This window comes from Vanessa atalanta, chromosome 8 (genome assembly GCF_905147765.1).
Source record: "Vanessa atalanta chromosome 8, ilVanAtal1.2, whole genome shotgun sequence".
Classification (NCBI taxonomy): domain Eukaryota; kingdom Metazoa; phylum Arthropoda; class Insecta; order Lepidoptera; family Nymphalidae; genus Vanessa; species Vanessa atalanta.
In genome coordinates, this window is record NC_061878.1 from 4,637,836 (window position 1) to 4,709,521 (window position 71,686).

At 30.3% G+C, this 71,686-nt stretch overlaps 5 protein-coding genes across 5 annotated transcripts; 1 reads left to right on the plus strand and 4 right to left on the minus strand.

Annotated features, from left to right (window-relative positions):
• Positions 1-9,041: 9,041 nt before the first annotated feature.
• On the minus strand, positions 9,042-10,806 carry LOC125065901. The gene has a single exon (XM_047673758.1). It carries the CDS (start codon positions 10,773-10,775, stop codon positions 9,042-9,044), a length of 1,734 nt encoding a protein of 577 aa, XP_047529714.1. The 5' UTR covers positions 10,776-10,806.
• Positions 10,807-12,306: 1,500 nt separating this feature from the next.
• Positions 12,307-19,129, minus strand: LOC125066003. The gene is made up of 4 exons (XM_047673880.1): positions 18,979-19,129; positions 15,157-15,277; positions 13,852-13,951; positions 12,307-13,165 (listed from the first exon to the last, which is right to left on the minus strand). The coding sequence occupies exons 1-4, from the start codon at positions 19,018-19,020 to the stop codon at positions 13,048-13,050; spliced, it is 381 nt and encodes a 126-aa protein (XP_047529836.1). The 5' UTR covers positions 19,021-19,129; the 3' UTR covers positions 12,307-13,047.
• A 6,543-nt stretch (positions 19,130-25,672) lies between these two features.
• On the minus strand, positions 25,673-27,359 carry LOC125065965. Its single transcript, XM_047673827.1, has 3 exons — positions 27,264-27,359; positions 26,457-26,580; positions 25,673-25,926 (listed from the first exon to the last, which is right to left on the minus strand). The coding sequence occupies exons 1-3, from the start codon at positions 27,300-27,302 to the stop codon at positions 25,673-25,675; spliced, it is 417 nt and encodes a 138-aa protein (XP_047529783.1). The 5' UTR covers positions 27,303-27,359.
• A 7,682-nt stretch (positions 27,360-35,041) lies between these two features.
• LOC125065680 (pupal cuticle protein 20-like) lies at positions 35,042-39,123 on the plus strand. The gene is made up of 4 exons (XM_047673446.1): positions 35,042-35,102; positions 36,282-36,559; positions 37,928-38,173; positions 38,335-39,123. Exons 1-4 carry the CDS (start codon positions 35,088-35,090, stop codon positions 38,471-38,473), a joined length of 678 nt encoding a protein of 225 aa, XP_047529402.1. The 5' UTR covers positions 35,042-35,087; the 3' UTR covers positions 38,474-39,123.
• Positions 39,124-44,095: 4,972 nt separating this feature from the next.
• LOC125065816 (pupal cuticle protein 20-like) lies at positions 44,096-47,234 on the minus strand. The gene is made up of 4 exons (XM_047673652.1): positions 47,173-47,234; positions 46,711-46,853; positions 45,782-46,024; positions 44,096-44,252 (listed from the first exon to the last, which is right to left on the minus strand). The coding sequence occupies exons 1-4, from the start codon at positions 47,182-47,184 to the stop codon at positions 44,210-44,212; spliced, it is 441 nt and encodes a 146-aa protein (XP_047529608.1). The 5' UTR covers positions 47,185-47,234; the 3' UTR covers positions 44,096-44,209.
• Positions 47,235-71,686: the final 24,452 nt, after the last annotated feature.

The following is a 71,686-nucleotide window of genomic DNA, read 5'->3' on the forward strand; positions in this document are numbered from 1 at the left end:
TTATTGGCATTAAAGGAAAGAAAATAAATAATCATAAGACAAACACTTAATTCAAATAAATATCGACGTTTAGTATAAAATACTATGTATATTAAGAATTTTATTAAATATAATTATTTATTACATTCTTACCTACGTGCCTACGTCTAGCGTCTGGAGAAGGAGAAGAAGAGTTCCACAAACGAATAGCTTAAACAGTTAAGTAGTTAGATACATTAATATCTCAAATAAAACGTGTAAATTTAATTGCATAGATTTTAAATGAAAGTAACTAAAACAATAACAGACAAAAGAAATGTAAATAGTGTAAACAAAGGATAGTCGATGTTTTAATATCAAATACCATACGTTTGCCCTTTAACCCCTTTATTTAGGGTTGTTACATTGTGTAACATGTCAAAGGGCTTGAAAAACTTTTACGACAGGCCTCTTGCCTGATCTTATTGGTCTGATATGATGGGTCGTACACCGCCGTAGGAGCGAGAACGCTATACTGGTGCACAGAGTGCACTTATGCATGTGCAACATACCGTGTAAGTACACGGTATGTTAATTTACATAATATTGAGCATTAATTCTTTTACTCCAATAAAATACACACATTAAACCAATTAGAATTAATAGAAATAGTTATGCAAAGCACCTACATCTGATTTTTTTTTTACACTGGAATATGAAGTAAAAAAATAAGAGATACTTTGGCTTATTTTTGAAATTTTATACGTATACTCTATTCTAACCATAACAAGAAAAAGCCAAATTAACAACATTTGACAGCAAATTGACGCGATATCATTGGTCGAGAGCTTGATTAATCTATGATATTCACTATGGATTTGCGAAAAAATTGTTGTTTCAAACGTCAACAAAACTGTTATCGGAATTTTGGAAGTAGAATTAAAGTAGAAATAAGTGCTTAAGTGCAATAGTGTTGTATTATAAATATAGATATTAATCTTATCTTAGTTATTAGCAAATCGCATGAAATTCGTAAATTTAAGGTTTGTTTATCTAACCTACTTCCATTGGAATAGGCTATATTCGATACGCGCAAATCGCGATGCAACCCCTCTGTCAAGTCTATCACATCTGTACGATACGAGACACTGTTCTGAACGGACCTGTGACACATATCTCCACTAATACACGTTACTTGGCATATTCATCGGTAGCACCCAATCGAACAAATATAACTACGTACAGGTGATTATCCAACCTTTAGAATTATTTAGGCTGTATAGCTCTATACTACAATACAAAGTTCACGATATTGATATTTTTATATTAATATATTTTTTTAACAAAATAAAAGATAATAATTCATAACTTTTTAAGAACATTTGGTTTATCAGCTCATCAGAGTAAGCTCAGGTCACAGTTTAGTTTTATGTTGCATTTTCTTAACAATAGTTATTATGTGCTGTTATGAACTAACAATTGCTATACGATACACTTAACAACTACGAATAATATTAATGAAATATACAAATGGTACTTTGATTAATCCTATAAGATCAACACAACAACTAAAACAAATATATACAATCTCCATGTAAATATATTTCCGTGTAGTATCGATTCCGCGACCATTTCTGTTGAATGCAAGTTCGCAGCGCTTACACAAAATACTTTGTAAGTCGTAATCTAACAAAAGTTGATAAAGATTTAAACATTCATATCTTTAAAATTTATGCTGAAAACAAAGTCGCTGGAAATTTAATAGGTAAGTTAGGCGAATAAGATGTTACATACCGCTCAGCCCCTTTTACTCTACTATTAGGAATTATTGGCCTATATACTTTATATTCAAATGTTCTTTCGTAATATCAAAAATAAATAAACACACATTTACCAGTTACTTATAATGTTTTATTTTCTAATAAAATCGCCATTTATAACCAAAAAAACAAGATTTCTCAAGCAGACTCAATGCTTTTTCAAAGTTCTGCTTAAACGAAATTTAAAACGTTATTCGCCATTCAAACAAATGTCGATTATAAATATGGAATAAACGATTTTGTTATTCAAAGTGCCGTGACACATTTAAAGAATGTTCACTTAGTTGTCCATACAACATGGGCCGCGCTGGCGAACGACTGATTTATGTACGTCGAATGGCGCGGCGCTAGGCGGCGCTACTGGCCTATTGTTTTTGGACGATTTATCGCCGGTGTCCAAATAGGAGTCACTGGCACAACAATTCACTTGGACAACGTTGGCTTTTGACGGCAACATGCGCGGTATTGTTTACTCCATGCGGTGCCCCGATATTACAAATGGGGAATGCGCTGGCAATGACTTGTTAAACGTAACCCATAAATCATTTTCGATCAAATTTAACTTTTAATTCTTTAAAATACCAATACTAAACTCTATTTAATATTATTGACATGTACCGCTTATATGGAGTTTGAGCTAGTTGTTACTCTGTGGATCAAAGGCAGCATACCTGTTTGCTTTCATTGGCAAATGGTATTGATTATAACACTGTTTGCATATATCCAGTGGTTCTGTCAATTTAATCAACTGAAATGCAATTGGACAACCTATATATTAAAAAAGGTTTTATGTTATACATAGAAAATAAAACGAATTTTGAAGCTTAGAAATTTGGAGATCCAAAAATCTTTATTTATTTTTGATTGCAAAAATAGTAATTGTATATATTATTCCGAAACCAAATAGTTTAAGCAATTAACAACACTTATTCTATTAATTACAATTATTAGTAATCAATGAAGCCCTGTTACAAAATTAACAATTTCATTGACGAAAATTCTTTAGCTTCACACAAGTTTCAAGGATTAATTATATGAATATAAAATAAAAATACAAATGATTTTTGGAGAATTTATGACGATTTCACTTTTAATACAAGGAGCGAACATAAACCTCTGTTATCGGACTACACAGGGTTAGTCATTTATTGTGGGACACTGTATACACTTTTACATTAGGATGCCAGAACACGTTCAAAATAATTCAATTGAAAAATGAAAAAAAAAAAACTATTCAGAAACTTTTAAACTCAAAACAATATAGCAATAATTACATATAAAAAAGTGTAATGCTTTTATACAAAATAAACATCATGATTTCGTGCAGTGTTCCTCTTCACAATAATACCGTGACACCAAAGTTTTAAAACTATAACCATTTAAGCCGGAACCCCAAGATCACGCGGTAAGCCGTTAATCGTTGTTCCTGTGCTTGAAATCTTTGTCCTATCGGAATATCAGATTGGCAGAATATAATTTATGCACTATAATATGTCAGGTTTAATTGGCTAGGAACAGTGTTCTCCTGAGAACGACCGCTACCACTAATGTCAGTCTCGATGGGCGATCGTCATATGTTATTTCGTTTATTTTTTCTGGGTTCCATTTATGATCATGTTGTCATCATAATCGCTCTAGCACTGAGAAATTACATGGATGTTATATCACTCCTTTATTTTTTTATTTGCTCGCAATAGATTGTTTGCTAAATTAAATGAATAATTATCACAAGGCAGAGTTTTAAAGTTGTTGTGAATGTTTCGAAACTAAAATTGTCGTCAAAATAAAATTATCAATCATTAAAAGAATACTTATTTATCGAAGTATCAGTTTTTTTTGTATTATTTATTTTATAAATTATGAAAATTTTTAGCGGAAAAAGTACCACCGTATAATTTATTCATAGGTTCGGTGTATTTCCAAAAGCTTAGAATAATTTAATAGCTGCTGGTTGATTCATCAGATAGATTTGGAAGCTCAGTCTAATTGCACGTGTGTCTGTGTCAAGTGGGTAAAGGCTATTTCAGATACATTCATTCATTATGTTAATATAATTTGAATAGTTAAAGATTTTAAAATTATCTTTATAAGTAATATTTCTTATCAAAAAAAAAAAAGATAAATGCTTTTATTGCTTATAACTACATTGATAAACACAAAAATTATTAACATTATAAAAATAGTTACAGTCTTGACCGCGTGGGATGGTGGCAAGATTGCTAGCAGCATTTCCCCGTTGAATCGAAATTCCGATCCTCTGGGCAAAAAACGAACCAGCCCTCCTGTCACCAGTGCTACTCCAAGGGCCAAGTGTTATATTGCTTATTAAGTAATAAGTATCTGCTTTCACAAGTAACAGTTAAACAGTAGTTTATCGACTTGATTAAAATTGATATCTCTGTTAATGATTGTATAATTAAGGAACGATTTGACCAATTGAGGTTCTATTCACACCTTATGTTTGTGTTATGGCTTACAGCGAGTATTTAGAATTTGGTAATATTTAATGACGATTTAATTTAAATATATAGTGCAGGTGAATTGCGAAGCACCGCCGTATAAAATCTGTGTTCTAATGGAAAATCAAAATATATCATTGTATTATTATTGTAATGTTTAATCATGTTGAACTTATGCTGCCGAGGATTAAAAAAAACTAAGAATGTTACCTTTTAAACAGAGCATCTCTATCAGGGTCTCTAGTAGTAACAAAGTAGTGAATCTAAATGATCGCAATTAGAGCGGACAAATGTGAATCGATATCTCGGATTGGACGAATCCGGCGACTCTCGTGGGACTTGAAGTATTTTAATTTCTGACGGCCAAAGCGCATATAGTTGCGCCGTTGAGCCACGTCAAGTCATAACATAAATATACATTGACTATATCATTTCGTTTGTGACAAAAATCGCACGCATAGTAATCACCATCAATGAAATCTGCCTTCGTTTTAAAGTTTAGTTATTTTGTGATTATAATGCATTATTAACTATACATATAATAAAATTGGAGTGTCTGTTTGTAATATTAAAATAACCGCTTTTTACTAAATGAATATCTATGTAGGTATACACGGTACATATACCGCCATAACATTTTTTAAATTTTTGTCTGTCTGACTGTTTGTTACGGCTGGAACGTTAATCTCTGGAACGGCTAGACCGATTTTGACGGGACTTTCACTGATAACTGATGTAATAATAAGAGTAACTTAGGCCACAATAATAACTTTTATTAAAATCAAACGCGAGAAGTCGCAGTCACAGCTACTTTAAAAAATAAATGCAAAACATTTAAATGATTAAGAAGCGACAATAATCTAGCGCGCAACCGTCGGATGGCCCCAACCGATATTGTGATGAAATGCTTGCCGATTTTAATATTAACGAGGAATATGTAATTAAAAATCAGACATCAAAATGCTCTGGTGCTTACGCAAATACAACTGCGCTCTGTTTGTTAACTCTTTTAATCCCATATTTCGACAATCAGAAGCGAACGGTGGGGCTTCAGGCACAGGGACTGAGTCCCCATGACTTTACTTATTTTCTGGTGTACGGCAATGGCAGCACTACCAATGCCACAGTTTGTGACTGATATTGAGAATTTCCTGACAGAAAATCAATACACTTTAGCGATTCGAATCTAGTACCCGGAGGTTTATAACCAATCCGAGCCGAATATATATTAAATTAAATAAAACATAATTTACAAAAAAATGCTCATACGTGTTTAATTATATACAACGATATTTCTGATATTTTGTATACTTTGACTAATTTGTATACATAACACACACACACACACACATAAATTAAATTAATAATCAAAATATTGTTATAATAAATAAAATTCAGCTTGATATTTAACAAGTTTTAAAAATTAAATATAATGTCATGGACAAGAAATAATGAATTTTTAAATTCTTTATTCAAACATTGTCACCTTTAAAAATACATGCACTATGTAGTTCTCATTGTATACATACAAAAGACTATGATAGCGGATGAATTTGACAATTTCCGGTATATGGACATAAAGCATTTTAATCTCTTAACAGGAAAATTGAAACCGAGGGTTTTTCTAGGTTATAAATAATTGCTACGATTCGATTTGTTGATTTATGGTTATTAAAGATACGTCCCAGAGATAACGAACACCACAAATTTCATTTGCATGAAAACATGTCTCCCTGCTAGGCGTATAGAATAGACTGATTTAGGTCACAAAAAATGCATCCATATTATTCATCCTTATATTATCATATAATATTTATTAAATAACTACTTTTAAATTCAATAAATTATTAATATAAATAAACCGTTTAAAATATTACAAACAGTATTATTAAACAGTAAACAGTAAACAGTAAACAGTAAACAGTAAACAGTATTATAATAATTATTAAATTATTAAATCAATTTTAAACAAAATTTACCCTTAAATAAACTTAAAACGATAAATTATATCTAAAGTTTTCTTAATCAGATCATATTGTTATACGAAAATGTTTTATAGTTTCAAAAAAAAACCCGTATTGTCGAAAAATATTACTGGTTAAAGTAATTGTATAAATTCATTAATATTATTAAATAAATAAATATAAAAAACTCTATACAAAGTTAGGGGGGGGGACTGCCTCTCAAGATTAAACTACATAACATATCGAAGTCGAGATAGATTAGTTACAAGATCATCTGATGATAACGATGTGCATATGTTATATGATTTAAGATTCAATATATAAACTTTATACGATACAGTATTTATGGACGGTAAATGTAAAAAAAAGTTACCAATCAGCTATTGTAATAAAGTTACCAATAAGTGTCTCATATTTTTTAATACTCTTTATTTTTATTTGTTTTTTTTTACTTGGTTTACTAACAATCACTCACACCGAACATATTGCTACTTGGTGGTAGAGTTTCGTACAAGACATAGCCGTCAGACATACTGACAGATTGATAATATAGAATCTAATCTAAGGAATTAAGGTAAGTATTTCCATTGACAATTACTACTTCTCAACTACTTAGAAACATTCCTAAGAGCATTTTTTTTAGTAGGGGAAAACAATACGAGGCGGCTCATTGATATTATGTAACAAAAGTTTTTTAAAAGTACGTTAGGATGTGGTTAGTCTGTTGCGCAAACTATTAAAATAGTGGAGAGCTATTTTGTTTGAAAGTGTTTTATGGTTGCACGCGTCAAATAGTAGCATGTTATAAAAATATACTATATATAATTAACACATTATTATTTTTGATAACATTAACTATTTTGTTAATTATTATTAAATTCGGAGCTCAATTCAGTTTTTTTTTAACCTTGTAAATGTATTCTAAGAACTGAATCACTGAATCCACAGCAACTGATATCAATAATAACGCTAGTTGTGTACTATACAATAAAGGCATTATAAATATATTAAGTTTGTATTACTGTGCAAACTAGATAAATATGTATGGGCTTTAATCCTTAAATAAACGCAAGTAAATAATTAAATTAAACATTTATTCCTGTCCATGTGAAAAGAATGGTAATGTTTAAAAGTATAGTTATGACAAAGCTCTCATAAATCACACCGTTATGACTCTGCGGAGACCGCAGAGGACCCTGCTATGTACGGTAAGAGCCTCCTCCTAGATTAGTTTACCGTACAGAGCTATAGAACGCACATGGCAGTGTTTATATACGGCTGCTTATAAACGCCTCACGTTATTTTCATTTGTCCCAAGTTAAATAGGAGGCGCCCCAGGATGGTAGCGATGTTAATAAGTTCCGGACCGAATAGGACAAAATGTTACCATCCATCTTCCATTCAGACTGCAACTTAAACGTAGACCGTAAAAAAGGGCGTATGTTTGTGTGGTAGAGACCCTCAAGCCCAGATTTCAATCCAGACAAACTTTGTTAAAGTGGGTCGCCTCCTGATAGTCACGCACCGTCGCTGTAATGAGGGTGTCATTCACGAAGCACAACATCCCCATTTCGAAAAAAAATTGTCAGTCTAACGCAGCGTTGCTGGTATTGGACTGAAAACCGACCCCTGTGGAACGCCGCATCCTAACCGCCGCGATTACAAATTCCTGTAAACATTTGTATTTCTTGTATAATAATTTGCAATAAGTGGAAATCAAATCTGCTATCGTTAGCTCATAATTTAGTTTGCCAGTCCGTTTTCTTAAAATACTTTGTATTTGTCTTATACAATACATTCAATACATTGATAACCGATCTCAGTACCAATGTTCTTTAAATGTTGATAGAGTTTGTGTATTCCGTATATAAATCGTTTTCGATTTGCCTTTACATATTTTGTTTCTAATATAATATAGTTTTATCGGTTAAGTCGATATGAAAACGTCTACATTTCGATACATTTGTAAAGAGACGTCAGACAGAGATGGCAATATTTTAGGAGAGAGAGAGAATTTTATTTTAAAAGATTTTACATGGATTCTTAATAATACAACGATAATATATATTTTTTTGAATGTATAGTCATTTTTATTACTTACAAACGTTTATTAGTAAATAGAACATTCTTGTCGTGCTATATATTCATATCTTTACAATAAAAAAAACAATAGTTCTGTAAATGTTTAGTAGAAATTAAAAATTTATACACAAGAGAGTTTTGAGACTAAATTTACGGTACTATAATAAAATATACATACAATTACAGATTTGTCTTTAAATTTTCGTATATAAATATTGTATACATGTGTATGTAACTACCCTCCTCCTGATCGTTTGGACCGATTGCGATGTTTTTTTTTTAATTTATTTGAGGACCCGGTAGAGGGTAAAGCTTTAATCGGGGAGTAAAAAAGTTCTTATTTCAACCGCACGAAGTCAGGACAGGCAGCTAGTTTCCTATATTAATAGTAGCGATGTCATTTCAGTTTCAGTTTTTAGATTTAAGTAAATAACTCAGAATATATGTATATTCGTATTAATAATATGTATTATTAATACGAAGTCATTTAATATTACTCTCATAGCATAACAATTATCTTAATTTATGTATTATGCATCCTCTTAATTGGGGTTAAATTTAATGTGATGCGTATCACAAGTTCCATGAGATTGAGGTGAGTTTCTTCTTGTATTTTTTTTAAATTACACATTTTTAAACTTTAAATAAATATTATTACTTGGTGGTAGGGCTTTGTGCAAGCCCTTCTGGGTAGGTACCACCCACTCATCAGATATTCTACCGCCAAATAACAGTACAATGTGTTGTTATATCAATGTTTATGTTTTTTTTATTTTGTACTTACTCCATAACATTTCTATCGTAAAAACGACTGAACTTATTATGTACATACAAATAAGCCCATAGAAACAGGACTTCAATAACTCCATTCCCATTGGTTTCAAAGAATCATCTATTTTACTTAATTTTTCATTCCGCACTAATAATTTCAAGATTATATCGTTCTGTATTTTCATATAGAGACCTGATTCTACTATATGACTAATAGTACGAGAAATTTCAGAAGAAGCTGACCAACGAGGCCGCATATAAAAACTTTTTGGCATGGTCGTTACGTTTTCTTCGAGAATTTGTACAGCTTGATTATAAAATTTTACTTGTAACAAATCAACTGCAAGCAAAAATCTTTTTCCAGCGCCTATATCATTGATGTAGCTCGTAATATTCTTCAATTTCAACTTTATAAATTTATTTTCAATTGATGTATTGCGATAATATTCTATAAATGCTATCGAACCTCCAACTCCGTCCACGACTTGCATTGCTTCATCCACTGATGATATCTTTGGTTCTAAAATAGTTTTTCGCAATCCATCGATAAGATTTCCTTGATATGATATACGAACAATTATGCAAAACCAAATCCAAAAGTTATACAAGCTATTTATTAGCCAATAACTTGAATAATATCTTATATCTTGGCCGAGGAATATACCCAGCATTCTAAAAATTATTTCACTATCAGATTTTTTTGCGATTCTATTAACGAGCTTCATTATGATAAACATAAAGAAAAATCCCCCCAAAATAAGTAGCGTTGATACATTGATAAAAGGCAATAGAATTTTAGCCCACTCGTGTATTTCGCGACGTTTGGGCATACACCAAACCACATTTATGCTATTATATGAGTATGACACTTGTACAACTGCATATCTTTTTGATGTCCAGACAAGACCGGGTATTATTATATCTGCAACGTTGTGGCTTAAGTCATCAAGAAAATCTGTCTTATTTTTGTCTGTGTCGGAAATATGATCTTTATATAAAATTGCATCTAATGATGAATTTAATCTTTCCAGCAGTAACTTGAGCAGAATACCGTCGACACCACCAACTTCAGTAATTGTATGATTTTCTTTTCTCAATTCAACGAAAGGTATGAATTCAAGCATCGTAACTCGAATTGGACAACTATGAAAGTTCTTGTATTTCCTTATAAAGAAAGTTTCATTAACTCTCGTGTTAATATTCAAATCAAGTGCCGTATAATTTGCACAAGATCCGTTTCCATATGGTTTATACGTTGAATATCTAATTTTACCCTTTGGATCGATTCTTAATATAATTATATCACCGATATCATTTTTCCATGCTATTTTTGTAAAGGCATCGACTGAATTAGTCCATTGATTTGACAAAATCATAATCACGCGTATAGGAACAACAATAACTTGATTTATTCTTTCAACAAAATATTCAAACTCATCCGGAGCAGCAGCAAAGAAAACAGTTTGTTTGTATAAAACTGTTTTATGAAAATGAGTGTCCTTAAAATTTTCATAGCTAATTTTAACTGTAACTACTGAACCTTTGAATTTTTTCAGAAAATGTGTTACATTATGTTGGTCATAACGCCACCAAACAACGGACGTCAAAACGTTTAATGTGTATACTTGATTTGCGATGGTTGCTGCTTGATGTATTATTTCAGAAGCCTTTAAAAATTTACCAAACACAAACAACGTGAGAAATATTGTTATATTCTTCATTTTTAAATATAAAATAATACAAAGACTTAGACGGCTGCTTCTAATTGATTATTGGTCACGTCTAAGTCAGTCATATTTCTTCAAGTAGGTATACATTACGATGCTGAAAACTAAGAGGTTTTATTAGCTTTGTTAGTACTATGAGTGCTACATCCATTTGATTGATTAGGTAGATTTATTTACTTATTGTGTACATATTATTAAAACAACATTAGATTTTTTTTGTGTAAGGCAACATTTTCCTATTTTAGATGTGTAGTATTGTTTGTATATTTATTATACATCATATTTAAATAATTACATGATGTACTGTAACAGTAATTTGATAATAATTTTATTTAATTCGTCGTTAATGTATTCACAGTGAAATTCATTGAAATAATGTTCGTTGGTAAATTTGGAACAATGATTTAAATAATACGATTCATCTTTAGCCACAATGTCAATAAGTGATATTGAATAGATAAAGTAAACATATTACAAATGGTTACAAACCTCTGTATAACTAGTTTAGTTGGTTCAATAAACTTGATAATTTTCTGCCGCTCAGTGGATAGAGTAACTTTGTATTTATACACGAATAAATGAATAATACAATTATAATTTCTGCCTTATAGGTAGTTAGTTTTTAAATACAATTTAATATTAACTCGTACCTAAAAAATAAAAACTTACATTCCTATGATAATATCAGAGTTATACGTAATTATTTGTGATTGTGGTATAACTAAAAATTAAGCTTAGATGTAGTTTTTTTTAAATTTTACTTTCATTCAGTAATTTTATATCAAATTTTTCTATATTTTTTTTTTCATAATTTAAACTTTTTTTCTAACTTGATTTCTACATTTTATCTTATACATTGGGTCAATACTAAAATAGAATACTTTATAGAAATACATTTTAGGTCATCTTCTTTTATTGAAATAGATAAATGACCTTATCTTTGTTTATAGCAACTCCTGAGTCGACATAAAAAGAAAAAATGTAAGCAATACCATTATTAGTGATACCACATTGGCTTAATTCAATTATGTAATATGTATTATATAATCTATTTATTCCACAACATCGAAGACAACAGAATGACTTTTGTGATTTTTGCATGGAAATTATTAAGTTAATAAGCTAAATAACTGGAGAGTTATACAAACATTGATATACTTAAAACATGGGAAAAATCAACGCTACCTCTGTGACATCGTGCTTCATGTAAATTTCGTATGATGTTCTTCATCAAGCTATTGATTAGTTTTTGCATAAAAAAAGCCCAAACAGATCTCACACACACAATTTATCTTACTACAATATATGTTCCTGTTGAGACTACAATTGCGCAATTCTATGACCTAACTCTTTAATTTCTAGTCATATAATCTTGTAATATATAATATTTTACTTTTTTTTTATTCATTTTATTTTGTTGTGAATTTACAGGTAAATAAACAAAGAATATTTTTTGATTTTATCTTATCTGTGACAGGAAACAAGAAAAGACAAATTAAAAATAAATTACATTTATTAAAACAGATAAAAAAACATTGGTGGTTACATGAAAATGCAAGAAAAAATATCAAAAACTAGTGAGTACTTAGAATAGATTGGCTTTTAAAAGTTCCTTTCAATGTTCATTATTGGTCTATTTAATTTGATATTTGAAGATTTTCCGTTTTTTCAAGACAAAGTTCACCTTAAATACTTATTTATATTAGCATAACAAAAACAATTCTCTGTATTCTACACTGTATAAATAACGGAATAGTGGTATTTTAGTTTGCGTATCATTTTGTACATGGAAGACTAGTTGTAGTATTTTTTATTATTACAAGATATTCAGTTTATAAATAAACAAATAACAGCACACCCATAATATATCCTAAGTATAAGTTTTAAATACAGTCATACAAAAAATATAAATCCTTAATTTCTATCTATGGACGAAATTGTAATTCTCGCTTATTTCTTAAAGCTTGTTCATTATTGAAGATTTTTTAAACTGTAGTTTTTATCAATGGAATGATCTCAAGGCACATAATTTTTTACAGAACATTTTGACAAGTTGATGTTTACCGATGAATCTTATATTTAAACACGAACATGTAAAGCGTTTACATCAATAAATATCGAAGTGCATATATGAGCTTATATGCAATTAAGAATAATAATTATTCATTGTAGAGTTTTAAGATCCATTCTTAATAATGACAAAATACTTGTTAAATGTTTTAGAGACTCTTTATAGATAAATTGGTAATAATTAAAAGAGCACGCTTTAGCCTCCACGCTGGGTCAGCACGGCATCAATCAGCAAAATGGCTCCGTTGATAATTGAAAGCGAAGCCTTTGCCAAATTCTTGTCCCTGAATTCGGACTTGGAATAGTTCTGGAATCTGAAAGATAAATATAACCAATATTATCATGCTTCTTAAACTTCTTAGCACCCGTACGCAAACATCTACATATCCAAGATTATCTCATAGTGTTGTTCCGTTTTTGAAATGTAAAATTAATAAAATAATTTAGATTTTACTACATATCGTCTTTGGATAATATATTTAAAGAAAGTAAATTGATCTTTATCAATAGCAATATTCTAAACGGCTTTTTTTTTATCGAACTATATAGATTTTACAAATATTTATGTGACAGTAATCATTTGTTTTCTATTAGCTCCTAAGCTACATATCATTTGTAAAATTTTTATTTTTTTTGATATCACTAACTTTGTTTTATGGTCCCGCATATCGTAGGCTACATGTCTTATTTTAAATATAGTAAAACTGATATAATAAGAATTACCTCAATATAATTAAAATATCAACAAAAATAATATTTTTTGTATAAAGAAGAAGTATTGAATTTATAGATAAATCATATTTATAAAAAAATCGGGTTTTAAGTTTTTAAACTAATCTAATATTACTTGTTAAATTAATACTAACTTTCAATAGTTACATTCACACATAGATAGATATAATTAGTTTAAAGAAAATTTAAGTTTCAGTTCAAGTCAGCAAATACTGAGAATATTCTTTATGAAACTGTTTAGCTTGATTAGCATATATTTGAATATTACCTGTCAATCAACAGAGCCCCGCTAGCGACGAACAGAGCAACACCCACGAGCGAGTAGAAAATATCGATGCGTTTGTGAGCCTGGGTCTGCATCACGTAACCTAGAAATTATTAAAAATAAGAAATAAACAATTTTATATAGGCAAAAATATTATTTATTTTTATTTTTTTAATTTATATTTTAGGTTCTTTTTTTTGGTTTTTTTTTATATTTTATATACAAAATTATATCATTTATAATATGGTTATACCCAGACAGTGACAACATATTATCTAATCAATATTTTTTTTATTAATATTATTATCAAGCGTCAATACCGCCACGGTTCACACGTTCATAAAAACTTGCAGGGAAGACCTTGTTTTTTTATTTAGTAGGGATACAGAGAACACGTGTTACATTAAGTCGGAGGCTTAAATATAAATATTATTAATTCGTCAAAAAGGGACATTGCTGTAATTCGTTTAAAATATATAATATTACATTTTAATTTTTTTATACATAGATGTTAAAAGCGTTCTTCTAACTTTCACTTAAAATATAAGATATAGACTCAAGTCTAATTTAAGTTTAGAGAAGCTTCGTTCTATAATATAGAGACATATTTGAGAGATTTTGTTTTGGTTTATATTTTAAAGTGTGTTCTGATTTTGCTCTTCGTTTAACTCTCAAATTGTACGTGTTTTGAAAAAATAAATAGCGTGCATTCAAATAATAAAATTAACTGTTTTTTCGTTCGTGCAGATGTTAAGTATACACTTAACATCGGCACGATATTCATATGAATATATTGGTTTTTATATGGTGAGTCTGTTGACTCGACTTGACCAAATTAGGTCATACTCACACAATATTTGTTTAATCAAGACAATTGTCCATACCATATGGAATAATCGTCATATTCACAATATACTAGTATGATTTCGTTAGTTTAATCCCAATAAAAAAAAAAAACCACGAAATGCTGTATCTGACAACAATTAAATATATTTTATTATTTTCATATTTCATGGGCGTAGCTATATATATATATATATATATATATATATATATATATATATATATATATATATATATATATATATATATATGTTCACTAGATGTACCTTTAAGCTATCATTTCAAAGAAAAAAAAAATTAAGAATATTTTTTTAATAAATATTTGCTTTGTATACATATTTGGCGTGGGTTTTTTGGTGAATGCTTATCATGACGTACCTATATAAAAATTGGTTTACTAATGCCATATGTCTTATATCGATCAGAAGTGTTTTTAGTGTTTACAAATATGTAATATAGTCTCACCGGCAGCAGCGCCAGCAAATATGATGAGGTAGCCGATGAAGGTACCGGTGACCAGCATGCCGACGTCCGCGTCGGCATTGTAGCTGTGGTAGTGCAGCGCGACGCAGGAACACGTCAATGCCTGGAAATTGAAATTGTTTTTTAAATAAAACTGTTAAAAATATTTCATTAATATAGACAATTAAATTTTTTACTAATATTATGTTATATATTTGTAGAATTAACTTAGTACAGTAGTTTATATAGCATCGTCGTTGATTTTTGGTGGCTGTTTATTGCATTAATTGAAATGCATTGAGTTATTGCAGTAGCAGCCTAAATTAATGAACTTTGTACTGTTGTACTTTAAAGTCTTCTCAGAAAGTCTTATCATCTTATCGGATTGTGAGTCTATGGGAATATATAGTAGACATGGAATACATTAATTTTTACACTGCACTATCACATGTTCATCATCCAATTAATCTCTCAGTAGATAGATAGCTAGCCTCTGTTGCCAAAATATGTAAAATTCTAAGCTAATTAAAATATTTTCTAACCAATAATTTTATATATTTATATTTATAGTTTGATATAATAAAATATATAAAAATATACTCTAAAGTAGACTGAGAAAATGTTGCCATAATGTAAGTTATGTAAATAGTTTAATAATAATAAAATATTAACATATAATATATACATTACAAACATCATAGCTTAAATTTTGATAACGTAACAGGATATTGAATTGCCCTTGAAGATAATCTTCACACATTACGTTAAGAATGCATTGAGGCCAAAGTGTTAAGGAAGGAGCGGGAGACACGGTAAGTTATTATTCAAATAGGTATTTTAATTGTGTCTATATCGCCAACAATAATGATTTTGTATAATATTTACGTTTACTTAGGAATCTTGTAGAATAGCACAAATATTCCAAGAAAATAAATACTTGTCTTGTTTTTTAAAAATGCGAGTATGTTACACGTAATAATAAAATAAACAAGTTAGTTATTGTCAATAAGTTTATATATTGACTGTGTATAATTCAAATACATTCGTGCATAAATAGTAGTAAGTTTTCTTCGATTACATCGACTGTCGTATTCTACAGGTTCGCTCAAATCGCCTGTCAAATCTCATACGTATTTTGGGTCTCATATATATATTTATACGTTTATTTAATAGCTAACTATGAGCAAAGATTACGTATATCTGATAGTATTTATAAACATCTAAACAATGACATAATTTCGCGACATCATTTCATTTAGGCGCGTTGACGTAATATCAACGAGTTTGAAGGTCTATAAACCGGTAGGTGATGTCATTACACGGTTAAGTTTAAAATGCAGGTCACAAACGCGCGAGGTTATCGAAGCAATAGACCTTGTTGTGTTTATAGTGTTACATCGCGGATTAAAAAACTTAAAAATCACTTTTCTATAAAGACTATAATATTCAACATTCGACTTATAACAGTTGCATGGACAGGAAACAATTCCTGTCGATTTATATGGTATTTCTAGAAATGCTAAATAGATAGAATAATATTTAGAAATTGGAAATAAAATATGCTGATTGAGTTATAGAAATCATGGGTCGTTTTCAATTAGACTGGATTTTAGAAATCACCAAAATTTTTTTCCGTTACTCTCTCTTCCTACCTAATTAAACTGTGATATTGTGACATTATTGTGTCACAATATCACAGTTTTAAAAATTACTAAAACCAAATTATGTTTGTATATATACCTATGCATATAATGCCGTATGCATGCTTGTGTTATCGAGTGTGGCAGTAACGTTGAAAATACGAGTACTTCTAGGGTCACTGAATTTGCCTTGATAAAATCTATGGTACAAACAGTATTACTCACGATACATTTTTAAATATAAATATACATGTCTATTAGTCATTAAGCTACAGTACATATTACTAGATCACAATCTATTCTTTTTGAGAACAATTTGCATTTGATCTTACCTTTAATTATTAAATTATACGACAGTAAAATACTTCTCAATTACTTAAAATATTATTTGTTTTTTAAAAAACTTTTTATCTCTCAATAAAATTTTTTCATTTGCATTTTATACTAAGTATATAAATATTAACGAACACCATAAAGACAATTCGGTTCGTTATTTTAACAAGCTATCATATGTAATTATAAAAAAGTGATTATTAAATTGTTTTTAACTGGATACTTTTGATGAAAATTAAATTAAGTAACTATAAGATATTAAATTTTGGCTTAAGAAAGGTTAATGAAAAGTTTAGAAGAGCGTGTTATGATCATAAGTTTTATTTCATAATGTCACATGACACACTTGGCTTAATCTAAAGGCCCAGTTGTAATAATAAAAACCATTTAAATTCTATTTTTAATTAACTACCAAGTTATGAACAAATTTAATAACAAAACTGCTAATTTTGTAATTAAAAATGATCGATAGTCGATACAATCCATAAATAATATCGTATATAAATTAGTTCATATAAAAAATTACCTAACATGGTAGCCTCGCACTGATGGCGTAATGATATATACATATACCTAGATAAATGTAAGCTTATGATGAAATTAACGTATGTAAAATAGATTAAGGTAATCCTGTTTTTTTTTTCAATTTCTATAAGTACGGACCCAAGTTTAATAGATGAAGAAGGCGTACCTTAGAAGGCGTATAGAAGCAAATCAAGGTAATAAAATCAAGGAAAGTACTGGATTTTCTCAATTTACAGCGTTAAAGTTACATTAGATAAAACGTTACGAAAATGAAAAGAAAATTCTTAGAGGGGTTGTAAAATAAGATTTTTGGTGAATATTCATTCTTGGAAAATAATGTAAAGGTTATCGTTTTATGTATGCAATTATTCACTAATTTTTAAATTATAAACAATCCCAGTTTTTACGACGAAGTTCCTCCTACAGATTACCTCGACTAGGGCCATAACGGATAAGAATAAGTCGATCGTAAAATCCGAGAATAAAGATAGCGCTAATCAAGGCGGTGATGACCGATTTTCAAAGAATTCAAAATAAAAATAAATACATTGTTATCGCAAAGGAATCATTGTAATTTAACATTAAACATTTGAATCACTGAGTTATTAATAACTAAATTTATCATTATTTCATAATAAGTCATCAATAATAAATCAGTATCATATTTGTGTTCGCAATCATTCAATTAATAAAATTATGTGTTGAAAACAAATAATTTTATTGATTGAATGATTGTTGGTACACAGGAATTCTATACAGTACAAACATTTTATTGAATTACTAAAACAATGGGCTATAATCTAAATATATCGCATAAGTCACTAAAATGCGGAACCGTTCCCCTTTATGGTGCTTGGGAATTTAGTTATAAATAAAAATAATACGAGTGGTAGATATACCTATCTATGTATGTACTGTTTCTTATTATACATCATGGCATAAAAATTAATATAAAATAAGAACAGTGAAACTGAATTTAAAATGTAAATAAACTTTAAATGATATGTAGAAAGATTGAGAAAAACAAGTAACTGTGATGACTCAGATGATAGTGGTTATGATAATATAATGTATACAAAGCCATTAAATAGAACAGTTTTTTAGTGAATATAAATATATATATATATATTAAACATGAATTAAAGTAAAATTCAATTTTATTTTTAAAGAAGTATTTGCAATGTTATTATCTATACAAAATCATAGCAAAACAGAAGCACCGCACCCTGTTCCGTAAAACGTTGAAATAGATACAATTTCTGTGAATGAATTCTTCCAAATACAATACAGAAATATTTATAATAATTAATATATAATATGAACTTACCAGTTCCAAAAATTTAATAATAGATAATCTGCTAATAGCCATTTTCGCTTCACTTGAATAACGAACACAGATATTGTTTACACCAGCGACGTAGCTGCGCACGAAACGTAGACTGGTTTACGTTCGAGATTCGAGAGAAGTGTGCGCGGCACGCTCTGAATGACGAAGCATGACATCATAGCTGGTGGGCCCACAATGTTTTTATCGCGAGGCAAAAAAATAATTACTTTCTTACGATAAATATTATTTTTAATTTAGGTCAAAATGTTATTTGGTACTTCTAATTGTATGACCTTTATTTAATTTAAAACTTGTTTGTTGTATAAGATATATCTTAAATAATATGTAATCAACGCTTTTTAAGAAAAAAATGAAAACGAGATATATAAACAGTATCATTTTAAGTATTTTTGGTTTATAAATAAAAAAATATATATGTGCAAATATTTGTCGTCAAAACTACGTAATGTATTAAAAAAACGTATAATATGTTTCGTCAACAAAATTCTTCTCCTCTTTCAGCCATTTTTATTTCTCTGATAAAAAAAAATAAAGTTATTTCATTATCGAATAATATGCGATTTTTTAATAAAAATGCTCTTTCTTTATATTTAATTGAATGCTGAAAGATTACCACATAGTATCTACTAATAAATTACCAATATAATTTTATTTTGAAATAATCGTATCACGATAAAGGACAATATTTTATGACCTCTAATTCTAGAAACTGTCCTCTGTTAGTAAAATGTGTTGTCATAGGACGGGAAGCAGTTACCCCCTATCTTTATGCATGACATCATACACCAGCTAAACGAGTACACGCACTTTGCTTCTATAGAGCAGTTTACACGCAATGGTAGAATTTTTATACCAAGAATTTTATTTAACATTAAGTGTTACGATAAATCCATTTTACGAAACAGTCTTAAGATGATGGCTAAATATGGAACATACTCATATGTAATCATATCATCATCATCATCAACGTCATCAATTAACAAGTTAAATTTATCAAAGCTACATCCGTGAATGTAGATTTTACCAAGAATAACTTTCACTTCTGGATAGAAATTTCTGAGTAGATTAAATAAAATTTATAAAAGAAGGCAATATATCTCTTTCCCAAACTACCTGCGGCTTTATTGTCTAACTATTATTGGCTTCCATAAGTGTGAAATTATTCATGTATTTCTAATGTCATTAAGAAATTTTAAAAGTGCAATTAAAGCCACGTAACTAAAAATAGTTTAATTTAAAACGTTTAACACATACCAAACAGCCCATTTTACGTTTGTGCGTTTTTAATTTTTTTTCCAATTTGTTTTTCTAATACAATTACTCTTTCTTTAATTTTGTATAAATTAATATCCTGTTAATGTTCTACTTCTAAGCTAAGGTAATTTGAAAGAAAAGGTTTGGAAGTTATTCCACCTGAGCGCTCCAATGTGGCTTGGTGCCAAAACATAGAGAGTAGATTTTTATCCGACTCATGCAGGTTTCTTCAAGTTTACCCTCCACGTCGAATACGAGACGACACACAGAATTCAGTGTTGCCCGATGTACGAGAATTGTAATTACGTCTTATGTACGAGTACGTGTTACTTATGTAGGTTGATATCATCAATGTCGCCAACGCATTAAACGATTATACATATGATCGGAGTATCAAATTAACTCGTTTCGAGGATAAATATATGATTAATGGTAATAACATTTATCTTAACTATTACACAACGCATATCATGTGTAGCACACATACATAATACTTATATGAAATATTTATTTAGAAATAAATAGCCTTATCTAAAATATTTAATTAATAAAATTAATAATATGATAAAACAAATATATACGATAATTTATAGAATTAGGTACATTTATAGGAGTAGTTTGATTATATGTATTCAATTTTAAAAATACATACAAAGTTACGAAAAAAAAAGAATTATAAAATAGTTAATATATACGTATAAGTACATATATAGCAGCAGTCTGCATATATTGTAACAAATCGTGATCTAGATATTCTCAAAGCTCTTTTTACATTGATAGCAGGGATTAATAAGGTTAAAATAACCCCTTTAATTTGCCTTGCTCAATGACATTCTAATAAAACATCATTGGCCTTGCTACGTTACATATTCCTACCTGGCCATTCTTTGATTTTGCATTGTGTTTCTTGAAGACGTCAAATGTAATTGCTGGTTGAAAGCCCGAAGTAGCTGCTATTGATGCATTCAATTGAAAAATAATTACAAAACCAGTAACATTATGGTCTATGTAGGAGAGCTCTATAATAATTAATACGTTTGTAGTATTAATTAGTAATTAAATGATACAAAAGTCTTAATAGTGATTATAATACAATTCACCCCAGAAGTTGCAATCCATTAGTAAATATTATACAAAATTGTATATTAAAACTAAATGAAATAATTAAATATATTGTGAAATAATAAAATTTAGTATAAAACAATAAATCACTTGGAAATTACTAGTTTTTAAAAATAGCGCTGACCTTACTACACGCATCTGAATCATGTGGGATAAACTGTTGAAACACTTTACAAAGTAAACTATTGTATTTTGTTTGTTTTTAAGGTAATTAGCTTAAGGAAACATTGTTGTAAATTAAAGCAAATACGATTGTACCGTGTTCATGTCTATCAATTATTATCTGTCAATTTTTTCCGACTTGAGTTTATTAGAAGAAATATTTTTAAGGGATTAGCGTGTCTTTTATTTGTAGTACTTATAATAAATTGTAAAATTAAATAATTCTTAATTTATACGTTATCCCGTAAGTACGCTCGACACATCTACTACCACTTAGCAATACATAATATTTTTGTATTTTGGTTTGCAGGCTAAGGGCGCCAGTAAAACTACAGTCACAAGAGATATATCTTGATTCCCCAAGGGAATCCCTTACATTGTCAATGAGGCATTAATGGCAAGGGATAGTATTGTATTCATATTTGTATATATTTAGGGATAGTTGATATTAATTGCATTTCTTTCAAATCTGTCGCGGGATTTCACGTAGATGTCGCAGTCAACTGTCACTTAAATAAGCCATTCAATGTAACGCCTATCCGCTTTACTAAATGACAACGCTTAACTAGCGACCTGAATAACACCAGCCAATTCATACAATCGTGTCATTTGATTTAAGAAATTGCATAAAAAAACCTTTTCAATTTCTAACTCTATGTGGTCTTGTCGGTCTTGCTCCTAGAGAGATTTTTAGTGGGAAGAGTTTCTGTAATCGTACCCCGTAGCGCCGAATTCCACTGAGTTTATAATTTTTTAAGGGCCGAGATGGCCCAGTGGTTAGAACGCGTGCATCTTAACCGATGATTTCGGGTTCAAACCCAGGCAGGCACCACTGAAATTTCATGTGCTTAATTTGTGTTTATAATTCATCTCGTGCTCGGCGGTGAAGGAAAACATCGTGAAGAAACCTGCATGTGTCTAATTTCAACGAAATTCTGCCACATGTGTATTCCGCCAACCCGCATTGGAGCAGCGTGGTGGAATATGCTCCAAACCTTCTCCTCAAAGGAAGGGGAGGCCTTTATCCCAGCAGTGGGACATTAACGGGCTGCTAATGCTAATGCTAATTATAGTTTTTTAACTTATTTTCAGGTGCGGCCCTATTCTACATAGAGAGAGCAGTAGCAGGGTCCGATATTACCTACTCATAATCAACTACTTAGTCATTCTGACTGGAAGTGCGGCAGCACCACGCATTGATAATGAAATATCTACAAATGTGGAATATCTCAAATGGACTTTTTTTTTCAACCTAATCGACGAATATCGTCATCCTAAATTTAACTTAACGTTTGTTGAACATTGTCAATTGAATAAAACTGAACATGAACCCTGACACTGATCATATGTGGATATATGGAGTATAATGTATGGTGATAGAAAAATACGACTAAATAGAGTTGAAATTAAGTAATAAGACGTACGGAATCCATTAAGAGATTCGTCCTTAGTTCATTGGCTCAAATTTATTGCTCAAATAAAGTAAGCAAGATGCAACACTCAATTAATATACTCACAGTGTATTGCTAACGGACTCTTAAAATGTTGCGTTCATGATTAGCGTTCTCGTCATTGCTCAATTGTGGTTTAATTGTTATTCATGCAGAGTTCGCTTTTCTGTTATTATAGTATAACGGACACTAGGTTAGCCTAGTGGTCGAAATATTATTAATATTAATTATTTTAAACATGAGGAAAATGTATGTGATTTTGTTTTGCATTGTTGGTCTAGTGGATTGATAAGGCCGCAACTCTTGAGGTCCTGGGTTAAAAAACAGGTAAATATTGAGTTCTAAAGTCCAAAATATTTCAGTAACAACTCGCAATCTAGAAGTTATTGGCTAAACTCCCACGCCTCCCGTTTGTTCTGGTTTCAGCGATGCAAATTCAGGAATTATTCAATCTGGTGAACTGTAGACAAGTTAACTAGCTAACTTATTACGAATGTTAGAACAGCAAATTGTGTAATGCAGATTAAACACCTGGGTCCACCTGAAAAACAAATAACCTATGTAATATCCAATCCCCATAAAATTAAGATGATAACACCTTGGAATCACACTGGACCCAAAATAGTCATCAAAATTGGTATTTAACCATATTACATATTATATGTAGCTATAATGGAATACGCGTTTGTCTTCTATCTCACCTGATGTATGTATGTGTTATTATTAAGGCCGGCAACGCACCTGCAAGCCCCCCGGTGTTGCAGATGTCCATGGGCGGTGGTAGTCACTTTCCATCAGATGAGCCTCCTGCTCGTTTGCCACCTCTGACATAAAAATAAAAAGGATGAATACGAAGGTGGTACACGTGGTATATGCGGATGAATTTAGAACCTCCTTACTTTTTTAAAGTCGGTTACTGAAACAATTTAGTTGAATGTAGCTCTATCTAGCGAGAAATTTTAAAACGATATGAACACTTCGAACCACGTTACAATTTTAAACAAAACTATTTAGTTCATAACTGCTTCGATAGATGCCGCTGTAAAGATATTTTATTGACATAACATGTAGTGTCAACGGCAAAACATTTCTATGAAGAATAATGTATTTAATTAATATTACATATTGTTACCTAGTTGAGTTATATCGACATAAAATGTAACTATTTTTTTAAATACTTTATTTAACATCTAACGCTCCAACATTGAGCAGTCCTTGTGAGTTCAAATGAAAAGATTGCGGTTTTCCGATTAATATTCTAAGAACACGACAAATGTACGCCAATCATGGTCAAATTTACTTCCTACATTATTAGACAAGCAATTTAGTTAGTTTCTCCAATATTTTCAACCTAAATGGATTTAATTATTTATAATCTTATATTAGGTACGTATTACTAAATTCAAAAAAAGATCAGATTATTATTACCTTTTATAACTTTGTTTATAGTAAAAATTTTAGGTATAGAATTTGCACTCAATTTGATACAGATATTTAAATTGAGTAAGGAACATATTTTTAAGAATGAACATGAGAGCTTATGTTTACTGTCCCTATAAAGGTAGTTTCCGAGATAAACTCTTAGAGAAAAAGAAAATACATACCATCATTTTAGGTTGTATGTAGGTACTTATTATGTCATATTTATATTGTAACGACGAAGTCGAATAACATTGTTTTGCAAGATTTTGTAACTGGTTGTGCCCAGAGTTTAAAAAAATGGACAAACATTCTCGTCTAGACCCTTAAAGCGTTTATATTTTAGTCATTACGTCATGATGACACTGAATGTTTATGTCATGTGAGAATCCTTTTAAAATTAAATATAATATCAATAATATAATAATAAAAAAACGTGATCATATTATATCACTATTACAAAATACGTTCAAATGCACGTCACAATTTGCATTCTGAACGTATAAAAAAAAACTTACATTTACTTTATATTTTTTTTAAGTAACCCGCTTCTTTACTAAGATACTTTTATAAATAACGTTTTTCTTTCTAAATTTATATGAATCTGAATATGTATTTGTACAATAATTTATGGACTACATCGTTTTGTAGACTTAGAGTGTACGCTGTCCTGATCGCCGTGCGCAGAACATAAGGCTAACAGAGAATCTAAAAGGAGTAGGGCTGCTAATGCTAATGCACAAACAGCAGTCGCATGGGCTTGTCTTCGACGGGGACAGTACGGCACATCTCGCCACCATTGCAGTGTTAGGCCACCGCAAGCCCCATACAACACAGCGCCGGCAGCTGACCACCACGCGTCGATGTAAGGGTCAGCCGCCGCAGATATCGCCTCACCTTGTTAAGACAACTTTCATTAGGGTGAATCGCTTAAGCCGGTTTTATCAATGTTAATAAGATAATATGAGTTTGTGTTAATATAACACATTTCTATATATAACCTTGCTTTTAAATTCAACTTAGTGCAATGAAACCTCTAAAAATAAACTCTTAATTAATATAAGGGCAACTCCAGTGTATTTAAAAAAATAAAAGAAGAACCCAAGGCGTTGTTAGTACCGAAATTGAATAGTGACTTTTTAGGAAATAAAACTACATTACTAAGAAGCCGCATTTATACTTTATTAAGATTTAAAAAATTTAAGTAATTTGGTTCACTCTAAAAGGTATTAGCAGTGTAAAATAATTACGAAATAACTTCACACTTACACACTGACGTCTTCATCAAATTGCTCACTGTCCATATAAGCGAGGCTTAAATCGAACAACATCAAGAGAGCGTTGAGAACCGCTAACGATCCGACGATCAAGGCTGCATTATGATCCCCCGTCCGAGGATATATCGAGGTCTTTGTCCTCGCAGACAGCACTAAGCCACCGCTCACAGAAAACAAGCAGATCCCCAATATCCCAAAGTACATGTCTTGAACAAGATCGAGAGGCGCGAATACCATTTCCCCTAAAAGTAACCCGTTTATATTATATAAAGACAAAGACAATACTAATATATTATAATTTCAAAAGTGAATTTGTTTGTTTATTACGTTTTCACATCTCAACCTCGTAACTCAACCGACCAACATTAAATTTCGCATACACGTCATTGGTGGATACAATTTTTCATGTTGTTTGTTTTGTACCCAATTGTACCCACTTTAGTAAAAATCACGTACATATATCTCTCATTATGTTCTAAAAATAATACCGAAATGAAATGTAATCATATCAATGTGGAGTATAAATGCGACTTTTTGAATGTTATTCATTTCCTACGTGTAAGTATACAAATTAATCGTGATATATCCAACGCCTCCAGTCGACCAGGACGTCACATCACAATGTATATACTCGTATAATGAATAATGATATATCTATATTGTTGTATTACGTTCGACTCAATTCCCTATTTAATAAATATCATTCGAAATAACGAATATATCACGTGTTACGTGTGTCGAAAGTATCTTTCAGCAATACGTATACGCTTACCAACAATTTCCCCCGAGAGCACGATGATGTACCCTACGTACGTCCCTGAACATAACATTAATGTAGGAATATCAGTAAGGTCGAAGCTATAGTGGTGTAAAGTAAGGCAGGCTATTGCTAACATCTGCAACAAAATATATTATTTTAAGGAATTATGCATAATGATCAGGTCCCCAAAAATTCAAGAGCCCTATAGAGAAATAAAATAGTATCTTGCTTTTTCTATAAATTTATATAGCTTGATTTGATAAAGATTGAGAATTATAATCACTCCCTTTGACGTGACAAAACTCTCTTGTAACTCTTTTGTAAAATATTTAATGACCTCTTAAAAACGTTCATTGGAATATAAAAGACGCCTCTTAAATTGTATCGAAATATAATTACTACCTAAAACATTGTTTACTTTTACGCATCAGAAGATGGTTATTATACTTTAAGTTGAAGCGAATTGAAGTCAAGACGGATGTATTAAAATTCAGACACCTCGACTCTCAATAATAATGAGTAAAATAATTAAAGGCAAATAATATAAACAGTAATTTTATTTGCCTTTACTATAACTTAGGCACGAATATTATACCATCAATAATATCAAGTAATTTATAGTTTCATGAAGTCACTTATCATCAATACATCACTATAATTATAGGCCTCGTAATTCTGTGAAAGTGTGTCGCGGTATAAATTGAATAAGCCAGCATAATTAATTGATATTTACTATATGATTATATAATGTTAATAAAATCAAAACATATAACAAGTTTTTACTAAGTATGTGCTCTAGGAGATCACATAAACACTTACCAATTCAAACAATTTGATTATACAAGTAGGTATTAACATTTTAGTAAATCTTTCAGAATAATATATAATAAAAATTTTATATCTTAATTATGTGACATCTAATATTAACAGATAAATAATACGAATGAAATTGAATGATATTTGATTACATACGTCTAATGAATAACATAAAATAAGGTTCAATACGTTTTAATATTATTTTCTAAATATATAACACTAGATAATGTCAGTCATGAGTTGCAAAATTATAACAGACTAGGCACTCTTGTATATTTTATGTAAGCCTCTTGTAAACTTACACGAAACCTTCTCGTAAAAGCCAACATCAAAATCGTGATGAACGATACATGAACGAACAAAAAGAAGCATTATTTTTGCTTTTTTACTTGTGTATAACAAGACATAAACATTTTTCTTCTTTCAAAATATTAAGAATTTTTTATAATATATTCAAAATAATGCTTTTATCATGGCTGTATTAAAATGAATAACAAGGAAAACGATACCCTACCTACGAGCATAATTAATAAAAAATGTTAGCTTCATTTAACAGGAAAACTTAGAAGCTTATCGCTTTTTCTGCTCTATCGTAACTGTACCTTTAAAGTTTTATCTATGTAAGAGAATCTTTAACGGATGCTCATTTTAATGAATAATATTATTAAAAGGAACACTATTATTAACACGTTTATGTATAAAGTTTCTTAAATCAATAGTAATGTATTATCTATTGTAATATTATAAATATGAAAGTAACTTTGTCTGTCTATGTGTTGCTCTTTCACAGCCAAACCACTAAACCAATTCAGATGAAATTTGATATGAAGCTGGAACTCCAAGGAAGGAAATAGTCTATTTTTTTAAACATAACAACTGACGAACAACTCCTAAATCGCAAACAAAGCTGCGTACGAAATCTAGTAATATAAAATTTTATTTTACAACTAAAAGTGACATAATTACCTATAAATAAAAGTATGAATTGTTACTGTTAAACTTTGTTGAATACCATCTCGTAACTGGACTTTATTTTTGACACTTAATAATCCTAAAGTCTACATTTAATGTTCGTGTAATAATTCCGTTTATTTAAATTTCCCCGGGCTTTATTAATGTATTCACTTGTTTCCACCTTTATTATTTTAGTTTTGTTTAAGTTTAAATCTCAACTAGTTTCGTATTTAACGAAGGTAAGGAGTTTTATGGTGCAGTAAAAGTTAAGTGGAAATAACCGGCGCGTTACTAGATTTATTCGCTTAACATTTAAACTTGCTATCGTTAAGTGTAAAGGTTAGAATCTATATTAATTTAGTTATATGAATTAATCAGCGACCGTTAATTTAATGGAGTTACAACACGAGAAATACAAATAGTTTATTATTATTTGCGTTTTATTTTGTGTAGGTAGCTGATAGGTCGCTTTCAGGTGGTTTTTAGGTAGTTGAACGAAAAAAAAAATTGTTGATAATTTTTATCTGGTGCAACACAAGTGAGAAAAAACACTGTATAAATTGATATAAACAATCTACTAATTTTAAAGGTTATTTAAAAAATAAATTTCCAACTTTTCTATTCATTACATTGCCAAGACTAGAATTACATTTTTAATCTTTCTTTTTCAAGCGGGATTAAATCGGCGACAAAATGGTTGCTATGGACCACTAAGCGATGATAAAATTTGCATGATAAACGAATTGTTTTACTCTTAAAAGTTGAATCTTTTAAGTATAAAATAATAAATGTGCTATTTTAAAATGTTTAATGTTTAAAAGCGTATTTTTGTATAAATCTCCCAATAACAAATTTATTTTGCAATAATTCAAAAGAAACAATTTTTCTTAAAAAAACTTGCCAATTGCACGCTTTGCATTCTCAATTTTATCTTGCATAGCATAATTTACCTTATGTATTAAGATATTAAGAAATATTTGCATAAAATGAATGGAGTGTTTTTTTAGCTAAGGGGGCCCAATGGATAATACCAAACAACCCGTACTATAATAGCGTGGTCGAATCAGCTTCAAACCACATCGTTAGCAGAAGAAACTTTTTCTCTTGAGTGGGACAAGTCATATTTTTCGTTTAGTTATTTTTTATTTGAGAAACTTAGATTTATTTGTCTTAATTGTATATAATACATCATTGAATTAAAATACATTAAATTTTAAATACAGCGATATCTTTAACTATTTTATTATAAATTAAGCAAGAACGTTATTCCTTCAGACACAACTGAAATAGTATTGTCATTGCTTAATATTCGTATGTACAAGCATGTTGGTATTTCACAATAGGTATTACGGCAGACATTTCGCCTCAAAATGACCGTATTATGATAGTAATCGCTGGAGTTCTATCATTGTCTGTATGAATAACCGATCCTAGATTGCGAACTTTCATCGTAAATAGGTCTCAATATAAATGAACTCGACATATATGTACTAAGTAGTTATGGACCTATATTTCCCGTATTACATAATGTTACTTTTAAACAATAATTCGTTTCTCATTGTATTTATTTTGATACAAAACGTCGAATGGAAAATATATCAGACAAAAAATTTCGAAATTGCAAATGATCGACTGTATACTTAATAAAAATATTAAGAATTCGTTTCGTATAATGATAAACTTTCAATCTTCATTTGCTATTATTAAAAGAACTAATTTAAAAAAACGTATACAACAAAGTGGCAACACTCGCTTAATATATTAGCATCTTTTTGTAAAAAATATAAAACCTCATTATATGTAAAATTACTTCCTACTAGTATTTTTTGCGACTATTTTAACTTGTGTGAAACTATTAATTCTTAATAAATACTCAGTTCGCTAGCTTTCCTCATTGAATTCCTGGGCTTGATCGCTACATTCAGAGCTCGGCTCATCGTGAGAGAGTTTACGCGTGATCGTGTTTCGTGAAATATTAGGATCATGACGGAATAGCGCCAGTTCGAGGTCGACATTGTTTTATACTTCCTATTAGCATTGCCTGTGGTTCTGTTCTTATTATTAAACCATTATTATTTTTTATTATTATAATTACTTATATCTCCGCAGACTTTCGCGTTCGTGCATTTATTGATTTTTTTTCTGTCATATTACGTGACTCCGTTACTTTCAAATTCAAAGTTGATGTATAAAGTAACATTCAATAATAGTTGAATTACATTTTGTTATTCTCCCTGTTAGGTTACATACATATATATATACCTTTCATTTTTAAAATCATTCTTATTAATTTTCCTTTGCCCAAAAGATCTGATCCTCTACTAGATATCTCTAAATAAATTAATAGTATCACATATCTTCCTAGAATTCATAGATTCACTCAAGCTGTAGGTAATATTTTCATGTATAGCATATAGAATCTAACGAAATACAGATAAACATTTGTCCATATGATTTTTGACGCGCAGGAATGATAATACATGCAATTTACAAAAGTCCCAACTTCCAAACGATTCAATGTTTAAACTAAAACATCTTATTTAAGCAATAAATAAATGAAATCAAATCTATTTGTAAATAGATTGAATACAGAGTATTAAATAGTGTTTATAAATACGATTTTTTTTCGTTATATATAAATAAGTTGTAGGCGTGGCATGAAGATGATGAAACAAAATGTTAGAATAAGCAAAGGCTAATAAAGCTATTGTGTTGAACAAAGGAAAAAGTCAAATGCATTGAAAAGGTTAAAAGCATCTTATTTAAAGTATAATTTATTTATACCGACATGTGTTTGTTCCTTTAAAATATTAGATAAAATACTATTACTGCGATACGTAATTAAAACTCGACCTAAAACTATTAACACTATAGTAGTCTCTAGACTATTAAATACGCTTAGGTAATCTACTATGTATTAAAAAGTTAAGTGGTTAATTAAAAATAATAATACATTTAAATTGAAGGTATTTTAAAAAAGAATACCAAGAGTTTAATAATATCTTTAAAATATAAAACGTTATTTTTGTCGTGTATCGTTGAATGCAATTTAAATAATATCAAAGTAATATCTGTGTTTAAGCTTTAAGTTTTTACTTTTACATGACACTGAGAACAGCGAATTGTCCATTGCCAAAAAAATTGAGGCAAATATTAAATGTTGAAATTATTGAAAATCAAATTACTTAATATTAAAAATGTTAACGAGAAAACGTTTTTTTTTTTACAAAAGTCATGATCGTTAAATTGTATTGGAATAAAATTAAATGATTTAAATACTATCAAAGATATTGGTTTCAATAATCGATGAAACAAAAGTGAGGTGCGCTCGTATCCGTTTGGTCACGGACGCGAACTTCAGTTATGTGACATTTGTTCCAATATCTGATACTCCGTTGTCATTTACCTGCTATATACTGGATGTGTTGAAGGTGGATATGTCAGGAGTAACAATATACAAAAGTAATGTTTACTTTAAATATAACCTTTCAGAAAACGTGGATTAATTTAAAAGGAAAATCTATAGGTTTGATTTCGATGGCATGGATGTATATGAGTTTTTTTTAAATAAAATCTGCTTTTTCATTCCTTGACAAAAATTGAAGAAATCAATAGCAAACGGAAAACATAGCATAGAAGTACATATATTTTGTCGGGTTTTAGACCTAATGATGATAGTGATTATAATGATGATAGAAGTGTAGACCTATACCTGATGAAACCTACATTAATTAAATGTTAACTTCGATGCAAATAAACTATAACTCCAATAATATGGATTCTAAAATAAAAGTAAAAGAGAGCAGTACTGCTTTCCACAAATAATATCTGTAGAGTATTCTGTAATAAGAAATTCGAAACTCACCACAGAACACGAACGTGAAATAATAAATTGTGATATGCGACATTGTTTATAATAATTATAAAAATTTATAATGTATAACGTATCACAATGGCGTATAAGACGATTGTCACCATTTCACGAGTGATATACGAAATGAATTCTTACAGAATCTTACTGCTGGACTCGGGTTATTCAAAAAGCAGAGTATACAGCTATACAGGTACATTATTAAGAGGAGATCATAAGAGGAGAAAAGCCAAATAAACAACATTTGACAGCAAATTGACTCGATATCATTGGTCGAGAGCTTGATTAATTTATGATATTCACTATGGATTTGGCAAAAAATGGCGTTTTGAACGTTGACGAGACTGTTATCTGAATTTTGGAAGTAGAAAATATTTTTTTGGAAATAATTAGTTAAGTGTAATAGTGTCGTATTATAAATAAAGATATATTCATTATAAATTCTTAGTAGTGCACAATATAGCCGAGTTACTCGTATTAGTGGAAAATAATAAAAAATAAATAATAATAATAAATTGTGAATGTACGTTTTTTTAATCGTATGAAATACGTAAATCTAAGGTTTGTTTCCTACTTTCATTGGAATAGGCTAATATAGCCTATCAAACTGGTTATGATAGTGATTGACCGTTAAATATTAGTTAAATTTAATTTATGGTGACTGGTTAGAGTTACCCTATATCGTTTTCTGTATCCCTCAAATAAACTTTTACCCTTTATTTACGATTGTACTTTTTTAAGTAAACATTAAATCCTACAAAATAGAAGAGGTTTTATTGTGGCACAAAAAATAAAATACCGATAGTAAGTTCTACAATGACACGGACATAGTTCTTTTAGTAGTAAAGTCATGAAAGTCGTTAATAAACAATCAATCAAATCAACTCACTTTGGTATTCAAAATATTAATTAGAATGATTTAAATTATGACAAATAAAACTAATAATTTAAATATAATAATTTCCGGTCACAATACTTAATAAAATATTTTCATTAACATTAGGCCCGCGAGCTATGCTTATAAATCTTAAACTAAGAAATGAACAAATAAAAAAGGAGATGCATATTTATGAATATATTATCAAATGATTACACAATTTAAAATTGGTCTGATCGACAATTTGTAGCAAGGCCTATTGATCGGCAAAATTCTTATATAAAACACTTAATAGTATTTGCTCTTTGAATCTTAATAATTTATTATTATTGAAGAACTAAGATATAGACGTGATGCTATGCACAGTCTGAAAGGTCTAATTTAAGAAAATATTCTTATAAGAGATTGTTCAGAAATAGTACGTACGTACATAGCAGATGTCTCAATTGTATTAAATATATTTTTGAAGTAAAATTTCTTTGGCCAATTTAAATTTAAATTTTATTTGAGTGCAACACTAAAACAATGTACGGATGTAACATTTCAATATGAAGAAAAATAGAGAAATCAGAAATACCGTGAAACTACTATATGGTAGTAAATAAATTCCTAAATCCCATACTATATGGACATATATTTAATATAGCCGACTAGTTTCCGCCTACAACTTTGCCTACGTGTAAGGTTGGGTTTAGGTACCCCATGTCCTTTTTTGTACCCTTGTGTGTAAAATTTTATGATGATCGGTTGAGTAGTTAAGACGTGAAAGCATGGACAAACAAACTTAGTTATGTTTTTTTTTATATTTAGGATACGCCAATGTGAGTATGTTTTGCGACAAACAGCCATAAAGACACAAAAATATAATAGGTACCTTTACTAGCTGATTGGAACTTAGTTATAAAATTGTTTTTAAATATCTTATTTAATCCAAGATTAAAGTAAATAAATTATAAAATTCTAACGAAACAATGCGTAAACTTCACCTTATTTTAAACCTTCATTATTACAGTTTAAAACTTGTTTGTTTTTGTTGCGGTCTTGTTACGTGAGTATTCTTAATTAATAATAAAAACGTCTTTTCGGAGCTCTAACTTGTAATTTATTACTCCGAAATGAACTCCTAGTAGTTATTCGATGACATGGTCGTCTAGACATTTATAAGGTGCAGGTTTGATCCTGGTACCTTAGTCTTGCCCCTCCTAAAACAAAATTTTGTTTAATTTGAGATGAAAAAAAGAAAACGCAAAACAACTAAATAAATAAGCATGGAATAACTATAAAATAATATAATAAGAATGTCAAAGGACTGTATACTTATAGGCGTATATTCAATTTCCACTACAAATAAATATTTGCATGACTAGTCCAATAAATTATATTTTGATTTGATTTTGTTCAGTTCACATAATTAACACGTGATCATTATTCTAATTAAATGCAAACAAGATTGCTTTCGTCTTTATTGCCGCTAATTTGTAACGTTGATATTACTGTAATTGATTGATTAATATTGGTAATTCAAGTTATTAATAAAACGTTGTCTATTAATATCATTGCATAAAATCTTACTAGTCGACTAACGAAATTAACTACTTACGTAAAATTAGAAAACGCGTGTTCCTTTAATACAGTTATTCATATTTGTACAATCACAAAAGTTCTTTACACGTACAAACCTCATTAAACCCGAGCGCAAGACAAACTTTTCGCTATAGCGAAACTTGATTTACCATTATTATCTAATTTATAACAATTTTATTGTAATTTTCCGTAATTGCATATAAAGACATTTAAGCTTATATACCTTATGAAGTAACAAAAGTAGAACGCATTTAAATGAAGACAAATAGTTAAAGCTGACTAATAAAATGATTTAATTATAAGGATGAGTTCATACGAAACCAATAAATACTTTTTAGGTATTCCGCATAGTATAGATAGTCCTAAGGCGGAGACTGAAGCTCGGATCCTCCGATATCGCTGCACGCACAAGGTGAGGCAACCGCGAAAGGGCAAATCGGAGCAATATAAAACGTGGCACATCTTCGCAAACAGTATTCTGCAAACAACTGAACGAAGAGTGCCTGCCACGTACAAAATAATAACAGAATCACATTATATAATGTCTTCTATAACGGTAAGTGGATTACAAGTTAAACTATTTATTTAGTTCGCTGCAAATTAAGCCGAGAGGCTAAGGGTGAGTTGTTGATCATATTCCTAACATAATTTTCTTTTTTTTAACCTGGGTTTCAGTATTGTATTTGTATTCAGTAGCTTGGTTTTCATTATGGTCATATGAGAATATGACAATTCTAGAATCATAGAAATACATTATAGATAAAATTAGTTGTTCCTTTTAAAATGTAGGTACATGATTGGTTTCTTATAGAAAAAAAATCTTGGATTTTTTGGGATTCCTTTCTTACCGTTTTTGTAAATAGGATAAAATATGTTAAAGCCAAGTATAAGCTAGCATCCGCATGAGTTTTATTTAATTTATGCTATGTTTTCTTATAACGCGTGCACAGATCAACTCAACAATTTTAAATTACCTATTCTCGGCTAGTTTCATTCAGGATTTTTCAGGATAATATATTTTTTAGATTTTGTTTTCATACGTATCCGTCTTACATTACAATTTCAAATTAGTTAGCAAATCTATAATTTCTTTTATCCTCTAACAATAAGTTTAAAATTAATTCCTAAAGTTAAAATCTTTATTATGACATATCACGACTTATAACTGCCGCGAACTTAATCTACAAACTACAATAAATTCAAACGAAGTTGTAGGTAGTTCGCTACTGTTCACGGATTTCATATAAATTTAACGATATTCGTTTCAGACAATAAATAGATAAATGTCGTTTATTATGTGAAATATTAAAAACAATGTCACATACTATTGAAAATTTAAAATATGATTAATTCTTGAATTTTATATTCGATAGCAAAAATGATGTGAAAGTTCATTATTTTTACATTCCAAGCTATATTTTAAATATTTTTTCCAGTCCTGATTATAGCGGAATAATAACTTGTCTTGAACTTTACTAAAGATTCTCCCCCATCTTACTAAAGATTCTTTGTTATCTAAGCTTAAATTATTTTTTTGCACTCGTCATAAAATATTACATAGATTTTAAACTAGAATAATTTGTTTTTATTAACAAATTAGAATGTAAAACTAAAGATTACATCACATGCGGGAAGATTCACTTGTGCAGATTTCCTTGCTGTTCTCATTATGTCTGGGACTGTTGATCGTTAATAACACTGTGATTAATTGTTTACAATAAATATCTGTTGATAGATTACCTTACTGGCGTTAGTGGCTGCGGCGTCATGCGGACGACTCGAACCGCAATATCTGCCACCGAGGCCTGGAGGTGGAGGTGGTAACGCAGGATTGGGAGGACTGGGAGGAGGAGCTGGAGGAGGAGCAGGCAACGGAGGACTTGGCGGAGGATCTTTTGGCGGCGGAAGCGGGTTCGGTGGTGGTAACGGCTTTGGAAGTGGCTCAGCCGGTGCAAACGTCCCTATTCTCCGATACGAAAATGAAAACAATGGCGACGGCACATACAAATTCAGGTAAATTTATTATCATCTTAATCATTTATTATGTAATGAAAAAAAAAGAATTAGTACCTGTTGTTAAAGTGATTATAAAATATCCTATATCATAAATCAAAATCACACACAAACTTAAAATCCTCTCGATTCTCGAGACGGATTTTTTAGTAGAAGTCGATACACGTAAACGAGCGCTATATTATGTGTTCAGTGCGCTGACCGGTGGCTTAGCTTAATTACCCCTGATATTTACGCACATGCAAAGACTGATACTGATTGCTTTTTTTTTATTGTCATTTATTTATTAAAAGAAAGAAATAAGGATACAAACTTTATGATCATTTGATCAGTTTGTTCAATAAGTAAATGATGATACGACGTGATCATCAAGATTGACATAGAATGACTTATATTAAATTATACGTAAATTACTACGATACTCGAATGATTCAATAGGGCATTGTGCATTTTGTAGTTCAAACGTTTGAAAGGTAAATGTTGTGAATTGTCTCTCTGCTTGTTAAGCGATCACGCTTCAAGCATTTAACTGACCCAATTAAACGACACAGACAATACAATACAGAACAGAATAAATATTGTGCTTTTAAAAATATACAAATAATAAATATGAGATATCATACTTTGTATGAACTATACAGTTTCATTCGATTCTTCGAATGTGGATTCTTCTATTATACGATCAATTTTCACTGAAATAATAATTTGTTAGTAACAATTTACTTACCTTATTTAATAAAAAAAATCGGGAAGATGGGCTCCATGGTCATTAAAACCTTCGCCTTTCCCAAACATGTCGAGCGTTCCTTGATAAATATCACAATGCCGATTGTAAGTAGGCAGCCTAATCACTAGCTGAACTGAACTATTGAACAAATTAACACGTTCATAAATTAATAAATATTATTAACACAAATTTTCCTGACGACATATTATTACAATGATATACATATATTTAACAAAGTATAATGGAAATTAATACATAAATTTTGGGTTTAAGTAATCGTCAAAGATTAAATATATTCTCTCTACATTTGGCAGTTAATACCTAAAAGATAACTTGAACATACTATAGGACTTCCATTATAAATGTCATTTGCAGGCACTTCACTAACTCGCGGGTTAGTTCATAGATGATTAAATAGGCGGCTTCCAATTTCAGCGAAATTAGTTGTAGTTACAAAACAGCAATTAATCTTAAAGGAAGTCTGGGTACAAGTTTGCGAATTTAGAGAAAGCTAAACTCATCTAACGTGTGTTTTATATTTATGTATTCAAATTAAAATTTATTTATAAAATAAACAGTTAAACCAAAAATTTACACGAAATCTTCGAATCATCAGTAAAGTTATATGTACTATTTTGCAGCTACGAAACCGGCAACGGTATTTCAGCTCAAGAAAGTGGGGCCCCACGTGCACAAGGACCCGAAGGTCCTGCTGTAACTGCTGAGGGTGCTTTCTCTTACCGTACTCCCGATGGTCAACAAATTTCCCTTACCTACACCGCTGATGAGAACGGCTTCCATCCCGTTGGTTCGCATCTGCCCACACCCCCTCCCATCCCCGAAGCTATCCTCCAATCTATCGAGTTCAACAGACGCAACCCATCTTCGTGAGTATATTGGAATAAATTTTATAACTTTTATGACATTATATGTAAATATTTGTAAGATTGAATTTTGACAATATTTGAAAGAAGAACATTTCTGATTCATTTTTTTTTATTCAAATCTTCAAAATGAAACATCCAATTGTACATAAATTATTTTTCAGTGAGGGATCTTACAATGGTGGTTCTGGCAATGGCAACTTCGGTGGATCTGGCAGTGGTAGTGGATTTGGAGGTGGTTCCGGAGGTGGATTTGGAGGTTCCGGTTCTGGTTCAGGAGGAGCTAATGGCTACCATTATTGATCTCATACAATATTGATTTAACTAAGAAAAGCTACTGAATCGTAGTCGAAAACATTAATATTGAATTTAGTTATAATATTCGGCGCATGCTCCTATACAACCGTATATACTTCAAAATGATCAAAAACGTTAATATTGTTCGAGAACTTTCTCTTTTAACTTATAGATAAAATATTTTTGTTTTATTTCTTCTAATTTTCGAATCAACTTAGCGCAATGTTTAGCTTCCTTTTTTGTTTTCTCTTTTTATTGTTGGACGTATCGAGAGTTTGATTATATATGATGATTTTATGGTGACATGAATAGAATTTACGTTTTTCACGCATCGATTTCTCAGTTTTCTCGCGATTCGGTGACATTTTCTTAGTAAAATAGTTGACCTGTAAAAGTAATTGAGGCTTTATTGTATTCTCTTGCGATGTCATTTGCTTAATTTTAGCTGTAATTAGATAATGGCTACTTGTAAGGTTCATTTTCATCTCATCTTTTATACTTTTATCAATGTAAGAATAGAATAAAGGACGTCAATATGACCCCAAGAGTACTAGGACTGTGATACCACTAAACAGGCGAGCACTCAGTAATTTATTTAAGGCTTAAAATGTACTATACCTATGTAAAAAGGCATGTGAATAAATATGAATTATACTAATAACACTTTTAATTTCCGTCAATTGATTCATATGTGACGATGCTATAGAATAAAGCATTAAGTACTATAATATAGTACTGTAGTATTTTATAATAATTGCTAAATTATTATCAAATATTAGTCATGTTTCCATTCAATTTAATTAAAAACTGACTTAATACAATGCCATAACATGTACATAAAGATAATGTTTTAATTTCCAACAACATTTGTTTTTTTAGACAATGGTTTTTCATTAATTATAAGAATGACCTACATTTTATTCAATAAAGAAAACATCCTAAGCAGGCATAATTATCTACAACATCAGCACTGGGCAAATTCTAAAGGGGAATATAATTGACTGTAACACTAGAGAAACGTTACAATACAAGTAATAGTTTTATAATCCAAGATGAGGTCAAGAACATACGGAGCCGTTATCAAAAGTCCAAAACACCAACAAATTACTAGAAACTCAAGAGTGACGATGCGATGTGAGAGTTGGGTGACGATGAGGTCTCAGTTGGCTAAGGTATAGGCTGAAAAAATATAAAATTACAGTAACGTAGTAAAATATATAAAAGGAGCCTTCGGATGTAGTGAAAATCTTATATTGTAAACTATTTCTCAAAGACTTTATACGAACCACCATCACAGAGTACATATGTAATGGACCTGAGGACGAAGGCTTATATGAAGACGTCATGTCGCAGTTGACGTTAATAACAAAATCAGTACAATGACATCAAGGCTTGCTAAGGGCAGACCCTTTGCAAGCCTTCACAGATGAAGCTAATAAAATAAATGCAACAAAATAACCACTGGTGAAGCACACATAGACAATTTTTGAGTCATTGTAATAGAAATTCAAATTGGAAGAGCGAGTAAAAATCTACTAAAGGGAAACCTTATCTTATCGATAAAAATAACTTATGTCACCGCTCAAACCTAGTGATCCATACTACCGGTGGATTGCAATGCACCGGAGCCAATTCAATGTAGTGTATATGTCGTGATATATTCCCAAGCAGAAAAGTCGTCACTTATAAACTAGGGTATGGAACTTACGGGTTGTTATACGAGATATGGATAAGTGTACGATCTTCTCGATTTTAACTGCCTAACTTAGTTGTACGTCTTTGTGCAAGCCTGTTTTGGATAGTGACCATCTCCTCATCAGATATTTTAACTTCAAATGACATCCCTTATAGTTAGTTCTGTTCTGGTTTGAAATATCTATCGATGAAGGAGCTAGTTTAACTACAGGCACAAGGGAAATAACATCTTAGTTCCCAAAGTTGGTGGACCATTTAATATGTAAGGACTTGTTAATACTTTTTTCTGTTTCATTTTCTACGAGCGATGGTCATCACACACCATGAGGTGGCACATTTTCCAGTCTGACTACTGTTTAAAAAAAGGTTTTGGTCTAGTGGCCAGGTTATATGGCGTATATAGCGTCCCTTATGCCTGTAGTTAAACACTCACCCTTCAAATCAAAACACAACATTAATTAGTATTGCTGCTTGGCGGTACGTTATATTATATATAAAGAATTGTTGTTTCGGAGTTTTTATATAGTGTTATAATACATATTATTTTACTTTTTTAAAACTTAGATTCGTTTATGAGTACAAATACAATCGATGATAACTCCATCTCATACTTAACACATCATTATGACTAATAAGACATGTATTTATTAAAAAGAGAAAATACTAATATACCTATGTCTGTTGTATTACTTATTTATTATTAAATTGAAGTCGTGGACTTAGTATCAACTATTTGTAGCATTTCAAAGGAAATGAAGGACAACTTACGTTACTACCAGACAATACTGCCGATGACATGTATCAGAATCACACCAATATAATTAATATTCAATTATGTTATACAACTATGTACCAGCAAAATGTGTTCAAAAAGGCCCCCTTTTCATGACTTATCAAAGTGTATAGTAGATTAAACTTGTTTCGTTTGTTAACAAATCATAAAATTTATTCAATCATAAAATTATAAACTTAAAGTAGAGGATGTATTATAAATGAAACAATATGTCATGTTCGATGAAACGTTGACCAGGGCTGACGTCAGAAAAACTACGTAAGGTCCTGAGCCGCGGAAAACAATAAGGCGACCGAACAACACTTGGGACTATAAAGTAATAGTGCAAAAAGGTGTAATACCCCATTTTATAGCCTCTACCGATAACAGGATAGATGGTTCATTTTGCACGCCGAGAATCGGATATCTTTACCGATAGTGAATTAATTTTGAAGACTTTTTTTTTATTGCGTAACAGTTTATCTATTCAATAAAAATCGTTCAATCTCTTATTTACATTTAAAAACAAAAATTACCTGTAAGTAGGGAATAAGCATCAAAAACTTAAGGGCTTGTTACTTAACTACTTAGTTCTTTAAAAATATTATTTGAATATCGAGTTTGCAAATATTTTATATAAGTACAAACTAAGTCATTGCTTTTTTTTCATATTTTTAATTGCAAAAATATAATTATTACAAGGATATAAAATTGTTTGTTTGTTTTATTAGTTAAATTTTTATTTAAGTACATATTTCATTACTTAGTATTCTGCAAAATTATTAAAACAATATACATGTATAAAACGTACTTTTTATAATTGTATAATTTATTTTACTTATAAATTAGATAATAAATACAATTATTTAAAAAAATATTGCTAACTTTAACTTTTTGATTTTTTAACAACGGCTTTCAGTATAGAAAGTAATAAAATACTAGATTTATTATTAATATATGAAAATAATGGAATATCAAAGTTGTTTTATAGAAATTTCTATTACATGTTCCTTAAAATAGTAAATCTAATTTGGAATGGCCGGACCTTTCCAAATTTGATTTTCTCTTGATAAAATGAATGATGGTAGGTAGGTTGAAATAATCATATCTAGTTGTTGAAGTGAGTAACTTCTTCTGATCTAATCGATTCAAAATTTAGTATCCTGTGACATCAAGGATATTACTCGTCACCAACTTATAGCAGAGGTTTGAGCTGATTGGAACGGTCTCAACGAATCTAACTTGTGCACCAAAACGACTCGTCCTACACTGATTTATTAGGCGACTTATATTTACAACATTGTGTGCCCCCATTGCGTTAAAAAATCCTTAATAATAGATGTATATAATAATATGTTCTAAAAATAAACGAAGGATCCCTAGGTATTGATTTATCAATATAATAATATATTAATATTAGTCTACAATATTTTGTTATAGATAGCTTCGGAGCAAAACGGGAACATTTTGAAGCTTTGCTTATTTTGCCTATTTATTTTAGTAAAGTTGAGAAACATGAATCGAGTAAGAAATTATATAAATTAACACACATATATATACATATATTTCTTTCGATAAGGATTTTTGAGTAAGACGTTTTAATGCGACCCAAATAAATTAAATATAACCACACCTTCAACTCAACACACTGTACAATTGTTTATAAGCTAGTATATAAGAAATTCATGTAAGCAGTTGTAATAAGGATTTATTGGTAAGGAGAATTTATATTTAGTAAGTAAGACCGATTTGTCTGCCGTGACGGCAAACGATATGACGATCTGACGATGCCGTCATGTTCCCTCTCCGCTCTCTTCTACTGTGTGTGCGTAGCTCGTATAATAGAATTCATTGCTATATCTTAATATAATAATAAGAACAATATATTTAATTCAATAATGAATATCTATAATTATACTATTATTTTATATTATGTACTTCACATTTATTTATTTTTTGGTTTACCTTAATTATTAATTATTTTACTCATACAAAATTCGAGGGTTGTAGCTGGGCCTGACATTCGTATTTTTTTAACTTATTGTTGGCACTTCTATCCAGTTCAAATTTTCGAGCAATTACGAATTAAGTCAATGTAATATTATTTTAACTGTACGTTTTACTTACGTAATTATTGCTGTTTTTGACTCGCTCTGCCAAGTCGATTATATTATGGTTGTTTATATGAAATCCTCTGAGGAATTCTTCATCGACCACGAAAAAAATATATATTGAACACAAATCGGTTTCTAAGCAAAACTTCAAAAAAAGCATACAATTAAACCAAGTTGAAGTATTCAACTTTAATAATAATATTTTGTTAACTTATTCTTTTATTTACTTATGGAAGGCAGACGATCAAATGTCGAATGACTTAAATATCAAGTAGTCACAAAGAGTGAATTAGGGCGACAGACTTATAAAGCATAATATGATATTGGTAAAATATTAGAAAACAAAAGACCAACACATATTTTTTTATCAGATTCATTACACAGCACGTTAAATATATTTTTTTATAAATTGCACTTAATTATTGAAACTTTAATTCCAACACGCATTCGCTAAAGATGAGTATTTACACTTCTATAATACTCGATTGTGAAGTGATGAAGATCGTGGAATAACTATTAACAATAAATGTACCTATAAAGTTAATTATTATTTTAACGCTTGTAAATTTTTCGTACCGAAACTTTTTACTAATAAGGCATTTGATACAATACTCTGTCCGTGAAATGAATACAATGTAAAAGTAATTAAATTAATGGCATGCCACATGTTTCAATTAGCTGTATGTTTCTATTCAAAAACGAACTAACGGGTTTCGACGCTATTTACACTGAAATTAATTATCGACATCTTGATGTTTTCCTATATCTATTAATATGTTATTTATTTGATATACTTCACATGCTAGTAAGTATGGATCACATCTTTTTTTCCTCTCAACCTCTTGAGAATTTTAATCCCTTTTCGTTCTGGAGAAATTACATTAAGCACTTAATCTTGTATAATATATATAAAAAAAGTTAAAAAGTTTTGAAAAATTAACGTCCGAATGTTTTTTTTTTAAATTAGTTGTATATACATACATATGCAAGAATTTTATGTCTATAGATATTCGTAGGAATTAAACATCTAAAAATTTATATTATGTATCTTTAACTTTATTCAGTTAAGTTGCTGTATAAATAAATCGTTTTAACACAGTTTTTCGATTATCACAGTCCATGCTATATTGAGGTACTGGCGTTCAGATGTCCTGCATGAGCTCAGTAGTAGCTGCTGCGGCGGCTATTGTAGGAACCTTCGTTTCTGAAATTATGAAATGAAAATTATTTGAGCATAAATTATATAAACTTAAAAAAAAACAATAACAAATTGTAAATGTGCCATAGCCGGACAAATGCCTCTTCACCTCTTAAAATGTTTTTATGGCATTTTCCACCATCCTCTATAGTTTTTTTGTGGCAATACAAATATGTGGCCGATTAACTTTAATTGAGATAAGATTTTGGTTACAAAGTGTAATTAGAAAAATCCTCTTATAGTCATTATTAGTCGCAGTTTGCCAATGCCAGCCCTTAGATGATTGTCAAATTTTCTTACTTTCATTCGATCTTTATACGAAGGCGTATAAGTCTAGTGAAAGGCGTATTAATATATCGACTTACAAGTTACAACCCTCGTTGGCGTATTATCTGTGTTCTTAATATAAACATACATTTTATGCAATATTAATATTAAAAGATCACTTTGCAAGTTGATCTCATTAAATTAATTAAAAAAAATTGCTGGTAAAAATAAAACTTCTTTAATCCATTTGCTTGATCTACGTTCTTGATAAAAAAAAAAAAACATTCTATTTCCAACTAAAACATTCTTTTACACTAAGGCTCCTAGGACGTAACAATGGTAGATGGAAATATTTGGATACATAAAAATTGTATAGGCAATTTTCATTGTAATCTGAAATGAATGTAGATGTTAAGATTGCATCCATAAACTAAAATAGCTTCATAATACCCCCTATTATATGTAAGCGGAAACGTTTTAGTTATGCAAATCTTATTTGTTACGTCAAGGCGAAGATATTCCAAGAGAAGGTACACTATGCATCCGTGAATAATAGAACCTGTGTTTTTAATTTGACATTGACGTAAAAGCAGAAGCGCTACGCGGGAGAAATTATATTATATATAGATACCAACTCAATCTATGTACTTATATGTAAAAAGCAATATCTTTCTCAACTTCGTTTAGAGCCCGGGACGTATATATTGCCATATTAATAGTCTCATGACCCGGGACTTTGACTGTAGGATGTTTCAAGACCCGAGACTGATAATGTCGAGACTTCCCAAACTCTACTCTCTATATAGCTTGAATTATAAAAAAAATATATTGAAATTTGGACAAGATTACAGTTTCGTCAGATCACGACTTACAAGTTTTTTTGCGATATTTTTAACAGTGCTCTGATTTGATCTGATTTCCATCAGACACGTTGAATAATAGTGGATCATCATCAGAAATTTTCCTCAGACAAATAGTGTCTAATATTTGAGATACCGTTGTTCTTTTTTTTCCCGATCAACCAATTTAGACTAGACCTCTCTCTGCTAACAATTGTGTCCACGATGCTTCGATCCGATGCTAGAGATTCTGCGCAAAGAGTCAATCACCGATTCCACATTAACAATTTGACCACAGTCTAAAATATATTTTGGTTCATTGCTAATAATTTAAAATAACATTCCAATTCCTATTGGAATGCTTACAGACCAATGTGAAATAGGTCCCTTTGTTCAGGTAGGAATACGTATGTGGAAAAATAAACTTACGAAGGGTGCTGTCTGTTGTATTCAAGGGATCGAAGAATAGCTTCCGGAATTGGCGGAGGTGTGGGAAGATGCGAGCCCGTGGGGTGAAAGCCGTTTTCGTCAGCAGTGTAGGTGAGGGATATTTGTTGACCATCGGGTGCGCGATAGGAGAAACCGCCCTCGGCTGTGACCGCAGGTCCCTCTGAGCCAGCAGCGCGGGGAGATCCACTCTCATGGGCTGATATCCCAGTTGGTGTGTCATAACTAGAAAATGTTTATATTTAAATATAGACATGTTACATAAGTGTTTGATATATAGTGATGTGATAATGATAAGATAAGATATTTTAGAAGCTTCAAAAATAAAAATAAAGTGTCAAATAAAAGTAAATATACACACTATATCAATTATTAAATTGTGCAGTGATATTTTAATATTAATAATTTACTAGCATGATTAATACTATAATTATTTTATAAAACCAAGTATATACTTGGTTTGATAGATTATATATCTATGTATATAAATATGTCCTGACTAACTGATTCCTCGCCGAGCGTTGGAAATTCTACCCCTTAGGGGGTGAAACAGGGGTTGGAAGTTTCTATGGAAGTCCGTCATTTTTTAAGTTAGAAACATGTAACTTTATTTTTGTGATACTGATTAAAAATTAGTAGGTACTTATTTAAGCGTTTCTGCATATTCTATCCCTAAGGGGTGAAATAATTTTTATTTTTAATTAATTCAAATAGACTAAGATACGATGATTTCAAAATTATATGGAAAAATACCATGAAATAAAAAAGTACCTTTAACTAAAAAGTTGCACGAGCGGTATCATTTCCGTTCTGACATTTATATTCTGATTGCATCAGAGTAAGCCACACCTTCATATAAGGATAATACCTAATTCACAAGCTACATCATAAATAGTAATTTCTCAAATCACCTGAAGCGATAAGTCCCGTCGCCATTGTTGACATTCTCAAAATGGAAAGGCGCACCGCCTCCGTTACCAGCGCTGTAACCTCCCTGCACCAAGTGATCCAGTCGAGCGCCGGACGCCATCACAGCCAAAGAAACTAAGACAATCTGGAATATTCAAAGAAAAAAAAAGTGAAACCTCAAGTCGAATAGTACATTAATTTGAGATCTAATGAATAGAATTCAGAACAAAATATGTGCCACGAGTCACGAACCAAAGACTTAAAGAACTAAAATGAAGTAAAAAAATAGTTCTATCTCGTACAAGATTCCATTGCAGACTTATTGTAAAATTATGTATCGTTCCTGACCTATTTTAAAACACAAAATATGAAGTTTCACAATATATTCATATTAAAGATACCTACATATATGTAATCACGATATGATGATGATACTGTAAAAGCGTCAATGTTAAGTATCTTACCAGTTTATTCATATTGTTTATTAATTTTCGTTTCGATAGTCGATCACACTTTGAACTCTGGCGTCGGAATACTGTCTACAGGGATGTTCACGTTATATATCTGAGTAAAATGCCCTTTCGGCAGGTTGCCTCACCTTGTGTGCATTGTTGAACTGCTTTGGAATGCAATGGTCCAATCCATAAACTGTAGCTTGTATCATAACAACTTATTATTCTATTACAAACTTTTATATAACTTACCTTGTCAATACGTTCGGTTTAAATTTTGCAACTGAATTTTAAATCAGTGTCAAATAGAGTTGAAAATTTGCACACAATTTTAGCATTACTTCACGCCAGCCAAACAAATTAGGATAAGTCTAATAAAGTTAATATCAAAATTCACTTAAAACGTCGCTTGGTTTTTTTTTATATATATGAATTAATCGTATGTAAATAAAACTAGAAAGTTGATTTTAACCTAATTTTATTTGTAAAATTTACAAGTATACGAGTATTATAAATTCTCCGTAGTTAGTAATTCTCAGTGCTACTGTTATAATTTATGAAGTTGAAGCTCTCGTGCCTCGGTAAATATATGAAACAGTTAGTACTATGCGTGATCTCTTTAGGGTCATATCGTACCAGTATTATAAGTATGAGGGATAAACCTGTCTTTACGTACTCCCTAATCCTCTTCTCATATCTCGTCTGCAGTTTTTTGAACCTTGACTGCCGTACCCGAAATTCTAACAAATCTGCTACTCTAAAACCTTTAACCCAGACCATAAAAAAATGAAACTTTATACACGTACTGAATGTATAAAACTCGGTCACTGCACTATCACTTATAGAACTGTAAATCAAAATTGTCCACTCCAAAGTCCTGAACTTACAAAAGGTATTTTTTTAGAAAACTAGATTCTTTCCGCAGATATATTATTTGAAAGTATTGCTTACCGAACTTCGCCCAAATTATAAATTTTTTGATGTTACATTAAAGATAACGTTTGTTTTATAGTAAAATTGAAAGTCAGCTAGTCAGATCAATAAAGACACATTGAAAGTAGACTTTCACGTTTAATTATTATAGACGTAGTATAGTGATTTATTGAAATATGTACGATAAAACTATTTATTATTTGTGAAATCGAGAAAAGAAGCTGTAAATGTTATATGTATTTTAAATTATTGAAGCTTATAGTTGCGCAATCAGTAATTGGTCGTCAAGGAAAAAATATATTTCCCGTATTATTTCAAGTGGGGAAGTCTTAAATTGTTCTCTAGTAATTTAAATAATCTTAACTACCAATATTCATTAGATTAATTTACTCGCTTAAATTTGCTATGCTGTCACCTAAAATTTTCCAGATGCACGAAAGCAGTAGAAATTTAATTAAAATGAAACTATTATATTATCTATTACGAGAGTGCGTCACGCGCATCTGGTCAAAATAACCAATTTAGCTTATTTTGACCCAGACTATCAAAAAATTAAACTGAAAACAGTTTTTGATAAATCACAGAATGATTCAATTTATACATGTACTCAATGTAAGGAATCTGAAAATAGAATTATGATATGACATTTGCACGTCTTGCTTTACGAAGTTCGCCCAAATTATACTTTATTTGGTGTCACATTAGAGGTTGGCAAGACTGTTGGGAATGCGTTACCCAATATTCCTCACGGAATTTATTCCAGGTTGCTTTTCTAAAATATATGACACTTCGAAGGCTGAAATTTATTAGAAATGGCTCTTGTAGCGTTAACCTATTGCTCATAATGGGCAATTTTGGTTCTTTAAAAACTTGAATTACAAACTGTAGTCATGCTCTTTTTCTGGGGACATTCTGTAAAGTTTATTGGGTATCAAATAAAACCATTTTTTTATTATGGGCCACCTGATGGTCAGAGATCACTACCGCTCATAGATAATGGCGCTGTAAAAAATATCAACCATTCCTTACATCGCCAATGCGCCATCAACTCTGGGAACTAAGATGTTATGTCCCTTGTACCTGCAGTTACACTGGCTCACTCACCATTCAAACCGGAACACAACAATACTGAGTACTGTTGTTGGCGGTAGAATATCTGATGTGTAGGTGGTACCTACCCATACGGGCTTGCACAAACCCCTACCACCAATTTTTGTTTATTTCCGCTACCTCTTGTATTTTAATTTATTTTTATAGGGAGCATGAGATGCCCCGCCGCGCTCAGCTCGCCACGCCTACAGTACAAGGTGAGGAGACGATGTAAACTATTAAACGGAATGTTATCTTCATTCACTACTAAACACAATAGATACACAGTTCCACTTCATATTTCAATTTATATGTACATTTGTAGAGATGCAAATTATATTTTTTAAATGCCATCCGTCTGTGTACCTACTACGCTAAAACCATTTTAATAAAACAGGAGTAAATAGATACATATGTACGTATTACTCAAAAAATAACACGAGAAATTGATAGTTTTCAATTATTATTTTATTTACATTTTTAATTATGTGAAAAAAGTAATATAAAAATATATTGGTTTTAATTCAAATCAATAATAAGCATATCTAGAATTATATTTGAAAGTTTTTTAAAATAAATAAATTTGCTGACAAACACCGATGAAAATTTGGTTAAAAATAATCGTTTATTATGACTTTTTAAAACTACTAATCAAAGACTATAGGCTCATTTGAAATATTCCTAGCACTAACCACATTACATACATTATAAAAGCTCCAAACATTTTATCAGGTTTCATTGCATTACTACTGACCTGTATGATGTTTATTTACTCATTAATCAATAATGATTTATAAATAAGGAACTCACGACACATTACATAATTGAAACACGTGCGAGGAACAAATTTATAACGTCACTGGCAATAAATCATAATTGTTATCTGTAACTATTGACATTTAATAACCCATATTAAAACTAGGTTACATTTACACTTCGTTAAAACCATAGGTTTGAAAATTTAAACATGATAAGTTTTTTAAAGTTATGAAACCAGTTTTAAAGTCAATTGTGCTAAAAGGTAAGTTACCTCTAAATGCTCCATTACTGTCTCCTCTCTAGAGGTAAAAAAATAGAGTTGATTCCAACACGCGAATGCCGCTTCGAGGATTCACATGAGAAAGATTTTCAGGTGACACGTAAAGGTTTCCTTACAATGTTTTCTTTGTCACAAAGGAGTGAACAATAAAAACAAATTTAGACACGTGGAAACTCACGCAACCTGCAATCTTCGTTTAGAATTCACGTTTGACTACTTAATCATCTCAGCAAATTACTAATTAATATAAATACTAATTAATATAAGTATTAGTATAAGTATTTCATATACCTACCATAAATAATCAATAGATATAACATCGTGAAGCCACACTGATGGGTTTCCCAATTTCGTCCAAAATTTCAGAATTGTGGTTCAACGGAGAAATGCAGTGCAACATGCATACATGTATTTTAACCTTATTTAAAAAAAAACTTAATTATATCTCGCAATATATTTTGATACTTAGACATACATTAGCTTATTAAGTTTTCTCCTGGTAGGCAACGTTTATAGACTAGTCAACTGCGCTGGATAAAATATTACAACTCACAAGTGTATGCGCTAAAATATATCATAAGACAAGTATTCTACAAGTGCACAGTCTCATAATCCGATGAGACATGATCGGAAAGAGTTTCGGCAAAAGACCTATGGTTTATGTATAATTGTATGGAAGTTCTCACGTTAAGAATCATTAAAATTTTCTACTCTGTGTGTATTCTCTAGTGAGTAGCTGCGTGCACTTAAGTTACCTTATTTATTTGCAATAAAATTAGCTATTCTACAATTTTCTTAAAATGCCTTCGAGCGAGCAATAAATTTCAAACTATGTTCCCATTAATTTTCCTCCGCTAGGAAGCTCTCTTAACTATTGTGTGTCCAATTTATGTAACTTTGTATTTTGATGACAGTTTGCAATAAAAGGTTAATAATAATATAATTGGTTTTGTTTACATTTAAATACACATATATAATAAAACTATTTGAAATAACAATAATCTGTTACAATTGTTTATTCAAATATTACTTTTATTTAAAAAATCTATTATATATCATACGACCATAAAAGAAAAAACATCTTCCTAACCGATATCCGCTAGCAGCCATTTTCAAAAGTGGATAGGCAACTACGCATAAATTATATTGCTCAAATGTTTACGCAAACACAGCTGTACTCGCTGTATTCCCTCCATCTGATATTCAGATAAATCTGCAGGACCATCTGAACATCAAAATTATAGAAAAGATCGAAATCACGTATAACAAGTCGGTGGGTAAATAATTATAATAATTATCTGTAGAAACAAAAACCCAGAGCCTCGAGCTCTGAGTTACAAGCTAGCCAATATACCATCGCGGCAGTCACTTACAACTCTGGCATACCAATACTGAATTTTATAAATGCAAATAAAAGCATATAGACACTATTAACTTAATAGTTTCAGATCATTAATCTGAACGAATGAAGTTATAAATACTTAATATCATATTCAAGAGTACAGCAACATTATACATTGTAACTAATCTTTAAAGGACAGAATGACACTTCATGGGAACTGACATTTTGGTAAATGACAAAACGATACAAAATAAGAGACCACCAGCCGTACAGCAGTGTTTATTAAGGCTATCTACAGATAGTAGACAATCCGTGTTTTAGATAGTAGACAAGTTTCCAGCTATAAGAAACAAAAGCATTTATAATGAAGATGGGATTTTTTTACTCTTCAGACTGAGCGTCGTGCCTTTGTTTAACTTAATTACGAGATTTTTATATTTCTTTAATTTACTCACAAATATTGCGTAGTAATATATTTCACAATAGCAATTATTTTCTTATTATAAGTACAAAAACATTACATAGGAGTATTATAGTGTTTATTTTAATATATATTTTTTCTTATCGATCTATCGAATATATATCTAGGTACATGGGGAATGTAATTATTCAATGAAGATGGTATTATTAGCGCTGATATTCAAATTGCGGATGCCAGATTTGCGTTTTTGTTATTTATCTCACGTTCGGCGTTAATATGAAACATTGGGGAAAACGTTCACGTGTGGTATTTCTGACACAAGACGAGAAAGAGTCTGACACAACGTTTGTGATGAGAAAGAGAGGGCTTTGATTTATTAATTATCAAGATAAGAGGCCTTAGATACGCATTACAATTTTAAGCTACAAATATACTATATGTAAATGTTACACGCAAAGACCGAAAACTCTTTGAGTGTAGAAACATGTTAGTTTAATAATTATATTTAATACGTAACTGATACTAATGAAAATATATTAAAATTGCTTGTAGATTTAAATTTGATTATTTGTTTCAAAGAAGTATTTACTGTTTTCTATTCATAAATTAATTATGGGCCATGCGTTTACGGAAGATATTGTTCATTCTTAGACGATCACATTTTATTAAGAAAATATAGTATTTGCACGGCATAAATATGCCATGAATGTTGATTTCTCTAAATTCTAAAATATAATCGCGTTTGGCACGGGTAACGCATAAATTTTATTACGAATTCAACTCTCGATTGACTCCGTAAGTATTTACGGCTCGCTAGAGGTAAACGATTCTTCGCTAATGGTTTTTTGAACCTTTGGGGGACAATGTAACAATAACTTAATCATTGTTTTTATTGTATTATCTTTTTTATTCATATTTTTAAATAATCTACTAGTAATCATATTTTTATATCCCACGCTATTATAGCAAGTCTTTCTAGCAAGCCGAGAATGTGTAGATTCCAAGAAAAGAAGTGAGACAAAAAGGTTACGATATATTTAAAAATACTTCTTATTACAGTTGCTTGATAGTAGCAATAACTGGCATTAGAATTTTTTTATTAAGAAGTCAACGGCACACAATAGACACGTTCTATGATATTTATATTTAAAAAAAAATTACGATTCTACATGTTTGCTTATAACCCTTTTTATCTAATAATTTTGACATTTAAGACATACTTTTAAGTTTTTTTTTATATATGAAAAGAGTACGTACGTGCTGTAATAAAAATTAAAATATGTACATTGTACATACATATGTATACTTTACTTATTTCTGATTTTTAATTTTAATCACAATGAAATGTTTGGAAATATAAAGCATTTTAATCTTATATTACCATACGATAAAAAAATGTTAAGTTGATTGATATTGCCTAGGTCTTTAAATTTTAGTTATTCAAAATCTAAATTATTTATAAGAGTCTTTGCGTGTTGCTTTTGATGCTAATCTCACCCTATGTTCATGATAATAAAAATAATTTTATAAGTTGTCATTAATAGATGGCATTAGTAGGTTTTTAAATCGTGCTATATAGTCATTGTTCAAAATCAAATTTGAGTTTTCTGGATTAATAGTTCGTTTCATTCGTAATCTAACGCACTAAATAAATAAATCTCAATAAAATCTGACAGTCAGACTCAATTATAACCTTTAAACATTATATATAATAATACAACACAAAGATCCATCAATTACCTGCAAATCTACTGGAATTTCGAGCTATTTTCAAATAACATCCATTGATGAAAAAATTATAGGTATTATATTTACTCCATCTGATATTCAATTTCCCATTGAGGTTTCAATTTAAATATTATTAACGAATAAAGTCGACGATGTGATTTCGACACGTCCACTCCATGATGATAATCGAACTCTGCGTAAAAAAATAACGAAACTTCATTTTTAAATCCAGGTTAATATCAATATAAGTAACAATTACGTTTTAATTAGTATTTTACGGAAGTAAAAGAAAAAAAATGAAATAATACTTTATTGAAATAGGCAGGCACTTTTAAATCATTATTTCCCAAGGAAATCAAAGCCAAAACGAAATTATTATTATTAGTATTTATGCATAAATTAAAAAAAAAAAAAACATTAATAAAAAAGCATATTATTCAACAAAAGATTACATAGATGATAAAAACGTGTAGGCCTATATATCTTGATGTTACTACCGAGTTACTCTTTTTCAACATTTAATCGGTTGCGTTGCTTAATATTGTTCTGTAAAATAGCGATTCAAAGGTTTATGTAATAGCCTATAAATATATAAAGCATATTTTGAATTTAATTGATTTTATCGAAAGTATACAGCTCTTCAAGTTTCATTCTGTCGTCGATGCGGATCAAAATATCGTAAAACACATAATGCCTCCAACTGCTCACGTTACTAAATAATAATACCTAAAAATTTACATAGAATAATAATTTGTAAAAACCCTTTGCTGGTTTGGTAAGGTTGTAAGGTAAACCCTCCTGTCAAAATAAAGGACAACTACTAGAGATCGTTCTGCCAAATCGGTTCAACACGGATTGATGAATAAAATATTTTATGTGACACTTGTATATTTTCCTTCACCGTAAAGCACGAAATGTATTATAAACACAAATTAAGCACACGAATATTGAGAAAAATAAACAAATGACCTGATGGCAAATATTATCGATGTTTAACGGACGAAGGGATTGTATGCACCTTATAAACACACACCACACTACAAAACCATACAAACTGTATCGATTTGAACGATTGAGAATCGTACTAATATTTTATTTATTTTTTTAAAGTTTGTAACTTGACAGTTGCTTTATGGGAATTTGTAAAACAAAGAAAAAAAGTTAAATATTGGCTTATAAATACGCTGTTGTTATTCAATTGATAAGACAATATTATGTATGTTGTATCAGAAACAATTGAAACAAATCACTTCGCGATGTGTTATCCGGCAAGCTGCCAAAGTAATAACATAAAATAAAATTATTAATACTGTATGTATTACATATTTATATCTAGCGATATATCACATACTAAATAATAAAAATGTAGGTATTACTTGTTCTCTCGTTATCAGTCATCTTTAATAGTAATATACATATGTAGATGTATGTATAATTTTATAGCTACATTCGTCTTCGTTCGTCACGCTCGAGTAAATCAATATTGAAACAAATACTTGAAACATATTAAATAACACCGACCGAATTTCAGCCTTTCAGTTCAGGTGCATTTCTATAGGCTTTACCTTCTTCATGAAACGAGGCTTTTAAAGTACCCAGCATCGGACTGACACTCTGAACTTACTTAACACAAACAAGCCAAAATACCAACAAAACAAATCATTTATTGTTGAAATAATGAATAAATTAAATCAAGTGCATACATCATATCTGACAAATGTAATAGAATAATTACATGATTGAATGTTTCTGTACATCGTATTTATGTAAACATCGCTATAACGCACTAGCCATGTTGGCGGCAATGGAAGTTTTCGCTGAAATTTATATCGATTGAAACATCAAAACCGGATTGAAATTGATGATCGATTTAAATTGTTATTGATGTGTGTACGAACCTTCATACGTTATTGTATTGCGTTTTAACTTATTTATATTTATTTATCAAGGAACCTCAATTCAAACAAACCATCAAATTCATATTGAAAATATACCTACCTTATTTATGTTACTAGTAGAATTATGTATCGAGATTTTTCGTGTCTGTCATTTTAGTACACTTGTATGTGTGAGTATTTACTCAATATGATCATTTGTCTCAACCAATCGGATTCGATATACGAACGTAACTTTCTTCTAACAATCATGACATCGTTTTACTTGTCTGTAATTTCCCGCAGTAATTTCATATAATATAAACCAAGTGCAGATTTATTCCACATTGTTAAACTTTTCAAAAAAAAAACACGGTAATTTCCAAAAAGTTCATTGAACTAAGTATTATTAATTGCTAAAGTTAGGTTACTAAGTTAGGTTACTCACAGAAGAAGAGAGATTCTCTTCGATTCGAACCTTACACCCGCATTGATTCACGCTTGTTCGCTAAAACTAATATTTTTATAGTTGTGTTATTCGACGGGTAAATATTCTATCGACACGCTGTCCAGATTCCAGACGAACTAATGTACAGACACAACAACAATATATTTAAAATAAACCATAGATAGTTAACTATTCAACATATAGACCAATATCTTACATTTATTTGCGCATGAGTGTAAATTATAGAAAATGTTCAGTGGTTTGTTTAGTAAATAAAGTGAGAATTACAGTGCGCATCTAATTATTTATTATTAGTTACACGAATGAAATTTATTTTTTAATCATAAATCTTAGTCTGCCAACGATACGATACGCTACAGTTATCAATTCTTGGAAATAAAACATCAATAAACAATACAGCTTGCTCGTTGTTAAAAACAAATCATAAAATAACGAGCATGGAGGTGTTTTTTTTTTTACATAAATGAGCACGTACGTATGTTTTTGAAATATAAAAGTAATACAGTACGTAATATAGTAAATAAAAAATTGTATAAACAAATATGCACATCGCAAACATAAAACTTTATTATATAAATAATTTTGTAAATAAACGTAAATTTTCGTATACTTTATTCGTAAAGCTAAGGAATTTCTGTATCCCGTTGAAAGTAATTGATTCTCTGACGTATTTACAAATAAAATTAGGCATATTGACTGCTTATATAGCGTTAAATTGTCGTTTTATCCGTCGCAACGTACCCTATCTCTTCAAAATTTCTACCAGCGTCAAATACACATATATGTGTAACTCCTGAATTTTATTCAGATTATTTTCTAAAACAGCTGCTATGACTTTGTTTTATTCGCATCAGTTTTGGATACTAAGACGCGTATGCATTTTTTTATAGTTTAAAAAAAAAGAAACAGTTTTATTTTTTTAAAAAAACTGTTTCTCCTAATAATATAGGTGTAATAATTTTCATATCATACTTATGTTAAAATTATATAATAAAAGTTACTTTACTCTGTCTGTATTTTCGGTATCACACAAAGAGCTGATCTGAAGGATATGGAAGATTAATGTTATATTAGTTCATCTTTTTAGTCATCTGCGGCAGAGTATGTTAGTATGTTGCATAATTTTGGAGATATAAATCGACGAAGACGGGGAAAAAATATCAAACAAAGAAATATAACATTACTTAAACATATACGCAACTGCATACGAGATTTCCAGGTCCCCCATAGGTCTACCGAAACGCCAGCGATAGCATATATCTATACTATATGTTTGAGAAAATGGAAAACTTACGACAAAAATATAACATATTGATTTTAAACATTTTATCAAAATGAAAATTGAAAAGACTGCAATTCGCAATAGTATTTTGAGAAATATTACAAGATATTTAAACAAACGCGATCAGCGCAGTCCGGGCGAATACATTAATTGGCAAATGTTTATTTATCTCATTGGTTAATTTAAAATAGCACCGCGCAATCCTTATTTTACCCGTACAAGGTCGTGAAGGGTAACAAGTGTAGTACTAAGGGGTATTTCTGAATAGAAAGACAAAGTGTATAGGATTTTTGTTAAAGAAGCGTTTAAGAGGAACAAACTATACGTTATTTTATTATAACTATTTCATTGTACACATCGCATGTCAGTTGTCACGGGGCATTATTTATCCGATCTTATCATAAGGCCAACTATATACCAAATATTCATAAATAAAACCTATTTCAATAAAGTGTTTCCATTGGTGAAAAAGGGTTACGATCATCTTGTGTTCTGCTCTGAAGGATGAACATTGTGTGGAAATCTGCATGTGCCGGAAAATGAAAATCTACCACAATTACCAACCAACCAACCAAATATATACCAACTCGTATTGGATCAAGTTGGTGAAATAAAAAAATACTTGGTGGAAGAGATTTGTGCAAGCCCGCCTGTGAAGGTTCCATTCACTCAACATATAATCTACTGATGAGCAAAAATAGTTACTATTGGGATTGTTGAGTTTCGCTTTGATCCAGTGTAAGTACAGGCACAAGGGACATAACATCTTCCCAAGGTTTGTGGCGCATCGGCAATGTAAGGGATGATTAAAATTTATTATGGTTTATGGTGACTCCGGTAGGCAGCACGTCCGCCCACCTATTTTATATATAAAAATATAAAATAAGCACCAAACCAGCTTTTCAAAAGATTTTTTTTTGTTTCAGAGATCTAGAAATACTAATCAAAAAGTCCGCGAGACTCAAAAGTACCCTGGACACTGCAAATCTGACCATGTGTTAAGAGTTCTTATAGGGCGTTTTAATTAATATAGCACGAAACTTAATATTGGTATAAAAAACTAACAGTAAATTTCCCACTTCCCATTAATGAAGCAATGAAATTAGACACATGTAAGTTTCCTCACGATGTTATCCTTCATCACCTGGTAATAATAAATACACCATGAGATGTATTACAAATTTGTTGTCAATTAATATATATATATATATATATATATATATATATATATATATATATATCTCGTCAAACTCATAACCTCCTACTTTTTAAGTCAATTGAAAATACGTAGTGATGTGACGCAAAAATGAGGAGAGGCCGAAAGTTCACTTGGTTCAATTATGTTTTTTTTATACTGACTTAAACTATAATTACTACTTAAAATATAATTTTATACATAAAAACGTGAGACTTGTGAGTAGAATCCAAGTTACCGACAGAGCATGCAACATTACTAATTAAAGCATGAGGAACCATGACTGTTTATGTAAACGAGTACTGCACAGCTAGATCGGAGATCGCGGGTAGGCAAACGCAGTGTAAAGCGCCTTTCAACCAAGTTTACTGTTGACAAGAACGAGGTGACGAGAACGAACTAGGCGTAGAAGGTTGAACTGGGAGCTTTAACGCAGGGTAAGCAGATTAGCTAATTTAATAATTGGCAATATTAAATAATACCAAAAATAATCAGTTACATAAAATATTAAATCTAAGGAAAATACTTATAACTTTTACATAACATGAGTCGACTTAATAAAATAAATTTACATAAATAACCAAACAGCCGTTATGTGTACAGAGTTTACCGTAATATACCGCTACTCATTATCTACATTCAAAGACTTATTTTAAACGTCGAACGATATAATTATTTGTTTCTAAGTAATTTGCGCTCGAAAGAACTTCCTTTTCTAGAATTTTCGGTATACGTATTAAATAGTTTCCTTTTGTAAGACCCAAAATAACAATTGTAATAAAAATTGCAAGTAATATACCTTGTATATAAAGACAAGTTAAAATAAAACCGATAAAATAAATAGTAAAAATTAAATACGTCTATTCCTCTTAGAAAGGAGATTTCAAAATTAATCGACCAGTAGAGAATATCTCTACTGCTATTTAATAGATATACCAATGAAAAGTTTATTAAGACGAATTATAAAGACATATTAAGCTAATGAAAAATCAGTGGTATTAGTATTTGAACCGAGGGTTTTCATGTAGATTACTATTCCGTATACTAAACCATCTATGCCCTATATATAATTATATGAAAATTTAAATGCTTATATTTACAAAATATTTACGTATCAGCTTTGTAAAAAACATCCATAGCAAAATAAGAATTTTATCGTTTCAAGTATATTATGTAGATTTTGATTGAGGCTGAATCCGCATGTTCTATTAAAAGCACATTCACATACATAATAAATATAAATAAACTCTAAATATGAAACCTGTATTAAGGGATTACCCAGAGCCCGTGTTCCCGAACATATATATAACGAGCACACAAACATACACTTCCGTACGCATCGTATCATCGAGGCAGTGGAGATTAATGGCGCGGCTTTTTGGCCGGCCTCCAGTTAAACAATCAGGCGTTACGATTTAAACCATACATACACGAACGAAATTTATGAAACCCGCGCTGGCTTTTTAATATTAAGCTCTTATTTAATTTAATGTATAAACCATTACTCGGTCGTTTGTTTCTGTTCTCTGAACTTAAGATTCCAGGCCTATCGATGAACGATCGTCAGTTTCTTAACACTAGAAACCACTATCGATTCACGACAATCTTGTTCGTCTATTGTAACTTTACAGTAGCGTTCATAAATAACAATTTCGAACAATACTTTGAATTATGTATTAAATGAAATGAATCGGTAAAAGAATTATAAATATTGCATAAGGTGACAAAATGTTGTGTATTAGTTATTTTTTTCTTTTAATATATATTTTTGTTTTATTTTTTTAAAAGATCGTAATGGTAGTTTTAATCTTCTTCTGCTTTTAACTTTTTATAATACATATTATCAATTCAATAAATTAATACAAATACCAAAAGATGTAATATCTCTGCGGTTGCTCAAAGTCATAGGATTAAATATTAACTGATCTAACCTAAATAGACCTTTATTGATAGTGTTGCCTTATTTTAATTTAACTATTATTTTTACTCTGATTTATCCAGTCAAAACATATGTTCATATAAAACTAAGCTTAGTAGCTTTTTTTTCTACTTCACTGTTTTACAAATACAATTTTAAGTTGAAATCTTATTATTACTGAAAATCAATTTGACTTTTTCTTGAATAAAATAGCAGCCTAAAAATGATTGAAAAAATCATTGAAGAAGATTTGAATGTTTTTTTTTTATATCGAAATTACAAATACGAATCAAGCACTTAAAAGTGAAAATCGCTTGCCAGAGTTTTACACCATAAACATTTTAATATGTTTTGAAAACATCATGTTGAATTTTAATATTATCAAATTGAAAACGCTCTAAGTTCAAATTCCTTTTAAAAAAATTAAAGTGATTGTGAAATGAAAGCCGAATGGGACGACATTGTCAAGGCCGCCGGCGCCTGCGCAGCCTTACTCTGCACTACAGCGTACTCATCACGAAATCGTCCACACTAGGTGAGTTTAAACTTGTATAATAGTTATACGAATAAAATATCACTTGCAATATGTACATCATTTAAATAGGTAAATGTACACTCATCACTGTACTTGTAACAAAATATTATTTATATTTTCTATTAATTACAACTGCATCTTGGACAAAAATATAGTTAAGACATAAAGACGAGCAATTCTGCAGACTGCTCACTTTACAATTTTCCAGAGACACGAAATTTTCAAAAAAAAAACAAAACATAAATTATGTTTAACTTTACGAATTATTCATATTTTTCTCGTAAACTGAGAACTATAAAATGTTAACGTACATTTAATATAAATGTTTAAGTTGACATTCTTCTCTAAAAACTGTAAAATAATTGTTATGTTTTTTGTGATTTTAAATGAAATATTAAAGACATTTCGCCTTTTTATTAATTACTTACAATAATAAACAAATAACGATACCAAAGCTAGCAAATATTATTGGATTGTACACCTTAAGCACTAAAGAATGTGAGATTATTTTTGTTCTTCCTTAAGAGAGGCATTCTTATAAAATACATATCGTTTAAGGTATTATTTTGACAGATACAATTATTTTTTACAGTAATAGTTCTTTCTTACCACAGAGCACGAATAAATCCTTAACACAAATTAACCACTTTTTAAACTTATTAGAAACTTCAACGATTTGTGCCTGCGATCTCCTGCTAAAATTCTACGTATTCAATCCACTAGACCACCTCCGCTCTCTTATAATTTATGCAGATTTTATTCATCCTATTTTCACAAAAAAACAAAGTACTCAGAACATATCAAAACTAAGTAGGTACTGCTGATTGGCAGTAGAATATCTGAGGTTGGCACATTTATTCATGAGAATAATAGGTAGCGGTTTTTACTTACGTCTGTCTTAACAATAAGCCAAATTTATGTTACTTCAAAAACTTCATTATAACGGACTTACAAAAATACTATTTGATATTTACAAAAACCCCTCGTGTAGTCGCGCAATGCAGTCGATGTTACATAAGCGAGCGAATGCGTTCTTACGCAAACAGCGTGTCCGGGTATCGTAACGGTGCGCGGACGATCCGGAATGCGATTTGACTCGTCGCCTCTCGCCTCTTGCCTCATCACACAACTTTATTAGGCCACTTTACTATAAACGACCCGACGACTAGGAGAAATGGTAATTGACATAAACGTAGGCACTTTGATTAAAATAGTAGTTCCGAAGCTTGAATATACGAATAACGCATCAAACTTGAATCAGTATTTTAACATCGATCCCTATCCCTATAGAATTGTATTTAAGGATACCTTAAATTTTATTGCCTGGCTAAGCCCAAAGAATTTATACCTGTTATACACTAATATTATAAATAACTTAATATATTTCTAAAAATATAATAATAGCAAAATACTTACAAAATAGCACGAAGGCGATTTAACTGAACCTTTAGGGGCTAGACAGCGGAACTTTTTCAACACGCTGGACTGCACTAAATATGGATTCAATGTAAACGGTGAGTACATCACACACACCTTCAATTTGCCAAAAAATCTATTAGGCTAAGCGAGTCTCCTCAGCGTGTCGGTCTCGGTTGAACTTGACAAGACCAAGGTCATGTTCAACAAGCATGTCGTATCGATATACGTCGAAGGGAAACCTCTCGATTTTGTTAGTGAATATAACTTACCTGGATTAAATCATAAAGTTTGGTAGTAAGATCTTCGAGAAGTAAGACAATAAAAGGAATCGTTTGAAAAGCTTCACAAGACAATAGTTTTCAACCAATTCTTAACGATTAATAACTCGTCACACTATAAGTAGAAAAACAACACTAAATTACATTAATGTATATATATAAATATTAATTTACTACTAGGAAACTACATACCCGACATTGATAAAAAATACGTGATTTTACCTTTATATAACCACGCTATTCAGAAATAAAAAAACTATGAAAGCTTACGTCCTAAATGCCATAAATGTATTTATAATATTGTAAAGTAAATCATTAACTTACGTCAAGATTTTTTTTTCCTCTTTAATTGATAACTATATTATAAGTATAAATTAATATAATCATATACTTTATAATATTAATGAAACTACCCATTTCGACCCACTACCATTTTTATAGCGCTCATTCAAAGTGCTATAATAATAAAGCTTTTGATCGTTTTTTTTTTTTTTTGTATACGGTGTCATATATAACGGGAGTAGGACTAAATTCTCTGTAATAGATGTAAAAGTTAACTTTGTACTAACCCCTGGTGCTATTGTGGTATCCACTCTGGCATATGGGCTTAATTTGAGGGAAAGCTTATAATATTAGTAATTCCTTGACAGTAGACATTGATATTTTAATAATTAATATATAGTTTTAAACACAAAAAAAAATATTTAAAATAAATAGATTTTTTGATGTTGGCCATTTAGGAGTTCCTTCGTCTGAAGCCTGGTCATGTTTACCATAAAAAATAATTGTCATCGAAACTAAATCTAAAGAGAAAAAGGTTCTTAATCTGCAATCTGCTTGAAATATATATAAGTATTTTTTGGTCAATTTGTTTTATATATATTATAATGAATCATTAAATATGATTTCATAAATATGGTATTGGTGATAAACCTTTTCAACGTGGTATTACGATCTTAAAGACAACCTCGATTAAAATGATCTACGTCATCCGTCAATGCCTAGTTTAGTCTACGTCACGTAGTTTCCACTTTCGCTAATGAACGCACGACGTCAATAGTTTCCGTATCAAGCTATTCATGCGAGTGTATATTATATCTTCGAATATGAGTAATCGAAATTTTGAGACCAATGTCAATGTGGTGTAATCGACCTTGTGATTCTCAACTCTCCAAATTATACTAATGTTAGATCAAACGCACAACACGAATCATGCGAAAGAAACTACCTGGAATTTAAATGAACAATCAAGTGTATCAAATTAAAATATTTTAGTAATGGCTGCAGTCTGGTCTTCTGTCAAAGAAAAGGACTTGAAGTATAAAAACAGAAGCATATTAAGCAGATTGAGGAGTGCCCTCAAAGGAGAGGAGGCCTTAGCTCAGTGGGACATTTACAGGTTACTTTACTTACTTATATAATAGGGGTGATATAGGGTTAATATAGGGTTGATGGATGTATATAAATTTAGAATATTATTACATGAGACACTGAGTGAGGCTTAAGCTAGTTAAGGCCTTCGGCCTGCGAATAGCATTGTTTTATTCAATGGATCTCTTCGGTCTTCTTATCACTCATCATCATTAATTCAAATTGTATCGAGCAGCTAGGCCTATCTGGTCTTTAAAACTAGGACAGATTATAAATAATTTAATAAATTGTATCCTTATCCCTCAGCCGCTTAAATCACTCCCATGAAACAGTCTTGGGTGCTACAAAACGAACGTTACACGAATGCAAATAGGTTACAACGATAAATAATTATAAATTATGGGATCGCCGTGCCGATGCCTCTCCGGAGTACCGTTAATAGAATCTTAAACCCGCATAATGTTCAAATTAGTCACCGTCCGTCACGGTATTAACATTGCGCTATTATTACAAGATAAAGATGAGATGAATGCGAACCGACGCTTATTACTATTAGTTCTGTATTGTATAAGAGAAATTTTGTTGGAGTTAAATCCTCGGCATAAATTCAGGTGTCATCCTACATTTTATTATAATATTAGAAGACGGCGTTTTACTTTCCTGACCTAATGTCATGTCCTAAAAATATTTCATTGTTACGGTACGGTTATTCGGTTTAAGTTGTTTTGATTCACTGGCGATATTACGGTACTCTTAGGAATTATCTTTAAGTTACATATTAAGTTATTGTCAAAATGTATTCAGTCACCTCTGATTCATTGTTTTATAAATACATACTTATATACAATATTTATTTTTAACATCCTCGTTGGTGGCTATTAGATCTGCAACCCCAACTTCAGAGGTAATCAGTATTACCGAATATTTTAGTACAGTAAATAGCTCATGACCTATCCTGAGAGTTTGTACAAAACCTAATAAAATTTAATATATAATAAAAACAACATAGATATATTTTGTTTCCTATAACTTCCCAACGCGCTCGCAACAATGTCAACAAGCTAATTAGCGAGTCATTATAATGGATAAAGTAACATTGCCGGATTGTATTCGTGAAGGAGGTTTGAAGAAAAAGTTTTATGTTTATTTAACTAGAATCATGATAGTAAATTATTTGCGGAGATCAATGATTGTGTGTCAAGTGCGGTTCTGTTTTCTATTTTTCTATTATTATCGGTTTCCATATTTAATTATATAGACATATAAGAAAAAAATACAAAGAAAAGTAACAAAAAATGTATTTATTTATTATAACTAGTCGACAAAAATTATTTAATTTTTGCCGGTACCTTTCAGTTGAATCTAAATTCTGACTTTAAATTTAATAAAATGATAATTATAAAATTCCTGTTAGATGTAACTTACTTAAAAATATTTTGAATTGATTTATTTGAACTAAAAATTTTAGGAGTATGTGTCATGCAACTTTGCTGAACCCAAATAAATGAAATAAGGACAAGCAAATGATGACGAATGATGCAAAAGTCTTCTCTCTTGTCAAGAAGATTTTAGAATATATTTCACAACGGTGATCATAATCTGGAGATTTTAAGATCCAGGTACACGTGTATCAAAACTTATATCGGCACATTTCTTTTTCCACACGTTGTTATCCTTCACTACCGAGCACGAGATATTATAATATTTAAAATTAATTACATTAAAACCTAGATTTTCCAACTAGCTATTTACTACGGGAAATATATATTACCTTATGATATATATAAGTATAGATAACTATCAAAGTAAATATGCAACTTTGACTTGTTAACAATAATGTCCTGAATGTAGGAACATAGTACCGTAATTTTAAGCCTATTGATTTTTATGAATCCTTAATATATACGTATCCTGTATACAACGCCATTATAGTTAATTTTGAAATTAAATGCTGTGAAATTTCTTTTGATACTACTACTACTTTTGTTAATCAGACATTACGTCCTTACAATAAATTTAAATAATTAAAATAATGGAAATTAAAAAAAATCTTATTAAAAAAATAAAATATAGCACAGCACACGTCCGCTACGTATAGGTCTTACTCAAGTTACACAACAGATAAAAAAACCTAACAAACCGTTATGCATATACAACCTTTTTTTCACGACCAAAAATAACACGATTTTAAAACTCGCCGCCAACGAGGCGTCACGTCCTATCGAATTGACACCCTAACATAAATGACCCACATCCTAACTTGGTTACTTAATACATAACTAAATTTAAGACTTTCCCAACTAGCTTGTATTTTAAAGGTATATTAATCAAATAAATATACTCCCCTTTTTTAATAGATTCCTCCATGAATTACCTAATTAGAAGTAATAATTTATACCGTTGTACAATAAATTATGCATAAATAAATTTGTATACAACTCATGTACCTATTGATAAACTTTCGTTACAAAGTAGTAACCCTGGCAGTATGCGGTAATACTTTTGCCTCGCGTAATAATGCAAATTTCGTTTTTAAACAAAAGCCATTAAAAACATTAGGCAAACGGATATGAATGTCAAAATTACAAAAACGGATCTCGTGTTTTATAAGGATACGAATAACACTTATAAAATAAAATAGGATCAATCAATGACTGCACTTACGCAACACATTTATAAGTGTCAAAATAACTTGTAATCGACGGAAACACATCGCATTATAACACTATAATTTATGATTTACATAATATCGTATCTTAATAATGTACTCTTTCCTGTGTTGATCTCTGGTTCGGCGGAAAAAACATATTTTGTATTCTAAATAGTTCCCGATAAAGACACGCGATCATCGGAAGCTGAATCAATATTATGATTTAATACCTTACGTTTGCATTTAATATACTGAGTATATTAAATGCAAACGTAAGGTATCAAAGCATCTAAAGCATCAAACTTTGAATCTTTTTGTATGATTATATTTGATAATGTCAATTTATATTGTATTGTGTTATTTCCTCTATTATATTCTAAATTATATACATATATTATCATGCTCAATATATTTGTAAAATAAAGTAAATATATTACCATGTGTATACATCAAAAGCCAGAACGCACGCCTTAATATCTCCTCCCTACAAAGCAGATTCAAGAATCTATATTAGTGACAGATAAAAAGCAAATAAGCGGCTGCGCCACAAAATTGAAATCAAATATTTGATTCAAGGCGAGCTGTCTTGCAAATGCAGTTTCAGTAGTCTTCTAAAAGCTTGCCTACTGATTCTTATTGCATTCTTGTCATACAATTTTCTCAACATTGTTTATAACAAACAGTTTGACCTTTAAACTCCTTATATAAAAAAAGTAAAGCAAATATTAATTAAGTTTTTAGTAAATTTGGTTTATATAATGTTGCCAACTTCCTAGACTATATTGAGTCATACAATATTCAATCAACAAGTTAGGTCAATCATCCTTAGGGGAAATTTATCGAAAGACAAAGTCAAAAATATTTCTTCAGTTAAGAACTATATTTGTATATAGGTGGACGGGTAAGTGAGCCACCTAATGATAAGTGGTCCACCACATGTGTTCACCACGTGGTAAATAAATAAAATATAACATATGAAGGGATTCATTGCCAATGCGCCACCAACCTTGGGAACTAAGATATTATGTGCCTTGTGCCTGTTTATACTTTGGCTCACTCATTCTTCAAACCAGAACTCAGGAATAATGAGTATTGCTGTTTGGCGGTAGAATATATGATGAATGAACGGTGGTACTACCCAGATGGATTCGCACAAAGACCTATCACCAAATACATAATTTGTGAATACCCCTTTTCTGCAACATAAATATCGTATTGATATCGACTGCATTACACCAGAGAAGAATACCATAGGACAAGTTGTAGTACATGGGCTAATTAAAGCATAAGCCACCCAATATAAAATTAATCTATGTCAGTTCAATATCGACGTATCAATCGGGTATTGAGGATATACACACAAAAAAGTGTATATTTTGGAAATGTTTTGTTATTTTATTTTTATTTTTGTATCTAATCGTAATACAATTAACATAAATTTGAACCAATATTCAATAGTAAAAGAGAAAAAACTTGAATACGCGTATTTCTGTTTTCAATTTGCCTTTAGTTATGACTGAGGTTTATTTGTTTTCATTAGTTGAGATTATTTTGACGCTGATTATATTTATAGAGCAATAATAAAGCAACATGATATTCACTCTCACTCAAACAACATACGTCATAATAGAAATGGATACATTGTATAAGTACGAATATTATTTATATAATATTTACATATATTCAACGAAATTTCCAACAACAGCAATATATAATATTTGAACGTGAATAAGCTTTCTCGTCAAATTCCTTTGTTTTAACTGGATTTAAATTAATTAATTCTAGATCATAATTCGCTAAATGAGACGTTCTATTTTTAAATTATTTTAGAAAACAGTAGAGTAAACAGGCCTCTATTGGTTACCTCCTGCTCAAATGTATTGCCACTGAAGGCCCTACAAGCTATTTCAACCACTACTAGCCTGCTCAATAGCCTGCTCAAAATTCGTTTCGGGGTACAACAATATTAAGTTTTGCTTTTTGTTAATAAAATAACTGGTTAATGTACTCTCTCAGACGTACCCACACAATGAGAACAGGAGCCAGTAAAACTTCAAAATGATGTAATAATTAATTAAGAAAATGTAACAATTACAAATATTATACATTTAGGTTATATAAACGTGAAACAAATGAACCAGTTGTATTGTTGTAAAGTAAAATAGGAAACCTACTAACAGAATTGCAACCGAAATTTCTAATTAAATTTATCATTAGCAAAATTAATATACACAACAATACTTGTCAGCTTTGTTAATTAATTACACCAATGTACTCAGAATATACAATATTATAAAATAACGACATTGTTACAATATTATGAGAAAAAAAATCGTGACAATTGGGATTGAAATAAGTTATAAAACTTCTTTTAGAAATAACATTAAACGTTTAAATTTTATTTTCGCTTTCTAAAACATTGTTTGTACGAAAACAATGGTTAAAGAGTTCACGCATATTTTAAGACGATTTGTAGAAATCACGGCCTGAGATCATGAGTCAGGGGACAGCATCATGATTGTTCACAATAAACTTCAGATAAAACAACTACAACTAATTTGCGGTTAGTTCCATGGTCGTGATTCACCGATTCGGATGAAAGAAGAGATACTTTTTCCTGAATAAATAGTGAAGAGGAAACGAGAGGCCTGATCTATTTTTTATAAAAAAAAACGAAACACCTTGGTGACTCAAGTGTAAAGGATTTCATGGCGCACGCCTCCGTATAATTTAAAACGTATTTACTTTAGTCGTTAACTCGATTAACACTTACTGTAGAAATACATATTTCTTATATCGAAATAAAGTGGAAAGAAGTTATTAATATTACTAAGAACATTTTGTAGAACCATTAGAACGCGCAGTGACAACCGGAACCCTAAAAATGTTACTCAAACATATTCATACAATGATCAGCAACAGTTAACTGTTTACGATTACGTCAGCCTTGACCTGATTCCCCACATTGTGCTTATTACGACGTGATATACCCTTAGCCTTCAAATAACGAACTATAACACCAAGTTCATATATCTGAAATATAAGGGAATAACTAAATAAAAATCAGAAATAATTTATGTTTAGCAAGTGTGTAACAATTCTAATGATATTTAATCATTTTGGAACATTAGATGAATTATAAGAACTCGAAAATATTGATACTATTACGTTTAGTAGTGTGAGTTCGAATTTAAGTGATTTTGGATATATGTATTTTGCTTAATCTCTAAATTTAGTAAAGAAAAAAAATTAATAATAAAATAAAATGCAAAACTATCGATTTAAATGCATATCAAAATGATTTATTATGAAAAAATAAACGATATCATAAGACAATAATTAAGGATAAAAAATAAAATTAATGGGATTGCCTCATTTACTCAATTTCCATATTTTATACAAACAAATACTCTGGCCAATCATGGATTTTTTTTTAAGATTCGATTAATTCTGGCTCGTTATTTTAATTTTTGGGAATAAATATTTTAATGTTATAATAGATATATAAATATTTTAATTATTAACAATTATAGTCAAACAATTAATAGAAACAAAACGGAATAATCAAACGTCAAACATCACAGTTTTCAGATATAAAACATGGTCGTAAACCGCGCGTGCCGATCACATCACGTTTATAAGTTAAAGTTGTAAACACTGAATGACGTGGATATGTCTACCGTTTGTTTAATAAGCCCAAAGAGTTTTTATATTACTGTTGATTTAATTATGTCTGAAATAAAATAAATACATACATTTTAGAAACAAACTATTTCAATGACGTTGATGAATAGTTCTAAATAATATGTTCATAACATGATTGTTATTATAAATGTTAAGGTTTCTTTTGCAAATATTGTTAACGTGACGTAACGTGTTTCGCTTTGAAAAGTCTTTAGCCCACGACCTGGAAACAGCGCGTGCAGCACTTATAAGTATTCCTATTGAAGTGCATTTAATGAGGTTAAATTTTCTGCCTTTGTAGAGTAACTTTAAATTAACTTAAACATTTATTCAGTACAGTATATCGTTAAGCAGTAAAAGGTTAGTTTGAAATACACGGAAAATAACTTTACTATACAAAATAGCCACAACAGTACATACATGCTGCACGTATCTTAATTTATTTATTGTAAATATCGACTAATAACTAACTACTTACTTAAGCATTCTTGTTTAAGTAAGTAGTCCTTAATTATAATATATAATTTCTAATGACAACAAAACATTGATTATTATCAAAATCAATATTTATAACATAAACTATGTTTAATATAATTTACCTCTTTTTTGACAATAATACTTATAAGTATATAAGATTACGGACTTAAATAAAACTAACATCAACTATGAGTAAACACTTATACTTATATATTATAAAATTTAAAAAAATATTTAAAAGTAATTAATAAACCACAACAATAATAGCAGCTGACTCATGTCTAATGACAAATTCTCTCTCTCGCGATGAGTAATCACTAAACATGTGATAATGATGTGTGTGGAATGGTAACCACATAGCGTTTATGTCAAGATTAGGCTGTACTAAATTCAAAAATAGTCTTTATTTCTATAGTTATAGATACTACAATATAAGACTCCCTTGTAAGGTTTATGAATCCGTACTAGTCTTGAGAAGAGATTTATATGCATATAGTTTTTATCGGTCTTGGCATAAGGTTTGTTTTTAAGACGTACTTAAAACTACTCTCTTTTGCAATCCACCCGTATCAACGGGTTGCGCACGCGCATGGCGAGCTAACACACGTTGACACGTGCCACAATCTACTAACTATCACGTGTTTGTAGTTTATACACAGGAAATAGCTATCAGGTTAAAGAAACTAAGCAATTTTTAGTATCGCTTTCCTGTTTTGAATCTGAAAAAATAAGAACAATCTTGAAAATTTTGTAAACTATTTTCTATAGAGATTTTCTTGCAAAGATCTTAAAAAAGATGTCTGTTTTCATTTCAAGCACAGC

What these genes read in the sequence shown, in the direction of transcription:
- LOC125065901 (XM_047673758.1), bottom strand. Translation starts at nt 10,775, where the DNA reads ATGAAGAATATAACAATATTTCTCACGTTGTTTGTGTTTGGTAAATTT.
- LOC125066003 (XM_047673880.1), bottom strand. Translation starts at nt 19,020, where the DNA reads ATGGCTATTAGCAGATTATCTATTATTAAATTTTTGGAACTG. An exon ending in ATTTGCTGGCGCTGCTGCCG is followed by an intron (nt 13,952 to 15,156) that starts GTGAGACTATAT and finishes AATAATTTCTAG; the next exon opens with GTTACGTGATGCAGACCCAG. An exon ending in GGGGCTCTGTTGATTGACAG is followed by an intron (nt 13,166 to 13,851) that starts GTAATATTCAAA and finishes TTTATCTTTCAG; the next exon opens with ATTCCAGAACTATTCCAAGT.
- LOC125065965 (XM_047673827.1), bottom strand. Translation starts at nt 27,302, where the DNA reads ATGTTAATACCTACTTGTATAATCAAATTGTTTGAATTG. An exon ending in TAATCAAATTGTTTGAATTG is followed by an intron (nt 26,581 to 27,263) that starts GTAAGTGTTTAT and finishes ATTTTGTTGCAG; the next exon opens with ATGTTAGCAATAGCCTGCCT. An exon ending in GCTCTCGGGGGAAATTGTTG is followed by an intron (nt 25,927 to 26,456) that starts GTAAGCGTATAC and finishes GGTTACTTTTAG; the next exon opens with GGGAAATGGTATTCGCGCCT.
- LOC125065680 (XM_047673446.1), top strand. An exon ending in GACGGCACATACAAATTCAG is followed by an intron (nt 36,560 to 37,927) that starts GTAAATTTATTA and finishes ACTATTTTGCAG; the next exon opens with CTACGAAACCGGCAACGGTA. An exon ending in AACAGACGCAACCCATCTTC is followed by an intron (nt 38,174 to 38,334) that starts GTGAGTATATTG and finishes ATTATTTTTCAG; the next exon opens with TGAGGGATCTTACAATGGTG.
- LOC125065816 (XM_047673652.1), bottom strand. An exon ending in GACGGGACTTATCGCTTCAG is followed by an intron (nt 46,025 to 46,710) that starts GTGATTTGAGAA and finishes AACATTTTCTAG; the next exon opens with TTATGACACACCAACTGGGA. An exon ending in TACAACAGACAGCACCCTTC is followed by an intron (nt 44,253 to 45,781) that starts GTAAGTTTATTT and finishes TCATAATTTCAG; the next exon opens with AAACGAAGGTTCCTACAATA.